This window comes from Nuphar pumila, chromosome 15, assembly GCF_984573655.1.
Source record: "Nuphar pumila chromosome 15, dmNupPumi1.hap1.1, whole genome shotgun sequence".
Taxonomy (NCBI): domain Eukaryota; kingdom Viridiplantae; phylum Streptophyta; class Magnoliopsida; order Nymphaeales; family Nymphaeaceae; genus Nuphar; species Nuphar pumila.
This window is the reverse complement of record NC_143263.1, coordinates 83,678,993-83,745,558: the sequence shown is the minus strand read 5'-3', so window position 1 is coordinate 83,745,558 and position 66,566 is coordinate 83,678,993. Positions and strand designations below refer to the sequence as shown.

At 37.8% G+C, this 66,566-nt stretch overlaps 1 protein-coding gene across 2 annotated transcripts; it reads right to left on the bottom strand.

Annotated features, from left to right (window-relative positions):
* Positions 1 to 8,260: 8,260 nt before the first annotated feature.
* On the bottom strand, positions 8,261 to 60,507 carry LOC149815815 (DEAD-box ATP-dependent RNA helicase 11-like). 2 transcript variants are annotated; one of them, XM_089989226.1, is made up of 7 exons: positions 60,308 to 60,507; positions 59,149 to 60,198; positions 58,955 to 59,038; positions 39,379 to 39,621; positions 39,001 to 39,168; positions 38,679 to 38,792; positions 8,261 to 9,168 (listed from the first exon to the last, which is right to left on the bottom strand). In XM_089989226.1, exons 2-7 carry the CDS (start codon positions 59,950 to 59,952, stop codon positions 8,653 to 8,655), a joined length of 1,929 nt encoding a protein of 642 aa, XP_089845352.1. In that variant the 5' UTR covers positions 59,953 to 60,198; positions 60,308 to 60,507; the 3' UTR covers positions 8,261 to 8,652. The 2 variants fall into 2 exon arrangements, with proteins under 2 accessions (XP_089845352.1, XP_089845351.1); XM_089989225.1 differs by having other exon boundaries at positions 60,321 to 60,506.
* Between the last annotated feature and the right edge of the window lie 6,059 nt (positions 60,508 to 66,566).

Sequence of the window (66,566 nt, the reverse complement as noted above, 5' to 3'; positions counted from 1 at the left end):
TGAGTGAGATTATCCAAACATAACTAATCGTACACGAGCACATGTGCAACAAGAATATATTTTTAACATAAAAAATTATGAGCATTTGGTATAGGGACATACCTTAAAATGCGTGTTGTACCTAGAGAGAAGCAAAAAATCCCCAAAATACTAAGGGAGAATTTTCCTTCAAAAATATGCGGAGTGAAGGTGATGACTCAAGCATGAGAAATTTATGTTCGATCCGGACTCGCACGAATCGGGTGACTAGTAGGAAACTAGGTAGTTAGGGAGAACCGGGTTAGGACAAGTGGGCTAGGGCAAAGTGAGTTTGACCAAGGGAACCGACTAGGACAAAGTGGGCTAGGGCCAAGTGGGTTAGGGCCGAGGGAAAGGTGGTAACCATAAAATGGGCAGTGCAAGGAGGGGGTGGCTAAGGGAGAGAGGAGATGAGCGAAGGAGAGGGTTGAAATGATATTAAGGGGGTGGAGAGGCCCTCTATTTATAACGGAAGAGAGGCCCAAGTGTTTGCTTGGGGCTTACACTTGGCAAGCCCCATGCAAACCATGGGCTGAAAAAGGAGGTGTCGTAGAGTAGGTTTAGGTTTTGGATCAAATCCAGATCCAGTCTAATTAATTCACATCAATCTAGTTTGGTTAGGTTTTGAGGCTAGTTTCACTAACTAGGTTTTTCTAAGTTTTTTTTATTTCAAAATAAGGTCTTTTAAAAAGGAAAATTATAAGATAGTTTATAAAATTTTAGAATTTACAAATACATGGTTGACTGGTGGTCAACTTGAGGCTTGAACGACTATGACACTCAGGTCATGAATATCCCTAAATCTATTTTAAAACTACCACTATGCCCCGAGACTTGCCAAGACGGCTCCAAACTCATTTTAACTCAGTTTTATTTGAGATCAAGTCAGTTCTTCTTGAAATTTTGATATAAATGCAACCACATGTTTAAAACTCATAAAATAGACCTTATAAATTATGATTTTGCCTTTGGTGTTGTCGGGCATGCTTTAAGCTTGCATAAACTCTGATTTTGACGAAATCGCTTTTGTTCTCTTCGATTTTTTGATGTGAACACCACCATACTCTCAAATAACATCAATTAGATCTTTAAAAATATAAATTATGGCTTGGTCATTACTTTAAATTGGGATCGATCCAAACTCAATTTAATGCTTTTAATTTAGATCTATCATTAAATGATAATTTAGTAGTTCCTTTAATTAAGCGGATTTCCATGAAATGTCTAAGATGTAATAAATATTATAAAGTATAATTGTTATATATATATATATATATATATATATATATATATATATATATATATATATATATGAGATCCAATACTTTAATAAATATCAGAATATTACTGATAAACAATTTGATAACAACTAGTGATAATTAATTTTATTAATTATGTCCAACAACTTATTTGAAATCTCAAAAAGTTTGTGGTTGTTACACTCAGTTGTCAAAAAGTTTGAGCCACTAGCTCACTTTGAGGTTATTGCTAACCTCAATTGTAAGAGCTCCAAAACTCACCCTAGATATCATGATTTTTTTAAAGTCTTTTACAACATTTAAAAGAAAATCTTTATATAAAAGCAAAAATACATCCCACGGATTTGGGGCACATCATAGATTCGAAACTCACTTTCTACCACCAAATCAACCATTCATGAAACAAAATAGTTTAAAGTAATAAATTTTTTTAATAAACTTCAACTTAAGTTTACAATTTCCATCCAACCCATCTTGTTTAGAAAAGGAACACCCAATAATCTATAGATCCATCCTCTACAACTCTAGTCTTGCCATCACGTTGATCAACTATGTCTCACTACTTGGGAATACGAAACAATGAGTGAAAACCATAATTCTCATACGAAACCTTACATAGCAAAATCTAACAAACATCAACCTTATAAAATGTTAAAATATGTGAAATGATTCAAATATGCTTGCAATCACAAGATACATAAACTAATGCATAATGCATAAGGTAACTTTTATCTTTCATATTGACACTTACTTTTGAATGCCTATGCATATTACTTGCAATCAATTTAAGTTTTCTCCTAACCCCACTATGGGTACTGTTCACAGGCAAAAATGAAAGTACAAGCAATTTTCAAGGGTATATTGTTTTTACACACACAATTATATTTTATTAAAATGGTATGCACCTATTCCTCAAGGCGACATCGAGATACAACATCTTAGGCAAACACTGCTTGGTATACCAATAATGCTTAACAACTGAAGCAAAAAACTATACTATTCTCGGGTCTCAATGGTGGTAAATGTTCTCTACTAATGTGGCTGAAGGCAATGAGCAACCTAATGTTGTAACGCCCCAAAATTTAACAAAAAATATAACATTTTTTTTCCAAAAATATAGTAGACATAATAATTTAAGTTACAGTTAGAATTCTGGGCAGGTTACAAGCGTTTAAATCAAACACTACCATTTCATCACTCAACTTCAATCAATCATTACATAAATTAATAAATAAACTGTTTACATTGAGCCTTAATAAAATTAAACAAATGCTCAAATGGTATCCTAGGAGCACACAAAATAGTGGATCATGGTGGTGTAAGTTTTTGAAATAGATTTTTAAAATAATATTTTCAATAAAAATAGTGTGAAAGTCAGACACCAAATACTAAAAACTGACTCGCGCGAGTGGTGCAGTCCGGGTCAATCTCAGGGAACGGGAGAAACACTTTGTATTTCATAGAAAATTAAGCTACTCTTTATTGCCTTGAAAATAAAAAATAATTAATTAAGTAAATGAGAGTGCGACCCTCTGCGGAGGGCTTAAACAAATAAAAATAATAATGAGTGACCTTATTACAAACCCAATTGAATTGAATCAAATAAAATAAAATCCTAAGCTAAAAATAAAAGAAAATGGTTTTCAGTGCTCGAGCTGCTCATCCCTTTTATTGTTGCTATAATCTTTCCTTTCTTTTGAGGGTTACTTGAAGGGCTTGAAAGGGATTTTGAGGGGACCTTTTGAAGACTTCAAATGGCTCTTTTATGGTACTTTTGAGGACTCACCGCACGATCAACCGCTTCTCTGCAAAACACAAACACAAAAAAAACAAAATAACTAAAAACTAGACAAAAATTAAATGTTAGTTTACTCAAAAATCACAAAAACAAGAATCTAACTAACCTATAACAAACTAACTAATCATGCAACTAATTTGAAACTAGCATGTAACCAACTAATTCACTAAAAGACAAAATATAACAAACTAACTAAGTAACAAGTATGAATCAATTTAACTAGATTGAAAACAAACTAAGCAACTACTTATTAAAAACAAGAAAATCATGGATTTAATTTAACTAAACTAACACTTAATGAAAATTAATTGAATATGAACTAAAACACTTTTTAATTCTAATTTAAGAACCCAAAAATCTAAACTAACTAATTGAATTGAACTAATAAGTTGCACTACTTTGACGTAAAGACAAAACATTAATTCTAGTAAATTACATAGAAACAAAGATTAACCTAATCTAAATAATTTAAGTATTAATTTGATAATGCTAATTACTAATGCTGAAATTATGAATATAACTAACTGGTAAAAAAAAAGTGATCTGCACAATGAATCATTTATAAAACTAAATATTCAAAACAATATAAAGAAACAAAGACATGGAATCAAATAAGTTAACTCAATAATACTAACTAACCAAAAGTTATTTGATGAATCATTATGCTAACTAATGAATGCAATACAAAACTAGAACATAAGGCAAACAAAACTATACTTCTAAAATGACCTACATGCAATACTAAACTACTTTACTCAAGCCCACCAACCAACTAGATTGACGCACGTTGTATCTCATGATTTACCCAATGACGTGATTGTGACTTGCGCACATTCACATGTTCAGTCCAACATATAAAGAAAAACGTTATTCCCAATACTAGTCAACCGAACTATATAGCACACATAATCCATGGATCACAAGGAAATTGTGTAGCACCCTCATATACCAAGGTTCGTGCACTATAATTTTTTTTATTTTTGCAGATTATAAAATCTTGATTCACGTCTAAAATCAAAACATCAAATCTTGAGCATGCCCATAAATGTGGATATCAGAATGCGTGGTCTAACAAGAGTATGTTGATCAACGTGATTTATAAAAATCATGTTGAACAACATAATCCTATGTTGACATGAATAGGATTCAGCCAACCGGTTAGACCCTAATCTAACGACCGACCAGACCTGCCTACATAGACATCTCATGGTCAGTTTCTCTTTTTTTTAGCAAGATCAAACAACGTGTGTTACACTAAAACTCATCTATTTGACGATGAAATAAATTTATCCTATTCTCGATGCAACGAAATAAAATCATAAAAGAAGAAAAATATGAATCTTAAACTATGGCAATAGAGAAGAACAAACAATCTAAGCTAGATGCCACTAATATGCAACTATCAAACTATGCTATATGCACGATGAAGCATTTTATCATAAAACTAATCTAAATACTATATTATAAAGAGACAGGGGGAGAAGAAACATACCTTCCTATCCGTTTCTGACGGAGATGTTGAGAAAAAGAAAGTGGTCTTACCTTCTGGGTTGCACGTACTTCCGATGATGGGGACAAGAAGAAGCCGCCGATAGCAAGGATTAGAAGCAAGACGAAAAAAGAGGAAAAGGAAGAACCGAGAGAGAAACCGACTAAGTGTGAAACGGGGGAAGAAGAGAAGAGGGGGACAAAGACAGAGGCCTGCGTTTTTCAAAAAGAAGACAACTTCGATGGCTGGAAAAATAGTATTTATATTGAAAATTTTGGTTACACGATTTTTCATAAGTGATCCGGTTAAGTTTTGAAAATTCTAAAAGAACACCTCTAAAAAAATGTGTTTTCAAATAGAGGACACTTCTAAACTAATTAAAATAATTATTTCAACTCCTAATCTAATTAAACTAAAAATTTAAAAGTCTTAAACTAATCTAAACACTGAAAAACATAGGAAAGAGCTTGAATATGGGATTTTCCCTTTATTTTCAATTTAAAGTAGTTTCTTAAGAATATTGACAAGAATGGGTTTTTAATGCAAATTTTCGATGAATCATGCATAAAAATGTATGAATAAAATGCAAAATATTATGCATGATCACATGGCACCACCCACAACATCCCACAATCACTCTAGCATTGTTCATTCTTGATATGTAGATTTATATTATACGTGGGTTGAACATAAATCTCGATAGAAAACATAATAGCATTGCATGTATTTACAGTACCAAGTATGCATATAAATTGCATCATTCATAACATATGTAATGCAATAATGAATACATTCAATCAGAGTATGTGTAATACAAATCCGAAGTCATATAAGAAAAAAATTCAGTGGACATATTTAATCATTGAAAACCAATCAACAATAATCCACAACACAACATTTAAGTGATCAAGACATAATTCAGTATCATTTTAACATAAAGTAAAACTACTCAAGTAAAGATTTTTGTTTCTTTTGCTTACCTCTTGTGGATACTTGTATTTTGCGTACATCAAATCAGATAAGACAACTTAGGGATTTATTATGCTATATATTTTTGAACCCCAAATGGCTAACTTAAACAAATTTCAAAAGGAGTGGCATGTATTCCAAATGAAACAAGATGCATTCGACTTCTGCAAAAGACAAATGACATACCACATAAGACAAATTGGTAGTCTAGTCCCCTAACTCCATGGAGGGAGACCATGTAATACCCTAAAATTTTTAAACTTAAACTATGTGAAATAGGAAATAGTTTTGGGGTTTGAAGTTGCTCAACCCTGGGCTAGTTACAAAATTAACAAGGTCTAGACTGAACTGGATTAAATTCTCATTTAGACTTGGATCTAAGTCCGCACATAGATTGATCCCAGCGGGAACACCGATTATGCAAGAATAAAATGAAAATCATATCCATTGATAACGGGATGAAATATCATCATCCACAACTAGCCACATGTTCACAAAATAAATTCAAAACATCTCAATCTAACTAAGATAAACAAAATCCTAGGATCAACAAAGAAGATAGAAACATAGTTCTCGGCCTCATTTCCATATTGCGCCATCGCACCACCATTCATTCATCACTTATACCCCATGAAATGAGATTATACTCTTACGAGCAGGTAAGATAAATCATAAATATAGAAATCGAACAATGCCAGAACATTTATTAGCTAACTTGAGTCTGTATAATAGACTCTGTTGTTTCAAGCAAATCCTTTAACATGTGGTTTTCAACTCTTAGTACATCCAACTCTGAATTCGCTCTACTTTCAGTTATTCTATGCCTTCATTGTTATAGAGACAATTCTACTAATTGCGCTAGTGTGACAGAGTGTTTGCTAAAAAATTTGAAATTGTCATACCACTCGAGTAGCCATTTGGCGCTCAACTTCATTCATGTTGTGCAATAAAATGTCTTTCCTCGATATGTCCTTTGCTTGCACAACCACATTTTGATTCTCTTCGTCATCCTCCGTATCTTCATAGGGGCACCACTTTACCTACAGAATAAAATTTTATTCATGGTTAGTTCTATATCTTATTATTTATCAAAACATAAAAAATTGTTTGAAGAATACTTACATGTACCCTCATCAACCTACACAATGCTGCAACGTAATAGACCCTTCCAATGTGAAGACCCAAATACGTAAAAATTTAGGAAGACAATCACGTCTCACGAGCCTTTCAATAGATATGTACTCTCATATCCAAATCAGCACGGATCAATAAAAAGATTACTACAAATTAACATATAGTATAATAAATTAACAATGTTAAATAACTCAAAAGTTTAGGTATATTGAAAGAATAAATACCTCCAATACAATCAACATGCCGAAAATGTTTTTTTCTTTCATGTCTTGCCACACTCAAATTTGCATATAAGTGTGCAAGTGAGGCTGCATAATGATATATTGTGCAAACTTTATGAGGTTTACTCGTACAAAGGGTAAAATGGCCTTAAAAAGTTAGGCATTTGCAAATTTGAACATAAGTCAAATTTCAAAAATTGTAAAACATTTTGAAAAAATGCCAGTTTTGTCGTCCAGTACAATTATTTTCCTATAATAATGTGTTATTAACTTTATGAGTTAGTGAGGGCAACACTACTTTCTTGACCGATTTAACAGGCTAGCTTGAAAAACCAACCTTGCTGAAGTGGAAAATGTTGTTACCAGAGACAGGAAGTGTTTATGAGTCAAACAAATGGCATCGATACTTCTTCTAATAAAGAAAATGAAGCCTTGTTGCCAGGAAAGAAGATAAATCAAATGAGTAGTGTTGGTGCACTAACGTGCATCATGGTAAAGAACATCCCCCTCAATGGATCCAACCTATATCTGTTTTAAAAATAATAGGTTTACTAGAAATAAAATCACACCTTGGATCATGCTATTTACATATAAAAATCATGTTTTTTTTCAAGTCATGAAGTGTTGGCATATTGTGTGGACCATAAATTATTAGCACCTTTAAAGATCCTTCTTATACATCATAATGATATAATCCAAATTTTGCTCTATTAAACAAACGTGCATCATATCCATAGATTTTTTTTCAAACATCCATCATTTCATCAGGCAGTTTAAGGTGGGAGGTGCACCTCTCTCTCTCTCTCTCTACGTGTGTGTGTGTCTGTGTTGCATGTTTTTAATTTACAGCTGACGCTGAATTCGGTTGTTGCATATGGCTAACACTTTCAAAGTTCAGTTACGGCTGCAGTTAAGTGTTTGGTAATCTTTAGTTTGAGGTTTCATAACATGACACCTTTTGTTTGGCTCAAATGCTGATCTAATACCAGAACTTGATGAGTTACTGCAAGGCACCGAACTCAAGCCTGACATGGACTTGAACATAGGATTAGATGAAGTACATCGAGTATAACCGTACAACGACCATATGTAGTCGGACTGGATAATGTATCTCACAACATGCAAAACCAACATTCCAAAACAAATAGCTTAAGCAACCGCCATTATTAACACGCAGATACAACAGATATTTCATGCATCACATATGTAAATGAAGACATCAATTTAACGTTTGTAGGCTTTCTGATTGAATATATCGTACTGCACGTGCATCCGTTAAAGAGATTAAAAGCAAACGCAAAAATAAAAGGAAAGATCTTTAAGGGTACTGGAGACTGGTTTATCTGAAGAAATCCAGTCACAACTAACCAAATTTACTGTAACACAGAATGGCCTCAATAATTACCTAAGATATAATATATACCCCACCATTCAGAGGTAGATGAGAACATGTTTGGGGTACCACCACCACCACCTCACCACATATTCTACATCTCACCGCAATCACCAAAATTACACAAACCAAAAAAAGGTAAAATTTTGTCAGTCCATCAGCTCCACCACTCTGATGCCATTGCGCCCCCCCAAGAATAACCAAAAAAATAAAATAAAAACAGGAGAAACGTTCATCCTAAGAAAAACAGTATCCCTATCAAAATTATAAATTAAGTGTTGGAGAGAGAGAGAGAGAGACTCCTTGAGGGGCATGTCAGTCCCACATGCAAAACAATGGCCGAAACCCATCCCCGCTCCGTGGCGAGCAGGTCAATCCCAAGCACTGGTAGCACCAGATCCATATCCACCAGCATAGGCATGGGAAGACCCATAAGCACCACCGCTATTGCCGCTGCCATAGTAATCAGCCGAACCCCCACCACCCCCACCACCACCACCACCTCTAGAAAAGGAGCCATCCCTACGGAAGTCACGGCCACCAAACCTACCTCCTGACCGGCGGTTCCTTCCACCACCACCATACGATGATCTAGCTGCATAACGTGAAAGCCAAGCAGGAACCTCCTGGTTTGATTCTTGCATCAGCTCAGCCAGGGACCTCGCCAATGATGAATTATTCTCATTGAAGAATGCAGTTGCCAAACCACTATTGCCCGCTCGGCCAGTTCGCCCAATGCGATGAACATAGTCATCAATATCATTAGGCAGATCAAAGTTAACTACATGGGCAACATGAGGTATGTCGAGCCCGCGTGCAGCAACATCTGTGGCAACCAAAATTGGAGTGACACCAGTCTTGAAGGATCTCAATGCATGTTCTCTTTCCTGCAGTATAAGCAACTACCATTCAGTGCTGAATGGTAAAATGGTAATATATATGATAATATGCTAACATACAACAGAATATGGTGATCAACTTGCCCACCCATTTACTCAGTTCTCCACAGGCATCACATTTTTGAGTAATAAAAACAAATAAATTTTCAAAAGAGTATGAAAATATGAGAATATAGGAAACGAGTGCAAAGAACAATACTATGTAAATAATTAACAGAAATCAATATAGAAAAGAAACAAATCAGGATTTAATGCCGATACTGGAAACACCGATCCATAAAAGGTCTATAAGTGGCCACTTAAAATTTAATGCAAGACCATAGTATTCTCTAATCTTCTTATGGAAAGCATGATAGAGAAGTATTTTTGAAAGTTCTCAAGTTCCATTCCAAGTTTACAACCAAACCCCCCACCTACAGTCCATTTTCTTTTTCCTGATAGGCAAGCTGAGGGATAACCTCTATGGGATTCAAACCCGAGATCACTCGGTTATGATAGTGCGACCAAACTATCCAGCTACCTTATTTAACGCCATCAAAGGTCCATTTGAGGCTACTTAAGTTTAACATAACACAATAGATATCCACTATTTTTTAGGAGAGCATGCTAGGGATGTACCTCTGAAAGTTCGTGTTCTATTCCCAATCAAACCTCCCACCAAACTACAAATAGCCATCACTAAATTATATATCAGTCATTCCCTTTACCTCTCATGTGAGAATCTAAAACCAAGTCTCTTGGCATATATTTTCCTGAGAAGGCATCAAAAAACACTCACCAAACTGACAGGAATATTTTTTGAAAGGATGGAGATTCCCAAGAAAGGTAAATGGCAATCAGGCAGTGCACATGGGTCATCTATTAGCCACAACAAAGATGATATTTCGATGAGGAGATTCATTTCAAGATGGAATGAAATCAAGGACATTAACCTATGTTCCCCAGAAAACAAGACCACTAGAAGGAAAGGTAGAAACTGCCATGTCTAGAAAGGCATTATGGGATGAGATCAATAACAGACAACAATCAAAACAATGCAGATAGCCCGTATGGTTCAAATCATTCCCAGGCATTGCATGAGTTTTCTATCTTGCATGTGATAACAAACTACCCATTTGTCATATACCAAACCATTGTCACCTTTGCGAAGGTGAAGAAGATCCAAGCCACCACCTTATAATAATATGTACAACAGCATCCAATGTTGGAAATAATAAATATCAAATTTAAAAAAGAACATGATCATAGACAGTGCCCATATGTGTGTGCTCAAATGATGGTTAAGCAACACACAACTACACATGGCTGAAGAAATGGTGGGAGTCGGTAACAAGATTGTCAAACTAGGAAGCGGAAGCGAGGCATTTTAAAATTTATAGGAAGAGAGAAGTGAAGTATCAATTTGAAAGCAAAATATGAATAAAAAATGAAGCAATATGGTAACTGAATAGGAATCAAACAAGAAACAAATAAAAACTAAATAAAATTTATCATTCTTATATTTCATGATTTCAGTAAGAGTTAAATTTTATTAAAATCTGTCATGATGGATACCAATTTACCGAAAGTACATGAGAAGTGAGTGGAAGCGTGAGAGAAAATACATGAAAACGAACATGAGAAAAGCATAGACCATGCGTGTGGAAAAAATAGAAGCGTGGGGAATCGAGATTCCCATGAAGTTTCGGAAACTAGGAGTATCGCGCTTCCAAAACAAGTTTCCGGGAAATGTGCTTCCCACCAACCTAAGAAGCTTCCAGTAACTCTGGTTAGGATATGGTTTATCCCATAGTGATTTGGAAGTTATTGACCTCTAGAAATAAGATATGATAATCTCTCCTGTAATATTAAGCACAATAGAAGAGAGGCGTGGGCCTCTTAAAAGGAAAACAGTTCAAAAAACTTGGACGAGGAAACAAGAAAATCGGTAACCTTCTACCTTGAAAGAGAAATCATCCTAAGAATGGATACCATTTGGTAAACTGATGCTAGATATTCAAATAGCTATGAGTGAGGGGGACCCAATAAAAGTAGATCATGCAGTTGAAGATGGGCCAGACAAAGACATAACAGCTGGAGTGTTGAAAACCTCAGAAGACCCGATTATGACTGAAATCCCCATTAGGAAGTCTTAATCACTCCGGAAGATCGAGGCAAACCACTCATATCTATGCTGACAATTCAGATGGTGTTCATGACTCAAGGATGTGCATAAAGAAACATATTGAAACATCTCGTGAAGTGGCATTCAGGCACTCCAGCCCCTTCTCTATGCTCAATGTATGATCCTATAGGTTCCTAAAGGCATAATATCTGTTAGAAAGAAAGACCCGGATTGGACTATACATCAAAAGAGTCCATCATGTGAAACCTACTCAATTCTTCAGTACAATGGACAGACTCAAGTTCCCAGCTTGATTATATAAAAGAAAAAGTAACAATAGACAAAATTTAGCATCACATTAATGAACTATATGCAAAAGAGAGCATAGCAGAGTAAATGCTATTCATAAAATGAGAAGAAATATTGTACTACAACTTAATTTTCCAAAGGGATAAATTAGGTTGATTAAAAACAAAGACATTTTCTTTTAGTTATTTATACTACAATCAAACTAAATAGGTTAATTATAGTTTCCTTATAAGAATCACTACTTACATTACCTGTACAATGTGTTGCCTTTTAACGGAAACAGTGTCAAAAATCAATGTCACTGAGAGCATCCTTCCCTTAAGATGGGGAGCAAGCTTTAAAACTGACTAGCTTCTACCTTCCGAAGTCGTATAGGGGCTTCTGATTAATGTGACATTAAACTTACAGTATCACGCAACAAAGGATCGAAAAGAGTTTTACAGAACTACATCAAAGTCAAGTTTCAATTGTTTCTGATGGATGGACAGAAATTCACAGGCATGCATTAACAAATTTCACCTATGAATTTTAAGGATATTGAGCATTTGAAAGGGTTCTTAATACATGTAAAAAAGTGGGTGATGACAAAATTGTTTAAAGCATTACTGGTAATGCTCCAATGGATAGACCAGAGTTACAGGAAGCACCTAGGTAAAAGGGGAAACGCGCTTCGGAAGCGCGAAACGTCGCGCTTCAGAAGCGTGAGGGGAAGTGTCCCCCTTTTATGGGAAGCGCACTTCCCCCACACTTCCCCCACGCTTCTCCATTTTTTTCGCTTCCCTTTCGCTTCCGAGACGGTTCGGAATTTTCTTCTAAGTGGTCCCACGCTTCCCCACTTCCTAAATTTTTGAAAGTGCCTCGCTTCCCGCTCCCGCTTCCTCGACTGGTAACTCTGGGATAGACTGGCAAGGATGAGTTTGAAAACTGAATACCCTCATGTATTTTGAACACCTTTTTGAATTTGGCACTCGAAAGCAAACAAATAAGCAATGAGCAATCAAATAAATTTCATGAATTGAAAATTAGAAAAGATAGTGAGCTCTGTTTATGGATTGAGAACGGTTCTGTGACAGTCGAAACATAAAAGTATACGTCTGCACCAAAACGTTCATAACTCCCTCATACAGATGAATTTTTATAAACGGTTTGTAGCATCAGAAAGTTGACAAAATTTTCTACAAACTATGAAAAATCATGTCTAATCGACGAATAAATTTTTTTTTGTAGCCCCTTGTAACAGTCATACAGAGTTCGGTTTTCACAAGTTTACTAGAAACACTATTATTAACCTTTGTTATCAAAGACACACCTAGTCAACTGCCTATGTGCCTAGTCGAGCTAGGCATATGCCTACTAGTTGATGCTTAGTCAGGTGATTGAGCTCAACTATTAAGAGGCTAGTCACAAATCTCATTATTGGGGTTTTCACAGCAAGGGAAAATCTCGAGATAAATTAGAAAAATTTTCTTGGGAAAATATTGCTATATATAAATTTTAAAAAAATATAAGCAAAACATCGAAAATATAAAATATATAAATATAAACATTCACATTAATAACGTGATAATATCACAATAAAATCCCCAATTTTCAAAATAGGTTCGTTTTTCTTGGGATTATATCATTTTTTGAAAACTTCACAAGAAAATCAACAGCTTCTAAAATGGTTGATATTTGCCACTATCATTTGGACTAGTTGAGCAACAAGTCATCACCAACTAGTTCACATGTCATCTCTTTACAACTAAAGAATGACAAAAAGGGGGAAGGTGGCACAAACCCTCTCTCACTGTTCAATACTTGGTTTGTATTTGTTGAATGGAAGCATGTTTGACTTTGATCTTTCTTTACTCAGTTTTTTATAAGGACATTCATATTTTTTATTTATAAAAAAAAATATTTTTTCATCCTCAGCCAATGCCTAGCCCTGCTATGTTCCTACTAGGAATTTTATCGGCCTAGCACCTAGTGTTTTGGCTATGTAGTTACCAACCACCATCATGTAGATTCAATTTATAATAGACATGCTGATGTTAAGTTGTTGAAGGCTGTCACGCTGATACTTCACTTAGCATGCACACCCCGTATCAATACATGACACCCAGACACTTTACGGACACAATAACACTTCATCGGCATAGTCAAACCAATTTCATGCACAATCAATATTGTCATTCACTTTATCTATTTTCTTTTATGATCTTATTTTATATTCACTCGAGTTATTTTTCTTTTAAAATGTGTCATCAATTACATTACATTTCAATTTCAACTTAGTTTCACTAATTGAAGTTCTTAAATGTAGTGATTCAAAATTGTTGTTTTACACACACACATCTATGTGTGTGTATGGTCATGGCCCCTTGTCCTATTTTTTGAAAATTATCGTATCATACTAAGCGTATCTGCATCATGTCCTGCTCTCACATCCGCATCCATGTGACATAGGTCGAAGGTTGATAGACTTGTATCTGTAAGAAATGGTATCCCACCTTCAACACAAGAGAAAGAGAAGCACAGAGGGAGAGAGATATCGATGGCTGCAGAAAACCCACTCAATTTGGGTTTGCTGTATTCTCTATTAGATATACACACATAGACTTTTATTAGGGTACAAAAACACCCTTTACACAAAGTATGGAATTTACAACATGTCATTAATGAGCATGTGTTTAAATACAACTAAAACAGACAATCATGATAATCTTTTCACCCTCCCTCAAGTTGTACATGGTTTTGAACCATGAACAACTTGCCTTTTAACATCCAAAATATGTCTTTGATAAGTCCTTTTGTAAACAAGTCAACAACTTGTTCAGCAGTCCGAACGTATTCTGGTTCAATTTCCTTCTCTTCGACCTTCTGTCTTACAAAATGCTGATCAATTTCAATGTGCTTGGCACGACTGTGGTAGATGGGATTGAATGACATGTTGATAGCACTTTAAATTGTCACACAAGAGAATGCTTTTAGAAATCGATTCTCCTACCTCTGCCAATAGTTGTCTGATCCATGTCACTTCGGCTGTAGCAGCTGCCATTGATCTGTATTCAGCTTCTGTGCTCGACCTGGCAATGGCCTTTTGTTTTCTACTGCTCCAGGAGACAAGATTTAGGCCAATGAAAACACAATATCCTGAGACTAATTTACGCTCATCTGGATCTCCTGCCCAATCTGCATCTGTGTAAGTAAGAAGTTCATGCATGTGATGGTCATGCATACTCTTACTGTACAGAAGACCATCGCCAATAGTTCCCTTCAAATATCGAATAATGCGTTTAACAACTTTCATATGTCCAATATGTGGTTCATGCATGAACTGAGATACCTGATTGACCGAATAGACAATGTCAGGTCGAGTGAAGGTAAGATACTGAAGCATTCCGACTACCCTACGATATCATGTAGGGTCCTCATACAAATCTCCATCTTGGGAACTTAGTTTCTGATGAAGTACACTGGGTGTGCTTAAAGGCTTGCAATCTGTCATATCTGCCTTGCTAAGAACATCAACAGTATACTTATGTTGAGTAAGTGTCATACCTTCAGGAGTCTTATCAACTTCTACTCCAAGAAAGTATCACAGTTTACCAAGATCTTTCATCTTAAATCTATGGTTCAAAAGTTCTTTGACCTGTATGTTCATTAGAGTTACCTGTAATGATAATGTCATCAACATATATCAATAACAGGGTAACTATATCTTTGCATTTGAATATGAAAAGGGAATGGTCAAGAAGAGACCGACTAAAACCATATTTTTCTGCTTCAAGAGAGAAACTATCAAACCAAGATCGAGATGCATGTTTTAGACCATATATAGCTCTCTTTAATTTGCACACGTATTCTTTGGAGTTCCCTTCAGCATACCCAGTGGGTTGCTCCATATATACTTCCTCCTTCAGAGTTCCATGGAGAAAAGCATTTTTTACATCCAGTTGACTAAGAGTCCATTGGTGCTCAATAGCCAATGACAATATAATGTGAATAGTACCCATTTTCATGACTGGACTGAAGGTCTCATCATAGTCTTGTCTTGGCTCCTGTGTGAACCCTTTGGCAACCAGTCGAGCCTTGTATCGCTCGATAGTACCATCCGGCTTATACTTTATCTTATACACCCACTTTGAACCAACCACATTTCGATTGTGTGGTCTGGAAACTATATCCCAAGTGCCACACTCATGAAGAGCCTTCATTTCTTCGTTCATAGCTTCAATCCATCTTTTAGAATTTACTGCTTGATAAAACGTGGTGGGTTGATCTTCTTTGCCCAAGGCGATTAAGAAAAGTTAAAAATCCATTGTGAAGTTCTCATAACTAACCCACCTATCAATAGGATGCCGAGTCCGGGTAGACCTTCTGTGTACAGGTGATTGAATGGAAGCAGAAGGAGAATTCAACTCCTGATTAGGGTTGGGGAAGATCTTCTCACGTCGAGAGTAAACAATGCCTTTATACCTTTCGGGAGCCAATGATGATTCAGAGATCACATTTTCCTGAGTTCTTTGCAAAGCAGTAGACACGTTTGCCTCATCTCTTTGATTAGAGGCTGTAGAGCAAACACCGTCAATACTAGAAAAGAGATCCGAGTTCAACCAAGGGTGGTAAGTTTCAATTTCAGGAGTGTCTACATTATGACCAAAATTGGATTCATCAAACACAACATTTCTGGATATCTTGATGTGTTTGCTCACGGGATCATAGCATCTATATCCTTTGTAATCATCAGCATATCCCACAAATTTGCACTGTAAGGCTTTATCCTGAAACTTGTGTTGCATTGAACTGTCAACATAAACATAACATACACACCCAAATACACACAAATCGTGATAATTTGGATGCACACCATGCAAAGAAAAATGAGGTGATTTGTTTTCCAAGATATTCATGGGCAATCGATTTATGACATAGACTGCTGCATGAAAGGCCTCTCTGCCCACAAGGTAACAGGAAGATTACTATCATGCATCATGCTCATTGCACTTTCAACAATATGCGATGCTTCCGTTCAGCAATCTCATTCTGTTGAGGTGTATGAGGGCAAGACACCTGCCTACTTATTCCATTTGTTTGGAGGAAATTAATAAAGTAATAAAGTCATTTGAAGAGAACTCACCCCCTATATCACATTGGAAACACGTAATATTCTCATAGAATTTATTTTGAACAAAGGTATGAAAATTCTAAAACAATTTGAAGGTTTCATATTTACTTTTCATGAAGAAGATCCATGTATATCGAGAATAACTATCAACGAAAATGAGATAATATATAGTGCCAGACATGGAAGGAACTGGAGCGGGACCCCAAACATCAGAACCTATAATTTCAAATGGTCTTGAAGCTCTTTTATTAATGGAATGAAAAGGAATAACATGACTCTTACACTGAAGACAACTAGAACATTTTTTATTATCGACACTTAAATTCAAACTTGACTTGGGAATAAGACTGCTTGAAACAAGCTTATCAATAAAACGACTACTACAATGACTCAGATGACCATGCCAAAGATTTGGCTCAATACATTCAGAAAGATTAAAAACACTCTCAGGAGAAGTTGAAGATGATAATGTGAGCTTCAAGATGAAATCAACAGGTTGAACACGAGAGGAAGGATTCTCTTGAAACACGTACATATTCCCTTGTCGTTTTCCTTCAACGAACGTTTCCCTCGTGTGAAGGTCCTTAACATGAACAGAAAAATGGGTAAACTCGACTGAAGCATTAATGTCATCGACAAGTTTAGAGATTGAAACAATATTTTTCTTGATATTAGGAGCATGAATGACATTTGAAAAAGCAAGAGAAGAGTTGGACATAGTAATTACAGAATTTCCAATGTGCGAAATATGGTGATGAGACCCATCTCCAGTGACAATACTATTTCTACCAACATAAAGAGCAAGATTTAGGAGCTTACCAGCATCACCAGTAACATGGGTGGCTGCACCAGAATCAACATACCAAGTACCGTGATCATTCTGTTTGATGTTCAATTCAGCCAAGGCAGATAACAACTCCTTGACTTCCCCAGTATTCTTCAATGTATTTGGTCCCTTTCTTGTCTCCAATTGTTTCCCTCAATTTTGCGGGTTATACCAGCAATTTGCTTTGATGTGCCCCTTAGGTAGGTATCCTTCTTTGCCTTTGCAGGTTAGGAGACATACCGGGAGTAGGTAAAATTCCACGAGCTCCTTGTCCATTCTTCTCTTGACCTCCCCTTTCCCGATATTCACACCCGCCACATCCTCGACCATAAGTAACACTTGTGGCAAGGACCTCATGTGCACCAATGGGATTGTGAATACCTTCGGAGAATCCCTTCAAGGTCATCTCATATTGTAAGAGCTTAGCACGAAGGTCTTCAAAAGTAAAGAAGTAACCATCATGTGATAATCGGGTCCCAGCCCGCTCAAAGTCTGTTGCACCATATCTTTGTCATTGACCACACAACCCACGATGGCCAACTGATCTGTGATAGTCTTCATTTTATTTAAGTACTCCATGACCGTCATGGAGTCCTTCCTCAACATTTGAAACTCTTTCTTTAAAAATAAAATTCTAGCATGAGAAACCTGAGAATATGTCTGAACCTGCATAGCTGAGCAGTCATCTGGGATTGCCACAAGCACCTCACGTGACAGAGTGGAAGTGATGTAGGCAACCAAAGCCTGATCCTGCTTCATCCAGGATACATACTCTGGATTTCTAACAAATGTAATTGAAGTTTCACCCTCTCCATTCTTGCCTTCTTGTGATAAGAACTCTAGAGGGACAGGAACAAAGTCATCCAGATGTCCAGAAAGATCCTGACTCCTTATGAATGAGATGATTTATCTCTTCCAGGTTAAAAAGTTGGAATTGTTCAGTTTCTCAGACACAAGCTGACTGAGAAGTTGGAAGATAGGCCAGAGTGAGAAGAAGAGAATGAGTCCATAGTCAATGGGTGAAAAACAAGAAGGATTAAGAGACCGGAAAGAGAAATCACTTTTAGAGCATACAAAGTAAACTCAGAACTCGATTGCTGTTTTTTTTACCTGCAGACCCAAGACAACAGAATATACAGTGAGAAAGAAAAGAAACTGCTTTAAAGGAAATATGGATCAATCAGTAAGAAGACACGTTAATATAAAAATAACGTGTTTTATCTAATCGTATTTTCTTTCTAAAAGGGAAAATTCCAAAGTTGAGAGGTAGACAGAATGATATTAATCAATCAAGGAAGTACAGCGAACGTACAGAAGTAGACAAGTCAGATTCAGTTCTGACGTTAATTATGAGGAAAGATAAGGGACGGGTTTGACGTGATTTCAAACTTTAAAATCACGCAAACATGAATTCAGATTTGTGGGGTTAGAAAAGAAAAGGCATATGTTGCTCTGATACCACGTTAGAAATGGTATCCCATCTTCAACACAAGAGAAAAAGAAGCACAGAGGGAGAGAGATATCGATGGCTGCAGAAAACCCATTCAATTTGAGTTTGATGTATTCTCTATTAGATATACACACGTACACTTTTATTAGGGTACAAAAACACCCTTTACACAAAGTATGGAATTTACAACATGCCATTAATGAGCATGTGTCTAAATACAACTAAAACAGATTGGGCAGATCCAGACCCAGTCGTGATAATCTTTTCAATATCCACTCTTGCGATGAAGAAGAGAATTAAATTAGTCAAGAATACAATGCTCCAAAATGTAGTAGATAACTATGTCACACGGAAATGCCATATGACCCAACATACCCATGTTGACATGTTCGGACACGGGTGCGAGTATCGGGTGTGACACAGGTACATTTTGGATCTGTTTTGATCGGGTCCATCTAGGACCCAAACCCAATACCAAGTTTTTTCTTTTTTCTTTTAATGAAGTTTGACACTCCCTAGGAAGCAAAAGGAAAGAGAAGAAGAGAAGAGGAAGAAGGAAAAGAAAAGAGGAATAAGAAGGAAGAAGGGGGGGAGGAGAAGAGTAAGAGGAAAAGAAGAAGAACGAAGAGAGAGAGATACCCACCTTTAGCTTCTTATTCTCTTAGTCGCAGGGGGGGGGGGGGTATACCAAGATATATACATATATATTCCTTTAAATTACATTTTAGCCCTTCTTATATTCAAATATTACATTCTTATTATAAATATCACATATCGTTGTACCCGCATTTTTTTAATTATCGTGTCGTACCCTCTGTACCCAGGGGTTAAGAAGGGGAAGAGAGAGAGAGAGGTGGTGGGGGGGTATACCAAGATATATATATTTTCTTCCCTTATATTCAAATCACATTCTTATTATGTATCGCAGTACCCACATTTTTTAAATTATCGTGACGTACCCTCCGTACCTGTACCCGCACCTGTACCCATGTGACATAGGTAGATAGTAATTGGAACTTCTATCCTCTTTTAGATGATGCAAAGGCCCTAGCAATCAAAAATGCAATGTTGATGATGGTGCTTATTTTTTAGAGTTTCAGAATCCAGCTGGAAATGATGGAAGTAGACAAGGATGAGCCTAAGCTTCAAAGGAGCTTATAAAATATGGGAGAACATGATTGAGAATATTCAAGCTGCAACATTTAGGCATGAATATAAAGATCCTATAGTTGATCAATTTAGCATGATGAGATAAAAGCACCACTTGGTTGCATTATATGGCATATTCTTTCATCATAAAATATCATCGAAAAATTAAGTGGAAAATGAATCTGGAAAGCTTTCCACAAAAAGTGATTGTTTACAAGCATTGATGGATAAAGACAATGAAGATCCAATTACATGGTGATTAACATATGCATTAAAGACACCTCTTCTTCAGTGTCTTTGAGGTTACTAGCTCAATCATTACATCATCATGTTGCAAAAAAAATTGAGCACATTAAAAAATTTATAACATTGAATAAACCGAATAGCGTGCAAGAATAAGATTTGGCATTTGTGCATTCTAATTTTCAACTATTTTCAAGAGGCAAATATGAGAACGTCTTATTTCTTATTTCAATGATTCAACTTATCACTAGGTAATGGCAGTCAAATAGCCCAGGCAACTATATGGTAAATACAAGTCCTCATTTAAATTTTGTGAAAAACCAAAAAAGGAATGATAGTTAAAAAAACAACTCCCTTTTTCCTATGTAAACCTGTGTTAATTACCTCTCTCTCTCTCTCTGTATATATATATATATATATATATATATATATATATATATATATATATATATATATATATATATATATCACAAAAACACACATTTTGTGTTGACAAAAAAATTTCTGTTTATGCAATTTTTCAACAAGGATGGCTGGATTGAGAGATCTCAAGAAATCAACACAAGCCTTCATTTGGTAGATGCCTCCATGGAAAGATGTGCTAAAGGGTCATGTTAATGGTGAGTCGTGACTGACACAAATTTCAAAACAAGTGTGCCATGAAGATAAATGGATATCTTTCATTCATTTGTCTACATTAATTGCTTTGTAAGTTAAGCTTGACACAAACTGCACTTGATTACCAGTTCAAAACTTCAAAGTAAACATGGTTGCAATCAACTGGATTGAACTTAGATCTGGCTATTACATGATAATAGATTGGAATCAGCCAGGGCAACTCAAATGACTTGACCATTTTCTTAAAATTAAAATAACCCTTCTAAAATCGATCAGATAAATGTTGAATTTTTATTGAATCTGCAAAGTCCCTAGTCAGGGATGACTTACTTGATTCAACTACTATTTGTTATTTATTAATTGTTAAAACTTACAACTTCAAAATTAAAAAGAGTTATTAAAGAGGGTTGATTCAAAACCCTACCCCTAGCCCCGTTGCCCGACTCTACACTCTTACCCATTGATCGCCACCACTTGTGAGTTTCTAGCAGTCGACAAAGTGTTGACGACAGCAAATGACGTAGCCCTCTCTCTTTCTCTGTGGCGGTGATTTCAGGCTATTGAGGGTTTTGGTGGGTCCAAAATCTCTCTCAAGTAGTCAAGGTAAGTTGTTGTAGCCAACTGAACACATTAAACTGTTAAAATGTAGTGTCTTTTATATATATATAGAAAGATACATATACACACACACACACACATATATATATATATATATATATATATCTCAAACCCAATAAGGGTATTTATGTAAATTCACATATTTTACGCATATTCTCATTTGAGAATATGTTGTATTTTGGTTTCTTATTTTTCTTTTTGTATTTCCTTTTTTTATTTTTTTGTCCTTTTCCTTTCATTTAATGATGATGTAACATGGGGTGGGGGGGGCAATACATAGGTTGGAGCACCCTCCAACGGTTACATTTCTAACCGTTGGAGGGGCTCCAACCTATGTATTGGAGCCCCCCCATGACTCCATGGTCTTATAAATAGGGGTGATCCCCTTTAGGTTGTGAATGCTTTTTGTAAAGCCCCATTTGGGATTTCATATATTAAAGTTTATATTTTTTCATGCCTTTGTGCATATGTATCCATGCCCTTTTGCACTTGTGAGTGTTCTCCTTTGTGCCTTTGTGCCTTTGTGCACTCTTTGTGTTTCTAGCATTGTGTTTATACACAGTCTCTTTTTATAGAGATTTTCACATGGTATCAAAGCAAGGTCGCTTGGAGAAAGAAATCGGTGTGGTTCTTCACAATATTGAGTGTCTCCAAAAGTGTGCCTTCAACATTTTGGTAATTGGCGTGAAGACTCCTCTTCATCCAATATTTATGTATTCTTGTATCTCATCTTATCTCTATAATGGGTGAAAAAAACTCATTTTTCTCTTGGTTTCAAGCTAAATGGCTCCAATTATCACGTGTGGGCCGAAAATATGGAAGCTCACATTAAAGAAAAAAGGCTTTGTTGTTACGTTCAAGGCTCGATTCCGAAACTGGAGCCAAAAATTACTTTGATTAAAGAAGGAGAAATCAAAATTCTTGAGGGAGATGAGAGTACTTTGAGAAGATGTACACTTCTAGGAACTTGTCCCATAAGTATTACCTCCAAAAGAGGGCGCTAACCCTTCTTCAAGGGAAGATGACCATAAGGGAGTACTTTGCTGAACTCTCCTCCATTTGGGATGAACTTGATATGCTCGAACCCAAGTGGAATGGTGAAGTCATAGAGCTTCGTCATAAACAATTAGAAGAAGATCGATTTTTTAACTTTTTGAATAGGATAAGGCCCAAGTTTGAACAAATAAGATCTTCTCTCATATCCTCCTTCACCTCTCCCTCTCTTAAAGATGTCATTAACAAATTAAGTGGAGAGGAAACTAGTATGAGCATTAACAAGCAAAATCCAAGTGTTCTTTCAATGCCCATAAATCAAGAAGAATGCAATGGAGCAAATGTCGTTTCTAGGCCCGATAACAACTTGAGGACATATAAACCTCCTCATTTTAAAAACCAAAATCAAGGATCCAATGGTGGTCAAGGCGGAAGAAGGGACAATAGTAAAATTGTGTGCCACTTTTGCAAGGAACCGGGTCATATCAAACCGGTTTGTCCCAAATAAAAGAAATTACTAGCAATGGCAACCACATCTCAACCACAAAAAGAGGAATATACAAGGGGAGCTCTCTCTCTAAATCAAATTATGGAAGCCCTTCAACCTCTTCTTAAGGGAGCTATTCCCGGTGCCACCGTATCCACTCCTTCCCCTCCAAGTAAAACTTCTTGGCTTTTAGATTTGGGTGCATCATTTCATGTCTCCAAACATTTTTTCTCTTTTCGTATATTCTAAATATTCGTCACCATCTTTTGTCTCAACCGCGGATGACACTTCTCTTGAAATTAAGAGAATTGAAAATTTTGAAACTCAAAACTTCTTTATTCTTAAAATTAGATTTATACCAAAATTGAATTTAAACTTACTTTTCGTCTCTCAACTCTCGGATCTTGGGTGTGACATTCAATTATCATCTAATAAATGTTTAATACAGGATCAACGATCCGGGAGGTTGATGGGGGAAGGCTCTAGGAAGGGAGACTTGTCCTATATGGACTCTCTTCAAATCCCTAAAACCACCTTTTGTAACGTGGCCCAACATAAAGACATAAATGTTTGGCACAAAAGACTTGGCCATCACAACATTACCAAGTTGTCCTATTTGCATTTTGTTAAAAATCTTTGTAAAAGTACTTTCTCTTATAAAGATTGCATTCTTGGAAAAATGAGAAGTATGCCTTTTGAACAAAGATCTATGTTTACCACTAAATTTACCACTACCTCGAGGCAAGGCACGCTTTTTGCGCCTTGAGGCACGTTTTTAACAACACTGTGGCTACCTATAAGGTGCTTCCCATGTTTTCTGTAGACACTCATTTTCATTTCCTAATGTTTCTCTTTATTACCCAAAGGTAATGGCTATCAGTAAGATGCCTCCCATGTTTCAAATTCATTTCCTTTTCTATTTAGTGACACCCAAGCAAAGTCGTCCCCCTATATATGGAAACCTCCACTCTTCATTACCTGAAGTTAATGGTTACCAGTATGGTGCTCTTCTATTTTAGTAATACCCAAGCAAAGTTCTCCTCTTAAATATGAAAACCTTTGGCCTACTTCAAATCGAGCACAAGCTATTATCTTTCTACCAAGACAATATTCCATCAACGGACCACTCTTGTTAATAGAACCTCTAATCAAAATCTTCTTTTCTCATTTGCTTTAAATTTCCCCTTGCTTTTCTTATGCTCTTAAAAGAATCTAATGGTAATTCCCCCTTTCTTTTCCTTCCCTTCTGCATCAATGCATGTGTCACACACACACACACTGTAACGCCCCAAATTTCAAACTTGCGAACCTTTTCAGAAAAACAGGCAAGAGACTAGAAATATCTCTTTCCTTCAGAGTTTGTTTATGAAATCAACGGAAGGCTATTCTTTTGTTAGATCATAAGGCAAGCTGACAACTTTGGGCACGTTAGTTAAAAGAACCAAAACTCACAAGATTCGGATATCCCAAGGAAAATTCGTTACAAACCCAAAACGTCCAAGACGCGAGCTAAGAGCAGGAAGAAGAAGTCTTGAAGTCATCTTGCAATCGCGTCATCGCCCGTAGTGTACCTAATCATCACCTGTAACCATAGAATGGGTTAGTTTCGCAAAAAACTAGTAGGTGCACAAGAGAGACTATAGAAAACTTAACTAAGTAAATTTAATTCAGTAGGTTACGCAGTTTAAAGCATATATGCAGTTAAACAGGTGAATAGTGCAAACACGTAAGTAGTACAAGCGAATAAGTAGTGCGAGCGAGTAAGTAGTGCAAGCGAGTCAGCAGTGCAAACGAGTAAGGCGTGCAAGCGAGTCAGCAGTGCAAGCGCGTAAGCAGTGCAAATGCGTAAGTAGTGCAAACAGTAAGCAGTTCAAAGCAAGTAAGCAGTGCAACTGACAAATGCAGCATACGATTCAATTGATCGTAGGCTGTGAACCACCATGCAACTAGCTTGTTCTCGTTCTCGTTCCTAGAACGAGGTCTCTCCATTGAATCAGTATCAGGACATCGTTTGTCGCTCACACGACTTCTAACAAACGCTTTGTCCTGAACAACCTTAATCTATTCTCATATCTCAAAGTCTTACGCGGCCAACAATCACTGATTATGACTCACTAAGGCGTCATACTTTCCCAGAAAAGTCCACCCTTCCGTAGAAGGTCCAAAACATGATCACTAACTCAAATTGCTAACGATCTGATTCTCACATCTGAGTCATGCATGTAATCATGCTAAAACAGAAAGCGGAAGCTATAAATTTATAACTGACTGTCTCAAACAATCTCAGAAGAGCATCACAACTCACCATAACTTTTTAAGGTAAGCAAAAACACAAGATCCACATCGGATCGCTCGGTCCGAAAAATATACGACCTAACAAAGAATTACCGCCCTAGAGGGTATACCTGGTCTTGGACCATATACTTCCTCACAGGAGTTCACCGTCTTTGCGGCTACCCGTTCGTGGACAGTGTACATCCTCACAGAGATTCTACCGCTCTAGCCGAATTACCCGATCTGGGAAATGTACAACCTCACAAGGAAATTACCGCCCTAAATGGTATACCTGGTCTTGATCATACATACCCTCATAACGAGACCTTTGGGAAATCGGTCTCCAACAAACGCCATATCCAATGAAAATCATTGGATACACGCATCAACACAAATGACCGCTCGCAGGGTCGATAGTCACTATTACAATCAACAAGATCTACGCCGGATCACCTGGTCTGGGAAATGTATAACCTCACAAGGAATTCTGCCATAGATGGTATACCTGGTCTTTGACCATACACTTCCTCACAGGAGTTCACCGTCTTTGCGGCTACCCGTTCGTGGACAGTGTACATCCTCACAGAGATTCTACCACTCTAGCCGGGTACCTGGTCTTGATCATACACGTCCTCGCAGATAATCCTTTGGAGATCAGGTTCTCGACAGACACCTCACTAGGTGATACATGCATAAATAATCGATTGCTCCGAACCATTGACCGCCTTGAGGTCAGTAGCCACAATATGGGCACAAGCATGTATATCAGCAATATGCATTGTATCACTCCACACAGAAGCATATAATCCTACATATCGTATTATTGCCACAAGGAATATTGCAATCCTCAAATAGGACCTCAAAGCATGCGTAAACGACACATGAGAACACGCAGATATGGCAATCCAGTCGATTCTATAGGCGAAGAGTAACTAACTCTATCTAACAACCAAACAAAACAACTGAATAAGACAAGCACTCGTAACAATGTTCGTAAAACATACAATTACCATAATATGGCTCAGTCCATCAACAAGTAATTAAATTAATCGTAAGGCATAAACCATTGCATTGCAAGTCATTCATAAGCTATACACGATAAGCAATCATACGGCAGCAGTTATATCACAATATGTAAGCAGCTTATAAGACAAGCGGCCACATCAATCCTAGTTGCCACCAGTTCGTAGATTACGAGCTGTATACAATCACATCAATCATAAGAGATGCAAGCCAACAAGTGCTACGCCACAATAAGCACCAAACAGTTCGACCAAGGGATAAAGCAAGTCACATGCTAATATGTAGCAACTGGCATAATGCTATTATTATAAGCATTTAACTAGTATGAGAAGCTCCTTATTACTCCGCAAAAAACTGCGTAAGCAGTTTAACCAACTAGAGTAATGCCTTGACAAGCGTGCACAGCTCAACGAGTAGCATAGTGAACTACCGAGCAAGCAAGCGATCGACTAGTGTGAACACACTTTATGTTTCGATATTACTGGCCCGCGGGTACGCGCAGGCAAAACGTAGAAACAACTGAGACTAGTTCGAGCGTTTGTTATTCTATGTATTTTCAATAACCCGAATAGCTAGTTGAGTCCACTCCTAAAGGGTCGGCTTTAGCCGAGAGAGGATTCCCCAAAGGAGGTTGTGCCACGGATGCATCCAACTTCTGCAGAAGTGTTGAGCTAACTAATGTAGCCCCTTTCCACTTAACTCCAATGACTGGGGAGGCCGGATCATTGCCCGTGGGGTGGTTGTTTACAACCTGTCCATTGTAGTTTTGTACCGCTTTGTCCTCTCCCTTGACAGAACAACCAGAAGAGAATGGGTGCGTTAGGGGTTGCTTAACTAACGACCCATCCTATGTTGGGGTCATTAAACCACTCGAGCATCTTGCCTGTGAAGGCGAATGTGAGGTCATTTATGTGATTACAGCATTGTGCATTTAGCACTATCCAAGGTCGCACGACCGTCTCATCCGATCATCGCAGTACTAGACGTGTCGTGCACGACTACAAGTACTCTAGGATGAAGGGGGTATAGCTCCTCAATAGAAGCCTCAACAGGAGTGTTTCACAAAGATGTAAAGTTTATCAACTTTACTTTATCTTTTGAAACAACAGTACCTTGTGCCAACATTATGCATGTGATTATCTCGAATCACATCCGCTATCGGGGTATCTACATGTCTCGCATGACTCGATACTGGCCTCGATAGATGGGATACGGGTTTCTCAACAGAACACCCGCTAAGAAGTTCGCTCGAACCCCCAATTCGGGATCACCCGAGATATGTCAAAAAGGCGAGCAGAACCAGCCAGTCACATCCTTCCAAATGCTACGATTTGGAGCAGTCTTTGATGATTTTGCGCAGCTCCCTAAAATCTCAAGTCGACTCTGCAGGACTGCGCACACGAAGAGCCAGGATCCTTGCGAGGTATCCCTCTCCTTAGACGAAGGTGTATCGCCAGCTCCCGATTGAACTCTTGTCGCAAGAGGGAGAGTGGTAAATGCCCCTTGCATCCTCCACGAGGATGCCTGTAAGGCATAAGCAAAGAGCAAGAACCTTCCTGTCCTCTGCAATAGCAAGGCAGAAACAACACATGCAAAAGCAAGAGTCTGGCGCAAAGCGCGACGACAAAGTAAAGACTGTAAGCAGGAGTGCAACGCAAAACCTTTGGCGATGCGCGACGGCAAAGTAAAGGACAAGGATCGCGAAACCGCATCCTTGAGTTAAATGCGTACTCGTATAAATATATATATTTCTATATATATATTTATTTAATGGTCCCTTTTTAGTTAATTGAACTTAATTCAATTGTCTTCCGTGCAACATTCCCCAACCTTTGAGAGTTGCAAGCTTGTTTGCGTCTGTGAGTGTAAGCGGTGGACGGCTGGGGTCGCAGAGCGCGAGCAAAGTCCATCGCACGAGCTGCAAAAGTAACAATCTTAGCAAGCTAATACCAAAATAGAAGGTCAGGGGCACTGTCGTCATCCTGACGTAAGGGAAGCAGAGGTAGGGGCATCGTGCCCCTGCGCACCTGCTATAAGCACAAGAAGCAGGGGCAGGGGCAGGGGCAGGGGCTGCGAGCCCCTGCTGACCTGCTGTCAGGGGACTCCGAGGAGGCAGGGGGTTGTACCCCTGCCCTCATAAAGCGAGGGCAGGCAAGGTTGCACCCCTGCCTGACAAAGTAGAAGAGAGGCAGGGTCAAAGCCCCGCCTGTCAACAACGAACAGAGGCAGGGGGCTTCGCCCCTGCCTAACAAACATACTAAGAGGGAGGCAAGGGGCCTTTCCCCTGCCTGTCGAAATACAAATAGGCAGGGGGCGAAGCCCCCGCCTGATGCCAGGGAAAAGCGAGGCGAGGGAGCTCGCCCCCGCCTGCCGAAAAACAGCGAAGGCAGAGGATCTCCCCTGCCTAATGAGAGAAGAGGCACAGGGAGGGCTCGGCCCCCTCCCCTGCCGTAACAGGGAGTAGGGAGGGGGCTCGGCCCCTCCCTTGTTGTAACAACGAGCTGGGAGGGGGCTCAACCCCCTCCCCTGTCAAAACAAAGAGCATGGAGGGGGCTCAACCCCTCCCCTACCGTAACACAAAGCAGAGAGGGGGCTCAGCCCCTCCCCTGCCGAACAAAAGGAACAGAGAGGAAGGGGGCGAGCCCCTCCTCTGCCGTAACAAGAATCAGGGAGGGGCTCGACCCCCCCTCCCCTGTCAACACCAAGAGCAGAGAGGGGGCTCAGCCCCTCCCCTGTCATAACACGAAGCAAGGAGGCGGCTCAGCCCCTCCCCTGCCATGATAGGGAGCAAGGAGGGGCTCAACCCCTCCCCTGCCATAAGGGGATGCAGGGAGCAGGGAGGAGGGGCTCGACCCCTCCCCTCCCAAAAGTGGCACAGGGAGGGGGACTCGGCCCCTCCCTTACAAAACAAGTCGCTGGGAGGGGCTCGGCCCCTCCCTCGCTGAAAAGAGTCGCAGGGAGGGGGCTTTGCCCCTCCCTGGTGATTTAGGGCAGCAGGGAGGCGGCTCAACCGCCTCCCTGCGCAACGGAAAGTTGAGGGAGAAAGAGAGGGGATCGAGAGAGACGACAAAGCAAAGAGAGAGAGAGAGACGAAAAGAGGAGAAGAAGAAGAACGTACCTGGGGAGGCTGCCGGAGAGAAGCCCTCCGGAGTACGCGTGTCGCCGATGGCCGCGGGTCGGCGACAGTGGACGAGCGAGAGAGAGAGTCGGGAAGAGACGAGAGGGCGAGAGGCGGTGGTCCGGGTCAGGTCCGGATCCGACCCGAATCAAAACAATTTGTTTAACACACGCACACACGCGCAACGGGCGCAGCGCGCGCACGCCCGCACACACACCCCCGCGCGCGCGCACACACACACACACACACAAAGAAAGGATATCTTCCTCATAACCTATGTATGATGCATCGGGGTTGGAATCCAAGTAGGTTCAGGTCTAACCTAACTCATACCCGACAATACCAAAAACATTTTTTTAAAAGGTCAAAAATCATCCAAGTCAATGACCTCCTACCCTTTCTTCCCAACTAGGGGTGCACGCAAACCGGGTTCAATTCAAGCTTGAGCTACATGAGCTCGACTTGGCCCAACTACTAGGTGCTTAAGTAAGGTTCGAGCTTGATGAGCCCCTACTCTAATCCACCTCGTGTATGCTATTGAGCTTGGCTCTCGTGCACATCTCAAACCCTAGTCGAGCAGAGACAAGGTTGCAATCTGCAGCATGGGAGACAGGGCAGGTGTAAAACACCCACAGAGCTTTATTCTTCTTCCGATCAAGTGAGTACAGGGAACATAGGAGTAGAAGGGGGCTGAAATCACCATCTTCCATTGATGGGCTGCTAAGATGCTTGCCACCAACATGTTGTTGTTGCCTACATAGAGCCCAAGAGAGAGGGAAGGGGGAGAGCTCGAGAGGGCACGTAAGGGAGAGAGTCAAAGAAGTGATGGTGTTGTGTAGGGAGCCAGAAAGAGGAATGAGATGATTCAAAGTTTCAAACTTTAATCCCTTACATTTTTCTTTATATATTTGTTTATATAAAAGAGATACAAACCATCGAATTGATTTAAGATCAATGGTTTAGCTTTAATAAACATCATACACTATAGTATATATTTATTAATAAACGGAGCTTCATTGAGCCTAAACCAGCTTAACAAGCTCTTCAGACTGATCAAGCTCCGCTCAAGCCTTAAGCTAGGCTCATTTAAGTTTACAAATGAGCCGAGCTAGCTCGGTCTATTGTGCTGGCCTACTCTAAGACCCCCTCTTCCTCTAGGTAGAGAGAGAGAGAGAGCAGGTCAGGGTGGGAAGGTACTACATCATCTTAAAACTTTTTCTTTATTGTTCTTCTTCTTCCACCTGTTTCACCATTTTCCATCCCTCCCTCTCTTTTCTTTCTCGAAATATCAACCCGCCCCTTATTTTTACCCAAATATCCTGCCTCACATTTTTTTCCAAATATCACTTTATTCATAATTCAAGCTTGATCCAAACCCACAAACTAGTCACCATATATATATATATATATATATATATATATATATATATATATATATATATATATATACACACACACACACACCAATACATGTATATGTATATGCATATGTATGTATGTATAGTCATACCCTTTTTAAAGATCCCAGTGTTGTACTTGTACCTAGGGATGCACAACAAACCAAGCTGGCTCGGGCTTGTCCGTGTTGTAAATGACCTGAGCTTGAACCTTCGTCTGAAGCTTTAACGAGCTAATGAGCCGAGCTTGAACGACCTGTTGAGCTCGATAAGGCTCGACTCGTTTGGTAGAGGGTATTTTGGACCCGACCCGACCCACCCCGTCCCTTTACTTCATCTCGAGAATTCTCGAGAGTCGAGCATGTCCCTTTACCTCTTCTCGAGGATTCTTGAGAGTCTAGCCTAACCCTTTACCTCTTCATGAGGATTCTTGAGAGTCAAGCCTCGTCCCGCTCTGGCGTTCCCATCCCCATTCCTCTCTCTCTTCTCTCGCTCCCATCCCTCTTCCTCTCTCTTTCTCTTCTCTCACGGAGATTGTTCAAGGGATGGGTAACTTGACCAAACTGAAAAATCTTGTGATATTTATGGTCAGAAGGGAACATGGGAGTCACCTTTGCGCCTCCATTGCAAATATGAAGGACCGGATTACACTTCGTGTAGGTGGTGTTGGTGAGGAAGAGCAGAGCGTCTCCAACTGGAATATCTGTTGCAGCCACCAAGACGTCTTGGAGATATCCAAATATTTGCATGTATGAATGAGTGGTCACGTTGGATCAGCTCCCTCAGCAACCTCGCTAGGTTGGAACTGACCTTTTCCAGATTAAGCCAAGATCCAATTTCTTCCCTCCAATTGCTGCCAAATTTGGCAAAACTTAACCTCTATGAGGCTTACGTTGGGAAAGAATTACGGTGGGCCAGAAGGGGGTTTTCCCAAGCTAAGAGGGCTCTTTCCTCTAAGACTTGAAAGATTAGAAAGTGTGTGGGTGGAGGAGACTGCGATGCCCAACCTTCAAAAGCTATACATCGAAGAGTGCAAGGAGATGAAGAGGGTGCCTCGTGGGATTCAACACATCAGCACCATCGAAAAGCTTCCCCCACGACGCCTCCTTCCTCCGTGCCAGAGACGGGCTCTTCCTACCAGAAAATTCCTCCCTCTTGCCGAAGAATGGCCTGCTCTGACTCAGCTGCAACACTTTTGGCCAGCTCGATCCGTTGTGTTCAGAATTGTGAAACACTGAGTGACCCGCGCTTGGCTTGGGCTCGGCCCAGTTAAGGCTCGGCTCGGTCCATTGCACTCAGGACAAGCTTAACGAACTGAGCCGAGCCTGAACACCAGCAGTTCAGGCTTGGGCCGAGCATGTACACCAATTTACCTCGGCAAGCCGAGCTTGAACATACCGATCAGCTCGTGTGCATCCCTACTTGTACCTATGTGACAGCTCAAAACCCACATACATGATGTTGCATATAATATTTCATTTAAGATATAAAAGGCATTGCATTTTGTGACTGAAGCCTTTAGGAGAGAGAATGTTCTTGATTTTTTGTTTAAAACATCATCGTACTCTTTGAAATTAGAGATGGTAAATTTGCATGAGTCTGGAATAAATTGATTGTTGCTTAAAAAAATTAAGTACAAACCTCGGAAGATGAGATACACAAGTACTCCATATCATGAAATGATAAAACTATGCAAAACTAAAATTTGGTTGGTCTAGAGTAAATCATGGAAAACAAATGGCAATCCAATGAACCCCAAAACAAAAATGAAGGATCAAGAATGAAAACAAAATTAAATAGAACGAAAAGAAAACACAAGAAATCAACCAGAAGCATCATCCAATGCAAGTGACACCTGCACATATGAAGATCTCTCTGGAAAATTAAGTTTTATAAGTTTACAAAGGAGAAATTCGAAAAGAGATTTTTTAAGAGTATAGGCAAGAACATCTGAAAATCACAACTTTATCAACCCTACCCACACAAGCATCGAGAGCTCTAGAACTTTTTACATCTAGCACTCTACTCTCCAAGACATTGTTATACCACACTATTGAAGAAACTTCGACAATGGGATAGAAGCAAGAATTCGGTTTAATATTTTCTATTTGTTCTAGCTTTTTGTGTTTCAAAGAAATGTAGTATTTTCCACTTTAAACCTAATAGTTCATTAAAAATACTTTCCAGAAAACAAGAGAATGGTTCGATTTTCAACCACATAATGGCCCTCTTATTCAGATATGCATGATAAGGATTTTATATCGTTTGAGAACAACATAGCACATGGGGATAAAAAAAATAACTCTTCGCTTTAAGGACCTAGAGGAACAGATACTAGATGGAAGAGTGTCCGTCATACAAACAATCCAGCAAAATGCATTCCCTTCATTTAACTATCTTCTGAAGCCAAACCACCCAATGTCTAACCAACAAGGTTTATGAACATAATTACATATTGATCACTTCCTAAATGAAGAAAATAGACATTGCATGGCAAAATTGAATGCAATATGACCATCCTAAAGTAATGAATTTGGACCAAAAGCAAGCACCACATCCTACCATTTGTATCTTGAAATATTGACCAAAATTGTGTTTCCCCCATGGTCACAAATCTCGTTGAGATTTTGAAATTCTCGCAAAAAAAAGCAAAAAAAAAACAGAATTTAGTGTTTTAAACACTACTTTTAAAAATTCACCTATAATGAAAATCTCATGTTTTTCATGAGTTTTTCAATATAACACGAATTAAACGGCTGAACTAAAGTTTGTTTTTGTAAAGGCCCAAAATATTCATCTCAAGGGCCTTAAAGCATTGAGCCTATTCACGGATGTAAAAGAGGCACAAAGGACACTTTTTATAGGTGGATAGAGGAACACCTTCGATATGGGTTTATTTCACACAATCCATTTTTCACAATTTCACATTCCAATATCTAAAATCCAAATCCTTCATTATCTTTATTCTAAACTGAAAATAAAAACCTTAAAAGGGAGCTTACCTAACTCCTTACTAATGAGCCCTCTTGTGCAACTCGTGAAGGGTTTGCATAGTCATCCCTCTCAAGGATGTAAGTAGTGTATTGTTACCCGTATCGGTCGAGCCAATAGTAACACCATATCGTATCATAAATTTTTAATAAAAAAATCAAAAATCCAAAAAAAAACAAGAAAAATCAAGAAAAAACTAGTAAAAATTCTAAAAAAAATCATATCACATCAAACAATGATGATTTGCACAAAATAAAACCATAAAATCACATATGAAGCATTTATGTCTCTATGAGCTGCATAAGACATCATCATGCATCAACTATCGCACAAGAACAATACAAAATATTAAATATCTTGCAATTAAGAACATGCCACAAGGCTTATACTTTCATACTACATAAACAAAAATATTATGACAATATTTGCACTCGATTTTCAATCGGTTTTCACTCATTACTTGAGTGCTCCATTGCTATGTCGGATCATCAGATGTCATCTTTATTGGAGGAGTGTCGAGCCTGATTTCTACCTTTATATAAATCTTTAATTGTCGCGGATTGGCAAAAAAATTTTAGAGTGGCTTTGTAATTTTATTCATAATAAAGATTACTTTACCTTAACCCATTTTCTTGAGTAAAAAAATGGTGGAAATGCATTTTTTTAATCTTAACCCACTTCTTTGGGTGAAAAAAACAGAGAAAATGTGCTTCTAACAGCCTCTAGAAAAATGAAAAAGTTGGCCCTCAAAAGGTTAAAAAAACCTAAAATGAAAAAAAAAATTAGCCTTTTTAAAGTGCGTTGAAGGTGTATCGTACGATACGCCCTGTATCGTATGATACAACACGATACAGGGGTGTATCTTATGATACACCCGATACGGGTATGATACACACTCGTATCGCGATATGAGTGTATATCGTATCATAAACCCGTAAACCCCAAACGTAACAATACGTATCATACTGCATCGTACAATACGGCACGATACAGACAACCTTGGGAAGGAGTAGGGAAAAGTGCAGTTTAGTTGTCAAAAGTGTGGCCTAGGTGGGCTAAGAGCAAGGCCATCGTCTAGGCTTATGGGTCTAGGAGGTAGGATTTTTTTTCATCTAGGCAATGTAGGCAGTGCCTATGTTTCCCTGCCTAGACCGCAAGGACATGGTTGTCATTTTTTTACTTTTTTGTCTCCTTCCTTCATTTCTTCTTTTTCTTTTTTCTTTTTTCTTTTTTCTTCCGCTCCAAAAGCCTTCTTTTTTGTTCTCCCATTTTCTTCTTCTTTACCTTCTTATTTTTTTTCTTTTTTTCTTCTTCTTCCTCCTTTCACCCCTCCGCCTTCTCTTTTTCTTTCATTTTCCCTTTTCTTTTTCCCTCATTTTTTTCTTTTTTCTTCTTCTTCCTCCTCTCGCTCCTCCACTCTGATTTTTTTCTTCTTTTTTATTTTTGTTGCTTACACACATAGATAAAATCTATTTTTTCAATTATATATAAATATGAGAACATGGCTCATCTTGTCCCATTTTTTTACGTCACTATTAAGTAAGACCCTCCAAAAATCAATTTTTTAGGTGTTTTATGCTCAATTTCAACAATTAGATGTGTTTATCAATACTTATTTATTGAGAAACAAACTTTGTTTTAAATTGATTTGATGTAAAAATGTGAACATTTTATCACAAAATTTTAGTACGATATCAACCGATGATTTTTTTACGTTTTTAAAATACACATTTAAGCATAAAGATGTTTAATCAATTACATGTTCTATATTCAACAACAATCATAAACACATCTAATGATTCAGATTGAGTATAAAACATCTAAAAACTATGATTTTTGGAGAGTCCTAACAGTGACCTAGCGAAAAAGGGGCGGGATAATTTGATATATATATATATATAGATAGATAGATAGAGAGAGAGAGAGAGAGAGTAATTCGATGGTGTGCCCTAAGTTTTGGTGTATGTTCAATATTATGCAATTTCATGAATTGTGACATGTTACACTAAATTACACACTTCATCCATAGTTACAATCATATGTTTGTTACTAAATTTAACTATTTATTGTAATATTTTTCTTTTCCCTGATGTTTTATTTTTTTGGTCCCGCCTACTCCATTGAGGAGTCTTCTGCCTAGGCACCGCTTTTGACAACTAAGAGGTGCAGAGTGCAGAACCCTCACTATTCACGCCAGGCAAGTCTCTCTCTCTCTATCTCTCTCTATGTGTGTGTGTATTGATTTGGGATGTGGGTGTTGGGAGGAGCCACGGCTCCTCCTGTTTCTCAAAGAGTAGAGCTAATGGATTGGGTTTCTTCCGGCTCCCCTAGCTCTCAAAATTAAGAGGGGAAGGGTCACCGTCTCGTGAATAACCCCTCATCCTTGTTCAAAAAAAAGGAGAAAGAGATGGGTTGTGCCCATGAGGACCGGCTCACCACTGATGAACCTTCCCTTTTTTATCCAAATGAAAGGGGATGGTGAGTCAGTGATCCCTTTCATTTGTCCTGTATCTGGAAAAAAACAGGAGAAAGAGAATTGAGATGGGGTGCATCAGGAATTACTGTTCAGCTGTATATTGTGTAAGAACTTTTGTGCCATCCTTATTGATCTTAGTCTAAGCATTTGTATTTAAATCATCATTGCCAACTATGTTATGATTTATTGCTAATGAGTCTTAATTAAGAATAAGAAAATAGACTCCAAAATTTCTTTTACAGTTAATATTTTCAGTTTATAGAAGGGAAGATTACAGGAAGTTGCCGCGTGAGAAATACCCTTTGTGGAAGTTTGCATCTGAAATTGAAGAGAAAAATACAAATTCGGATGAAATGAATACAGAAAAAGATGTTAAAGAGCAATGTAATTTTTGTGGTGACCAATTTTCAGGAAAAATCACTCGCATCAAGTATCACTCGTCTGGAATTACAAAAAAAGATGTTCATCCATGATCTAAAGTTGAACCATATGAAAGGGAAATGGCAAACACAACAAAATTATGTCTTTTATGGGATCCTCAAGTGGATGTGGAAGTGCATCAACTTTTGTAGGCACTTGAATCATGCTTCATTGTCGGGTTTGGGGTGCATAGTACAACAAACTGTGACTGCCATGTTGAAGAAACAAGAGAAAGAGTCTTGATTTCATGCTTTTTGATGAACTAGTTATGAATAATTTGCCAATTAATATTATGAGATCCAAAGAATTCTGTGATCTTGTAGCCATATCTAATAGTGGCCCTGGATATATTCCTCCAAGCAGTGAGACTGAGAACAAAATTGCTAGAAACAGTGAAAAAGAAAGTAAATAAATATATTTTAGATGTCGAATCATCATGGTCTATGACAGGTTGCACACTTATGTCTGATATATGGACAGATACTAAGAAAAGGTCATATATAAATGTCTTAGCAAGTTCAGTTAAGGGGCACTATATTTTTTAAAGCAGTGTGTTTCTGGTATTCCAGGAGTTGAAAAAACTGGAGAATTCATTGCTAATTTCTTATCTTCTGTTATTGATGAAATTGGACCTGAAAATGCCGATCAACTCATAACTGACAATGGGTCCAATAATGTATTAGCAGGGGCAATAGTTGAACTTAGATACCCTGGTTTGTTTAAAACTGCATGTGCTGCTAATTGCAATGATCTTATCTTAGAAGATATTGATAAATTGAGTCGTGTTGCATTGGTAATGAATACTGCAAGAGTACAAAATTTGTGTACACAAAGCAAGCAGCTTTGCAAGTAATGAGAGCTCACACAAAAGGGAAGGAATTCTCAAGACCAGGGGGCACTAGGTTTGCATCTCATTTGATTTGCCTACATTCTGTATTGAGACTTGAAAAAGAGTTGAGGTACATGGTTGCATCGCCTGAGCAGAGAAATTTGGAAGTTGTAAATAAAGAGAATGGAAAAGAAGTAACTTGACTAATCCAATATGATGAGTTTTAGAAAAATGGAAATGAGGTTATGCCTTCCATAGAGCCATTAGTGAAGATTCTGAAATTGGTAGATGGAGAAGGCACAACAACAGGCTATTTCTGTGATGCCATAAATCAAGCAAAAGAAACAATTAGATCTTTTCGGCAAAGGCATGGGGAAAAGTATATACCATATTGGAAAATCATTGATAATAGATGGGCAAAAAATCTCCGTAGCCCTCTATATGTGGTGGCATCATACTTGAATACTCTACTCTTTTATGATAAAATGGTGGCGTTAGATAGAGATGTTGTCTCGTCTTGATTCTGTGGTGAAAAAGTTGATTCCGGGTAAAGATGAGGCTAAGCAATTAGCATCAGAGTTAATGAAGTATCATTCAACTATTCAAGGGATCCAGAGTTGCTTGAACCAGATGGGCTGAGCATGAATCTTCATCAAGAAGCACATTAAAACTTATATTATAACATAATATTTGTTCACCATAATTGATTTTAGCTGACATAAACCAGAATAAAAAAAGTGAATACTCTATCTCTTTAAGCAAAGGGTATTTTTTTAATTAATTCAGTTATAATATAGGAAAATCGTCCAAAAGACTGACCATCATTTATAGATCTGTCTCAGAAACTTCATTTTCTTGGTATGATCTGCTAATTTTCAACCAACAAAAAACAGAAATGGCTGCAAGTAGCATAAGATAATTGGATTGCTAATCACATATTTCATACTACCCACATAAATGAGTTAGGAAAAAGTTCATGCACACAAAGAACAATGGTTCTCAAAATGGATTATAACTGGAAAATGCATTTTTCTTTGAATATTGATATGCCATTAGAACTTACCTGCTGTGTCCTATCGCCATGAATTGTTGTTGCTGGAAATCCATTCATGCACAGCCAGTGTTCCAATGAATCAGCCCCCTTTTTCGTCTCCACAAAAACTAAAGTGAGCGCTTGCTGCAGTTTGCATAGAAAAAGCTAGAATTAGTAACTACACTGGCTTCTGATACTGCTTCAGAAATAGGATTTCAATTACATGACCAGAGTGGCAGCAACATAAAATGTCATAACATACAGAAAAAATTGTGTAGGTTATTACTCTTGCCATATTACAAACAAACTGGACATGACTCATGAGTCCGGGATATGAGAAACCCGTCCATACCTTGCCATGGGTTCCATTTGCTCTTTGGGCATGAAGGAGGTCCATTAGGTGGCTCCTTTTGTCAGACTCGTGAACAAATTCCACTCTTTGAACAATCAAATCAGTGCTTGAACCAACCCTTCCCACAGCTAGGAATATGTAGCTTGAAAGGAAATCAGAAGCCAATCTCTGAATGCACAACCACATAGAGAAGCCTGTAAGAGCTTCTAACTCAAGGAAACACACGAGACGGGAAATAATAAATGTCGAGGAAACGCACATCAAATATAATATATTTAGTAAACCTTTGGACAAAATAAAATGCAGAACAACAATAAATGAGAAGATGATATAGTTGCAAAAAATAGGGGGCGGGATTGGGGATAAACATAATAGTACCTGTATCTCCTTAGGAAATGTGGCACTGAATAGCATTGTTTGTCTGATACCACGTTGTGGCATATCCATTTGCTCAACTATTTTCCTAATTTGAGGCTCGAAGCCCATATCCAGCATCCGGTCGGCCTCATCAAGAGCTAAGTACCTCACCATTTGTAAGGAGACTCTTGCCCTCTCCAGCAAATCTACCAAACGGCCTGGGGTTGCAACAAGAATATCGACACCCTTCTCCAGATCCCTTAGCTGAAAAGAGAGGACATCATGATAAGATAAGTATGAAATCTTACTATGAGTTTTCAAAGTGAGCAAGCTAAAATCCAGAAGCTAAACAGGAACATTACTTGCACAGGATCAGGAGATAAGAAACTACATAACAAAAATAAATTGTGTTCATGTATAATAAAAATATCAACATGTGATAACTAACAGACACGACTAGCCACAAAAAAAATTTCATCCTAAGGATTGCCATCTAAAGAAATGTTTCAGAAAAAGTCCAGTTAAAATATGATTTCCGTGCAGACAAATGAAGAGTACACTTCTTGGTAGATGTATGTGTGGAAAGACTCTGTCCTTTTCTGTTTGCTAGGGAGCCGTGGCCAGGGGATGACCTAAGCAGTTAAGCTGGCTTGGATGTAATTTGCTAATGCTTTTATGCCCTTATCTTTAAAGTCCTTATATGTAGCCCATAACTGATTTTCACTGCAGTTCTTACCTTTCTCTTTTGGCTTTTTTTTCTTTTTCTCATGTCATGCGCTCCTACATTTCAGGTAACCTCAGGCACCCTTCTTTACGTAAGCATCCAAACTTTTATTCAAATTTAAGTAGAACATTTCTCAATTTGGAAATGCATGCTATTCAGCTTATTATTATACAACATAATTGTGAGCAAACTATAAAAAGACCTAATAGAACTAAGCATTTTATGTATTTGAATTTAAGGTTTTTACATATCCATCCCTAACATATGATTAATTGACAAATGCATCCCTACCTTATGGTCAATACCTATCATCCCTGCCTTTTGGCACGTTAGGACATGTTTGTTGTTCTGTTAACTGAGAGTTAAGTTAACCATGAGCAATGAGTGACCATGGTTAAATGGCTGTGAAAAGTTCAAAATGTCCTTGTGTCTTAAGTTGACCCTGCTCACCCTTTATGAATTCCCCTTCTTCATGCAGCAAAGTCCGGCAAGCTCATCCTCTTCTCTGACACACCTTCCAACGAGCGCCTCCTCTCTGAGGGATCTGTCAGCTGCTCCTCTCTGGTGGTAATTTTTTATGGCAGTTCTCTCTCTCTCTCTCTCTCTCTCTCTCTCTCTCTCTCTCTCTCTCTCTCTCTCTCTCTCTCTCTCTCTCTCTCTCTCTCTCTCTCTCTCTCTCTTGGTTGTGCATTTGGTAATTAGATCTGTCATACCAAGAGTCAATAGGTGGGAGGAGAGATAAAACGCTGCCCTTAAATAGTTGCCAACAAAACTCAGAAGAAGAGGAAGAGGCGAATCATTGATAGAGGGATCCATCTATTGAAGGCGAGGGTCACAACCACAAGCCATTAAGAAGATGGTAAGGACAATTAGTATCTTAATGGCATTCATATCCTAACCTTGTCAAGTAAGAAACCTTGCAGTTTCTAAATTTGTTAGAATTAGAATGGAGTATGGGCATGGACTCGATTCAATCAACCTTTAAATGTTGTTCCTCTAGCTACTCTTGTCAAGAAGAAAATAATCCGTATGAGTGGAGGTGTAATAACATATTCGTTAGTAGATGTTTTGGGGCCTGGGATCCATATTTTGGATCCAAGACCCCGAAAGCATCATTAAGAATAGGGGCATTATGACCCTTATACAAGAGTTTTTGGGGATCCACGATTGGATCCCTGCGGATCCAATCCGAGAACCCATACTGAGTGGGAGGTGCGGGTCCAAAACCGCGACCGGGTTTGGATCCCGAGTCGCCGACCCAGACCCGACCCGCTTGTTAAATCAATAAAGGAGAATTTTTATTAAGGCAACCCAATAAGGGTTGCTCAATTTTTTTTAGCATGTGTTAGGGTTCAGAGAGAACCCTAACCATGATCGCAAGGAAGAGAGAGGGGGGGCAGCCGCCGACGAAAGGGTAACGGCCTCCGCTATTTTCGAAAGGCACCCTCCTTCTTCATGAAAAGGCCGGTAACTTCTCCCCCATCTCATTCGCCTCTTTTCCCCCTTTTTCCTCGTTGTTTTCCCAAATTTTCCTCTTGTCTCTCATCTCTTTCGCCCCCTCTCGATTGGTGTCACGGCAGTGGAAGCCATAGGGTAGACCGATCCTCGCCTCTCATTCGTAACCTCCCGATCGTGCCTTCACGACGGTAGGAGCAGCTAGAGCAAACAGACCGCCTTCTCACGGTAGCAGCCCCGAATGTCGAAAGAGGTACGATGCTTCTCTTGAAACTGTGTGAGGAATCAAATATGGATTCGATTCCGTATATTGATTTGCAATGGGAATCTATGGCACACCCTTAGAGGGATGTTTCCCTTCAAGAACCTTGGGGGAAGGGCGGACCGTGGATGGTTCCCCATGGCCCGATTTACTTCCCTTCTTGCTCGCTTATTTTCCTTTCATTTGGTTGAAAAGGGAATTACTGTGTATGTAAATGAATTTACAAAAAGGAAAACTGACTGTCTTTCTTGTTGAAATCATGGTTGCTATTTAAATTAAATTTCGTTTTGGGGTATCGTATTCTTGGAATTGTATTCTTGACTTGGAATCGTGTTTCTGGATTTGATTCACGTCAAAGACGTCAATCTGTAGTGGTTTTCTTTGTTGAAGGGGGGGTTCACATTGATTCTGGTTTCATCGAATGGGGGGTGTGAACGTGTACCTAAGTTGGACTATTATGACTCAGTCCAAACTGATTTCTGTTTAGGATTTAAGCTGGGACTCCCTGTCAGGTGGGGCTGCATGTTTCTTTTTGTTCTTGGGCTGAGATCACGTTGGGTTGATACATGATAATCTGTGTCTCTCCTGAGTGAAGCTTGATTCGGGTGGATCGGCAATTCTGGTCATAAGCAAGATTGTTTTTACGCATCCAGAAGGATCACCATGATTGTGATTAGACTTGTGAAAGCGCTGTCAGACTCAACCGACATGGATCGGCTGGGTATGGAGTGGGGTGGAGTAAGAATATATATATATATATATATATATATATATATATATATATATATATGTATATTTCTTTCCACTTGTACAAGGTATATATGCTGATTCAAAATTTTGTCACAGGTTCTCTTAACTTATATATATGTAACATTTTCTTCTGTGTAGGCATGTAATTATGTTCATAATGGTTGATCCTTTGTTAATCATGTTCATCATGATAGGTTGATAGTGAGGTTCATGCATGAAAGTTATCAGTATTACATACATAATGGGGTTTGATAGACAGATTTATCATGCGCTTTGTGTATAAGCACCATGTAAATGTTTCTTGAAACCCTGAGCTTTGGATAATGATCTGATCATGTTAATTGATCCTTGTGTGCATTAAGATAATTGTGCAAACAAATTTTTTATGAAAAATCATGCGGTTTCAGCATAGTTGGTTGATCTGTTGGAGGGTCAAATCCAGCTGACCCAGTCGGCTGGACTGGTTGACAGGCTCAGTCGGCTGGATTGAATTGACTAGTTAGTTTGTAGGTTGTTGGGTCCGGGATTGATAAGCCCGACCCACTTCCCTGGGAAATGCAGAAACTTACACTTTTGACAGGTGGAGATGCAAAATGTTATCTTGGTATTGCATCGTCCTGATTATGTAATCATTAATGTGATCAGGGATCGATTATTGATATTTTTGTGAGCATGTATGCTTGATGAGAATGCATAATGTATGTGCACACTCACACACTCAAAAGAGGTATGCATTGGTGAATGCACGTATGTGATGTAGGTAACTACATCACTTAAACCACACAAGTTAGTATGGCACACTACTACACTGTTCTAGTTGTCCTAACGGGCTGGAGTTCCGTAAGGGTTCCCGCAAGGGAGGATGCGGGTTTTCACTTTACTTTTGCATATAGTGTTGCAAAATTAAAGAATTAAGGTAAATTAAAAACATAATAAAGAACAGTGTAATATATGTTCTGGGATCATCCATCTGGAGAATGGAGATCGTAGAGAACTGGTCTTGGAGAGACTGTGCGAATACAAAAACTCTGTGTGCTGCAAATTTGTCCCCTGAACCCGATATTGAGGTTCCTTCTCCTGACCACGGTTTTAGGGAGAATCCGTAACTTTACCTGGGGGTGGTGTGTATGACACAACTGTTGTTTTTTGTACCAAGAAAATGGCACATGTGGGCGTAGGGTGTCTCTTGTGGCCCCGACATTAGATGTGGAGGTCTAATGTTCCGAAGGTGATTTAGTCGAGGGCTAAGTAAGGAACATAGTAACAAAATACAAATTGTGTGCTAAGCTACCCTGAAAACCTAAATTAACCTCGGAGCTTGTATCAGTTTGCTTTATTCGCGGGCAATGGTAATTAAAAAGAGGAACATAAAGTTGTATGCATTTAAAAAGGCATGCATATGGAAAGAAAAAAGAGAACTTAAAGGTAAGATAATAAAAGAATTCATGCATTTTCTTGTTATGCACTAGATCATGTATATTTGAATTGCTCTCTAAATCATGATATGATGATGGGTGTATGTAATTTACTTTCTAAAAGCATGCTGAAAGATTTGGTTACTTAATGTTTGCTATATGCTACTGCTTTATTGTTCCCTATATGAAACTCGTCGTATGTATGATTTCTTAGATACCGCAAATTGTTATATCTGCACTCACTCAAATTATTATATGGGATTTTATCCATGTTCTTTGTCTCACCTGGTTTCTTTAAAAATAGTTATGCTCAGAATTTTGGTTGACACCCTACTTTGTTGGTCTTGGAGAGACTGTGAGGATACAAAAACTCCGTGTGCTGCAAATTTGGCCCCTGAAACCGATATTGAGGTTCAATCTCCTGACCACGGTTTTAGGGAGAATCCGTCACTTTACCTGGGGGTGGTGTGTATGACACAACTGTTGTTTTTGGTACCAAGAAAGTGGCACATGTGGGCGTAGGGTGTCTCTTGTGGCCCCGGCATTAGATGTAGAGGTCTAATGTTCCGAAGGTGATTTAGTCGAGAGCTAAGTAAGAAACATAGTAACAAAATACAAATTGTGTGCTAAGCTACCCGATGAACCTAACTTAACCTCGGAGCTTGTATCCGTTTGGTTTATCCGCGGGCAATGGTAATTAAAAAGAAAAACCTAAAGTTGTATGCATTTAATAAGGCATTAAAAGAGAACTTAAAGATAAGATAATAAAAGAATTCATGCATCGAAAAGAAATCATGCATTTTCCTGTTACGCACTAGATCATGTATATTTGAATTGCTCTCTAAATCATGATATGATTTGGTTACTTAATGCTTGCTATATGATACTGCTTTACTGTTCCCTACTGGTGAGTATATGAAACCCGTCGTATGTATAATTTCTTAGATACCGCAAACTGTTATATCTGCACTCACTCGAATTATTATACGAGATTTTATCCATGTTTTTTGTCTCACCTGGTTTCTTTAAAAGTAGTTGTGCTCAGAATTTCGGTTCTGACACCCTACTTTGTTGGTTTTTCAAAGGAAATGGTGAGAAGTGAGGTTGGACTGGCTACTGGGAATGGATAAGAGTCACACTTGGGTCTTTGACAGTTTCACGAATGGACAGAGTGGCTCTTTCGTTTTGTCTTTCAGTTCTATTTTTGCTTTTCATGCCCTTTTTGTTTTAGTCAGTCTTTGGCTACTTCCTATTGAATACACATTGTCGCTGAAGTTGATTCTTAATTCTTATATAAAGAATTTGATTTGGTTCTTATGGATGATGATTGTAAGTTCGTTTGTGGTGTTTGGGCTATCCAGTTGGAATTGAAACTGTGAGGACCCCGGGTCTCTGGGAAGCTTTCTGTACTGTTTAAAAAAAATCCGCAATTTCAAAGGGTATGAGTTGGGATCGTTACAGGAGGCATTAAGAGCATAGTCACAGGTATCGCCAATATTTATTAATGCGGTACAATGGCAAAATGATATTAAAGGTAAAATATCATGATATTTTCAAAATATTGGGAATTTATATATATCGCAATATTATCGTGATAGCAGCACGTCAATGGCGTTTTTTAAAAACACTTGGTGTAAGGGTATTTTAGGATTTTTTTAAAAAGGGGATGTGTATGTCTTTCCTAAGTTTCCTAATAGACTAGTTTGGGTATAAAGTTTATACCTTTTTTTACTTTTGTGAGGGTTACGTACCTGTCACCTTTTAAAAAAAAGAGAGAAAGAAATAAAGAGAAGCTGCTTCGTCTCCTTGAGTTCCAGCCTGCTTCGTCTCCTCGAGTTCCAGCCTCCTCAAGTTCTAGTCAACCTGAACAGGTTAAGAAAGAAAGAAAGAAGAGAAAGAGGCTCTAGATAAGAGTTTCCCTACTGGTCTTCCTATTCTTAGAGTTGATCCTCTGAACATCATCCAATACACAGACAATATTCTGATACTGGAATCACTGTCTGTGGCTCAAAGCATTTGGTTAATCTTAATGGTTTTGCAGCCTTAAAGATCAACAAAGAGAAGTGCAGCCTCCTTTTATTTAAGGTACTCTGGAATTCATCAGTTGGCTGAGCAGCAGCTTGTTTTCGGTTGCAAGCAGGTATCAACTCCCAATTACTTAACATTGGAATGCACCTAGCTAAAGCGAGAGAAAAGGAAATCATATGGAAGAATGTAAAGGGATAGAAAGGTACGAAAACTTCAAGCTTGGACAACAAGGTTCCTTTCCTTAGCCGGCAGACTTCCTTTGGCCAAGTATGTACTGGCCAGTATCCCAGCATACCTTATGAGTATATATATGAAGATTCCCAGGCAACCCGAGGAAAAAACTTAGAAAATTATTTGTGCTTTTATATGGAAGGGATCTAATGGTGGCAGAGGCGGGACCCTGTCGGCTGGGATCAGGTAACACTACCAACTAATTCTGGAGGTACAGGTATCAAGAAGATGAGGATATTGAACAAAGCCTTAATTGTCAAATGGTGCGGGGCTTAATCTTGAAGGACAAGACTTGGACTAGTCTGCTTAAAGCAAAGTATAGACTAGATGGAGGGACTGTATTTCAGTTTTCAAGGAAATTTGCATCCTGTTGGATGTAAAATTAGGGAATGGCATGATTGCTGCCAGCAAAAGTCAGGATGGAACATTTAGTTCAGAAGGTATTTAAAGGAACACGAGCGTGATGAATGGTTAAAAGTACTTATGGAATGTTAAGATGTATATATATATATATATATATATATATATTTGTGTATGTAACCTGAAATACCCATCAGGGGTATTTCAGTCATTTTCCATGGTTGTAGGGTCGACCCACTAGGGGCTGACTTTATCCTTTTTTGTTTTCTTTATTTTTGTTTTTTTCTTTTTTATTGGCCTTGTACTATATGACTGTTGGGACAGCCCTAACTAGTCATTGGGCTAGTCCCAACGGTCATTTATTATGACCATTGGGGGGCTAGCCCAACCACTAGTTGGGCTCCCCCCCTTTGCTCTTTCTTTGCTTATAAATAGGGTTCTTCCCTACCTTGTATCTCAATGCTTTCTTAATCATTTTATAATCAAAAGTTATATTTTTTATCTTTTGTCTTGGCCCTTTGTGGCTATTTTGTGCTATCGTGTGCATGTGTTGTGCTATCGAGTTCATTCTCATTTTGTGATTGTATTATCCCTTGTGCACTTCTTTGTATTCTTGTTGAACCTTATTGGGTGTTGCATTTCCGCTTGTTGAATTACATGGTATTAGAGCCAACGGCTCTTGGGATTGTGTAAGGCTTCTCCAAACATAGTGATTGCCATTGCTTCTCTCTATCAAGAGGGGCAAAAAAGAATTCATGACAGTGGCTGCATTCAAGCTAAACAACTCCAACTATTTGATGCGGGCTGCTGATATAGAGCATCATATCAAAGGAAAGAAGTTATGGGGACAGGTGAGTGGTACTGCATGTGAACCACAACTCACTCTCACCAAAATAAATGATGACGAAAAAAGAGAGAAAGAACTCAAAGACCATCTCATCGCGGTAGAGAATTGGGAAGTCGAAAATGCCTAAATCCTCTTTTGGTTCTTTAATAGCATGGAACTCAAAATTGTAGAAAGTATAGTTAAATTCAAAAAAGCATGTGAGGCTTAGAGTTTTCTCAAGAAAACGTTTGTACAAAGAGATTTGACACGAAAATATTTTCTTCAAGAGAAAATTTGTACGATTAAACAAAGCGATAAGAGTGTGAAAGAATACTATGGTACCCTCTCACCTCTTTGGGATGAATTAGCATTACTTGAGCCTAAGTGGGATGGTCCCGCTATTGAAATGATGGAAAAGCAACTTGACGAGGAACACCTATTTACTTTCTTATTCGGGTTAAGACCCGAATTTGAGCAAGTTAGGTCCAATACCTTGCATAGGACCACTACCACCTTTCTTGATGATGCTCTTGGAGAAGTGTACCAAGCCGAAACCCGACTTGGCATGACCAAGGGAAGTGGTGAGGTTCTCATTGTGTCAAGACTCCTCAAAAATGTTAAAGCGTACAAACCTCCTCAATTTTAGAAAACTAACAATAAAGGAGGTAACTACTATAACAAAGGAGGAGAGAGGAGAATTATTTGTCACTTTTGCCAAGAGTCAGAAGACATCAAACCGGAGTGTCCCAAGCTCAATAAAAAGGTAGCAACCATTGAAGAAACACCACCCAAAAGGAGTGATGAAGCTATTGTGAAAGGAGCTGATCTTAAGGATTTTATTCACCAGCTAACGGAAGTATTACATCTATTCCAAAAGACTTCCTCTACGTCTACTTCTGGTACTACCATATCGACTTCCTCTCCTCCAAGTATACTTTCTTGGATTCTTAACTTTGGTGTTTCCTTTCACACGACTCCTTTAGAATCCCTCTTATCTGAATGCACAAAATCCTTTTATAATTCTTGTGTTTCTACGACCGATAGAACTAATTTAGAAATTAAAAGTATTGAAACATTTTCAAACATTTCAAAAAAAAATCAAATTCCTAAAGTTAGAGTTGTACCAAAACTCAATTTAAATTTATTATCCGTTTCCCAAATTTTGGATTATAAGTATGAGGTCTCCTTATCATAAAAAAATGTTGGATGCAAGATCGCCAGTCAGGGAAGCTAAACTGATTGGAGAAGGACATAGGAGGGAAAATCTCTACTACATGGATTTTCTTCATCTTCCTAAAGAATCTTTTCATAATTTTGTTAAGGAAAAAGATATTTTTATGTAACATCAAAGATTAGGTCATCTTAATGTATCTAAGTTAGCACTTTTTCTGTTTTTGAAAAACTCTTGTTCTAAAGAGTTCAAATGTAATGAATGTATTCTCGAAAAAAAAATCCTTTTGGCTCAAATGTAATGAATGTATGTATTCTCGAAAAAATAAAGAAAATTCCTTTTGGCTATAGAACTTTTATCTCCACCAAACCTTTTGAACTTGTGCATTAAGATGTATGGTGACGGACTTCGATCATGCCAAAAGGAGGGCTCTCCTACTATGTTATATTCATTGATGATTATACTAGGTATACTTGGATCTATTTCTTTAAGCAAAAATCCGATGTATTCTCATGTTTCACAAGAACTTCACATTATTATCATTTTTCGATCGGACTCAGTGGGAGAATATTTGTCTAATGATTTTAAAAAGTATTTGAAAGAAAGTGGGATTTCACATCAAAAATATTGTCCAAATACCCTTCAGCAAAATGGCTTAGCTGAGAGAAAGCATCGTTATATATTGAAACTACGAGAACTTTGCTTATCTTAAAAAATGTTTCAAAAAAATTTTGGGCTGAAGGTGCCTTAACTGTGGTATATCTTATCAATTGAATGCCTTCATCTTCTTTACAAAACATATCCCTAATTGAAAAACTTTATCAAACTTCAGATTTAAGATTTTTAAGAATATTTGGATGTAAATGTTTCGTACTTATTGAAAAAATAGACAAATTATCCCCCAAATCCATTGGATGTGTGTTTCTTGGTTATGCCAATAAGCAAAAAGGGTATAGATGCTATGATAAGAAAAATGACAAATTATAATGTTTAACTTTCTCAAAAATAAAAATGGTTTTGATTTTGATAAGCCTAAGGATGATCTCGAGTATTCTTTTTTATTTGATCTATTGCCAAATGCCAAAGAAGGCTTCCGATGAATTTATACATGTTGATAATAATTTTGATGATGTGCATATTGATGATTCTAGGGTTTCCATGGAGGATAACCAGAATTATGATACTCAAAATTATTCTAGAAGAACTGTTGAACACCCTCTATGTGCACTTGATAGGTATTCTCAAAACCAAAATTTAGGAGAAACTAGTGTTAGAAAATCTATTAACCCCTCTAAACATCCTAAAATATTTGTGTCATGAAAATTTTTCACCTAAATATCGAGTTTGTCTTATAACTATCTACTCCTTTTATGAACCCTCAACCTACAAGGAGGCTAAATAAATTCTTGAATAGATTGATACCATGAACCTAGAATTAGGAGCCCTTAAGAAAGACAAGACCTGAGAAATCCAACTATAACCTATAGGAAAAAAGACTAATAGGATGTATGTGGGTATATAAAGTCAAAACCAAAGGGGATGGATCATTAGAAAAATATATGGCTAGGTTAGTGGCCAAAGGTTATTCTCAATAATATGAGATAAACTATCAAGAGACTTTTGCTCTCGTAGCATGTATGACTAGTGTTAGAACACTTGTTGCCTTAGCATCTATTTGAAAGTGACTTATTTACCAACTTGATGTTAGGAATGCCTTTTTGAATGGTGACTTAAATGAAGTAATGTATATGGATCCTGAGAAAAAGTTTTTTGATTAACCAAAGGGCTATTTCTATCTTCTTTAGATTTAAATGTTTTTACTTACGAAGATTGGAGAGGTAATCCTAATGGTAGAGTCTTAATTATTGGTTTGTGTGTGTTTTTAGGAGACTCTTATATCTTAGAGGTGTAAGAAGCAACAAAAGATGCTCATGTCATTCACCGAAGTTGAATATCGAGTCATGGCAATAACTATAGAGATTATTTGGTTATGAAGCTATGTAACATAGGTGCGAATGCGGCACTTTAAAAAAACTTAGGTGCGAGGAGGGTATATATATAATTTTTAACAGTTTTAAGTTAACATTACATGTACATGTACATGTGTGTATTTATGTATTTATTTATTTATATATATATATAATATAGATAAGAATGGAATTGATTAGGGTTAACTGAATCTACTTTTGGATAGAAATGGACCTCAGTGTGGTTGACTTCACCTAACACAAAGGAAGTTGTGTCCGCCGCACCCGCCCGGGTGCGGGTGCGACGTGGGTGCAGTGCCCTGTTAGAAGAGTATGTGGTACATAGTTATGAAGTCTTCTCAAAGATATGGGCTTAATCATCTCTAGTCCTTCGAAGATGCGCTGCGACGATAAGAGTGTTATCAACATTGCAAGCAATCACACCTTTCATGAATGAACCAAGCATATAGAGATGGACTACCACTATGTCCGAGAGGAATACTTGAGAGAAATTATTGAGTTGCCCTATGTGACTTCAGAATGTCAAGTGACGGATTTTTTCACTAAGGCATTGTCTTCACCTCATTTTCTATCTCTTCTTGGCAAACTTTCGGTGATCACAGTGTAAGTTTGAGGAGTGTTAAGATGTACATATATTTCTATATATATACATAGAAATATATATATAAAATATATATATATTTGTTTTTGTGTATGTAAATTGTATTTCAGTCATTTCCCATGGTTGTAGGGTTGACCCACTAGAGGCTGACTTTATCCTTTTTTGTTTTCTTTATTTTTCTTTTTTATTAGCCTTGTACTATATGACTGTTGACACAGCCCAAACTAGTCATTGGGCTAGTCCCAACAGTCATATTTATGACAGTTGGGGGCTAAACCAACCACTAGTTGGGTTGCCCTCCTTTGCTCTTTCTTGGCTAATAAATAGAGTTCTTCCCTACCTTGTATCTCAATGCTTTCTTAAGCATTTTATAATCAAAGTTATATTTTATATCTTTTGTGTTGGCCCTTTATGGCTATTTTGTGTGTTGTGCTATTGACCTCATTCTCATTTTGTAATTGTATTATCCCTTGGTGGATTAGTGCTTGTGCAATTCTTTGTATTCTTGTTGAACCTTATTGGGTTCTTTGATGCATTTCCGCTTGTTTCAATTTAGTTAGGAACATAGAAAGCCAGCGAGATTAGTGGTCATGTCACTTGGAGGTATGAGCACTTGGGGTCCTTTTCAATTGCATCCTGCTATTGTGTACATGCACAGCCAGGTGTGGACCCTTTTTCCCAAGGATATGATATGGGTACATTTTCTCTTGGATGGAAATTCTCGATAAAATCAATACACAAAACAAGTTGAGCAAGAAAGGATTTCTTCCAAGGTTTTTGTTGTCTATGACAGGAGAATGGGGAATCTACTATGCATCAAGTCTAGAAATACCCTTTTTCAATGATATATCCTCCTTATGTAACGCCTTCAAGATCCCGAACTTGTGACTTTTTATAAAAAGTTTGAAAGCTTTGTAATCGATCATTTTTCATAGTTTAAAATAGTAGTTCAACGAAAAATGGCGTTTGAAATAGCAAGTCAACGGACATTGGGCACACTACAATGTGAACTTTCCTTACACAACTGATTTGTACCATTGTACAATCATTGAAACCATATAGATTCAAAAATGTTGCTTTAATAATTTAGAGTTTATACAAAAGAGAAATTCTCAAGAAAACCCTTATACAAAATTATAAAAATGTCCATAAAAGCGAAACGTCATGAAAGAGTCTCATTTTGATTTCATCACGTCATTGTGCCATCGCTTAATGTACTGACATAATCATCACCTGTACCTATAATATGGGTCAGTTTCATGAAAAACTATTAGGTGTACAAGTATAACAATTTAGAACAAAACAAATACATGCTTTAATTCATACATGATATGCAATTCAACATAAGTAAAGTGAACAAGATAACTTTGTTGCGATATTAGTTGTCCTAAAGGTACGCATAGGAAAGAACGTAAAAACAACTAAGACTGCCCAGGAGTTTGTTATGCTATGAACGGCCAGTGACCGAGAGAGAATTTCTCAGAGGCATTCGTGGCAAGGGATGCATTCAACTTCTATAGAAGTCCATGAGATCTACCACGTAGGATAATTTTTTATAGTCCCATCCCCTAACTCCGATGATTGGGAACACCGAGTCATTTGCCCGAGGGGTGGTTGTTAACAACCTGTCCATCGGAGTTTTTGTATCATCTCATCCTCTCCCTTGACGAAGACAAATAGGTATGTCAGGTTCTATTTTAACTGACAACTCATTCTATATGCTCTGATCTTTCAAACCAAATCGAACATCTTATCTGTGAAGGTGATGATCATCATTTATGTTATTTCAACAATGTGCATTTTGCACGCTTCGAGGTTACCATAAACCTTTCATCCAATCATCGTAGTACTAACATGCGTGCATGTCTGATAGTACCACTATGATGAGAGAGGTATAGGTTTCTCAAAAAAAAACTTCAACTTTAATGTGTTGTCAAAGAAATGGTATAATCATTTTAGTTTAATTAAACATGCTCTGGTCTTTCAAACCAACTCGAGCATCTAGGCAATGAAAGTGAATCATCACTATGTAAGTGATCTACAACAATGTGCATTTGCACGTTCCAAGGTTACAGTAACCTCTCATCCAATCATCGTAGTACTAACATGTCGTGCATGTCCGATAATACCGTTAAGATGAAAGGGGTATTGGTTTCTCAAAAAGAAACCCCAACTCATGTTGGTTTCTCAGAAAGAAACCCCAACTCTATTTAGAAAATCTCAATGCCATGTGCTCTTGGCTGGAGATATCCGAGTCATTTTAGGATATCATGACAAAAGATCGTGCGTACCTCTTAGGGCTACGCAGGGTTGAGGAAAAACCTTATTGCGAATAGGCAACTGTCAGTTATCCGTTTTTGCCATCCGAAACAATGAATATTTCAAACATTTAAATCTTGCATGAAATTCCTTTTTAAAAGACTAGGCGAGCATGCGCAATTTTGTGTTTTTAAAAGTAAGCATGGTACAGGATAGAGAAGACTATGCAATTGAATACCTTACAAGGTTGTATATATGTACATATATTACATAACGCAGGCATGTGCACATTGCAGCACGACGACAATGTATAAAGCAAGACTCGACGTGTGAAACCGCACATCAAGCTAAAAAAATGCGTAAGCAATGCACGAGGTACAAAACTGTACCTCGACTAAATAAATGTGTAAGCAAATGCACAAGGTACGAAACCGTAACTCAGCTAAATAAATGTGTAAGCAATGCACGAGGTATGAAACCGTACTTCGACTAAATAAATGTGTAAGCAATGCAGGAGGTACGAAATTGTATCTCGACTAAATAAATGTGTAAGCAATGCACGAGGTATGAAACCGTACCTCAGCTAAATAAATGCATAAGCAGTAGCCTGTTCGCATGATAGCACGACGGCAAAGTAAACGACATAAAGCAGTACTTGATGTGCGAAACCACAAATCAAGTTAAATAAATTATGTAACCAGTGCACGTGATAGCGTGGCGGCAAAGTAAATAACATAAAAGAAAAGGACAAGGATCGCAAAACAACGTCCTTGAGTTAAAAGCGTGTGTGTGTATATATATATATATATTTATTTATTTATTTATTTATTTTTATTTAAATTATATACTTATTCACAGGTTTCAGGATTGTCCTTCCATTGTCCTTTGTGCAACTTTCCCCTACCTCGGATATTGTCGTATTCGCTGACGATTCTGAGCATAGGTTATCAAGGGTTTGTACTTCAATGCACATGTCGGGTCTATTGCGTCAATAGGGTGCGCTAAAAGTAGTTGTCGTACTGCGAAAATAAGAACGAGGGAATTCTTTTTAAAGCAATACGTTTATGCCAGGTTTGTAAGGCAGGGGTTGAACCCGACCCTGATTCGAGTCAACCAGCTGAGCCAAATCCAGAATCGAGATGAGCCTAGCTGGGACACGGTGTTAGCCGGGCTAGGCTCGGTTGAGTCTGATTGGCCATAGACGGGGACCGAGTTGGGTTTGGTAAAGACCGAGCTCAACCCGATCGAGTCTGCCCAGCATGGTTGGGTAGGCCACGGCCGAACCAGATTTGGTTGGACCCCCAACTGAGTCGGGCTCGGTTCTGATTGCCTAAGGCAGGACCAAAACAGAAAAAGGGGAAGGGGGTGGGCTCAACTGCTAGGCCGAGCCTAGCCCCATCCCTGGACGGGACCGAGCTTAGGCTCGATCCTCTAGAGTCCGCGGACCGGGCTCGGCTTGGTTTGGCTGACAAGCCCAGCCTTGCCATAGAACGGGACCGAGCTTATCCTTGGTCCTGTTGGAGTACAGAACGGGCTGGAGGAGGCAGGGGGCATCACCCCTACTTGCCGGCCGAAAAAGAAGGGAAGGCAGGGGGCAGCACTGTTGCCTTCTAGCCAAAAAAGGAAGAGGCAGGGTCCCCTCCCTACAGACCGAAAAAGAAGGAAAGGCAGGGGGCGATGCCCCTGCCTTCTGGCCGAAAAAGAAGAGACAGGGGTGTTGCCCCTGTCTACTGGCCAGAAAAGAAAGGAAGGCAGGGGGCGGCACCCCTGCCTTCCGACCGAAAAAGAAGAGACAGGGGTGTTGCCCCTGTCTGCTGGCCAAAAAAGAAAGGAAGGCAGGGGGCGATGACCTTGCCTTATGGGCGAAAAAGAAGAGGTGACGACCGGAGGGGAAGCACCCTCCTGCCAACTAAACCAGATAGAGGGGAAAAAACAAGGAGAGGGAGGGTGCATACCTGCGAAAGGCAGCGCCTCCGGTGAGTCGAGGACAACTGCAACAGTGGTTTTAGCAGAGTGAGAGGCTTAGGCGAGGGTGTCTGTCGAGAGGAGTCGGGCGAGGGGGGATCTGCACAGGGGAGAGAGACGGGAGGTCGCAGGGAGGGAGTGCAGGAAGGCGGGAAGAGCGCAGGGGCAGAGCGAGGTTGCAGAGGGAGAAAGAGAGAGAGAATGGTCGACGAGGGTGCTCGGCCAGCTTTCCAATTCAAAAAGATGTCCATTCTAGCGCTACAGGATTTGTCATGGGTTGAGATGCTAGAATCGAATCCTTGAGGTTGCTTTCACTAAATAGGCTGCAATTTCTGGTGATGTCAGAGTCATCTTACTTTCTTTCTTAAAAAAAATTACTTTGTTCAAGAAAAAAAATCATGCATGAGTATTAAACTTGATGAAATTATTTACAAATGGCATAGGATTAGGTGGTATGTCTTTTGCTAGAAATATTTTAAACTGCAAAGACTTGTTTTACATTAAAATCTCCTGAAAACAGAAGCCTGCAGAGGAATGGCATGGTTATTCTTATGTAAGGAGACTAAGAGAAGACAATAGCAGTTACTATTGTCTTTCAATTTTTGCCAAAAGAATGGCGTATTTTGAAAAAGACAATGTCACTTGCAAGAATTTTAAGAAAAGGAAACAATGATAAGAAGCTATTGATGCCCTATTTATATGATTACATAGATAAAGGCAAAACAACAAATAAAGGATAATTTTAGGGACAAGAAGCTCTATTATGTATGGGAGTTAATTGACAAGAGATGGACTGACCAACTTTATTGACATATTCATGCTGCAACTTGTTATTTCAACCACACCATTAGAGTTATTCACATAGAGTTGGATCCGTATAGTGAAAGGCAAGGACAAATTAGAAGAAAAATGCAATCAAATTGCATGAACCGATGCTACTAGATATTCTTTTTTTTATCCTTTGCATTTAAATTATGTTTTTTATGTGAAATAGAAAATAAATACATTTAGTTATTTAAAATTTTGTCTTATAATCTAGTCATGGTAGTGTAGGTTTGGTGGGGATGTTCTCCTCATATCAGCTTCATTTTGCTTGATATATTTTAAGCCAAACCTGTAGTATAAGTGAGCGTGAAAGAAACTGGAGCTTCAAAGGCATTCCCGTTAAGAGAGAGAGAGAGAGAGGAATCAAGTGAAGCACTCATGTTTCAATGACTATTTATCCCATATATCAGACTCAAGCAAAAGTCAAATCTAATAATCATAAACTCCTGACTTTTGAAACATATATTTTAAATGCACAATTTTAAAAGTTCAGAAATACCATATATTATCAATATTTGAATATATTATCTCAAACAAATTCAGAAAGAATCAAAGAGATGCCAAATGAGTTGAATGACCCCATTAGCTTAGATAATGTGGAAATATTAGATGAAAGGCTGCAACAAGACTCTAGCGTGATAAATTATACAATCAACTAGCACAATTATAAGTTCAAATGGAAGTACAAGTTGATGAAAAAGGCAATAACAAGAAAGACTTGACCTAGAGGACAATGAAGGAAGAGGAAGTAAATCAAAAGAAAACCCATCATCACAATATTGTTTTAGCCATGATAAGTAAAAGGCTGAAAATTGAAACAGAGATTAGAGAGTTAGAGACAAACACTATAGGATTTTTTTCTTTTGTTTTATTATTTGATGGGTTGTGTACTATAACTGTAGTTCAATACTGAATGTAGCACTTGATGTGGTATTCCATTTATAATTAGCATGGTTTAACAGTTTTTTGAGGAAAAGAAAGATTTTATTGAAATAGTGAAGAGAGTATGAGTGACGAGATGTCACAGATACCCACAATAAGACAGTGATAACCCTAAGTAGACAGATAACATAAATTGTACGGCAGTAGATCAATCAATATGATTCCGCACAATCCAGTTTATCCTATCCGATGCCCATTTTTTCCCTAGCTAGCATCCTCAAGGACTGTAAGTGTGCAGTTCTTCAGGTAGGCAGGATGTCCCTTGGAAGATCCTGGCATTCCCCTCTTTCCATATAAGACACCAATGTTGGAAAAGCCAGCCTTCCAATACAAAGTACCACTTTCCACCCTTTTGTCTTGCCCATGGGCATAAGAGAAGATTTCTGGTGGATAAAGTCATTTTTACAAAGGCTTCCAATCTGACCAAGCAAAGAGTATCAGTGTTACAAAAAAGGGCATGTACCAAAAAGGTGTTCACAGTGATATTATGCAGTAACAGAGACTGAAACAACTTGCAATTTGAAAGACTCTAAGTTGCAGATTACATTGTGTTAGGACTCCACTTTGAGAGATCAACCACATGCAAAGGTCCGTGCCCAAGGGTTAACAAACAAAGTCCATCCCAGATGGGAACTCAGAATTCCCCGCAGCTAAGAGGGAAAAATAGCAAGTTGCCGCCAAGAAAATACCAATGCATGAGCACTTCAATCTCATGCTTGTCAGGATCATCTCCCAGTTGTAAGCTTTGCAACCAACCCATCAAAGCTGTCCATTCCCTGAGTTTCTGATCACTGGGTTGTCTTCTCAAAACAGTCTCCCAGACCCTAATGATAGACCAGCAGTCTGAAACTATTCGGTCTTTATATCTGACAATATTGTATAGTAGAGGGAATTATTTGCACAAAGATGATTTGTGAAGCCATCGGTCTTTCCAAAAAGATACAGCTTTACCACCACCTATCAACACAAGAACTTTGTCAACGAAGTGATTAAGATACTTCGCTCAACGTCTCCAAATCTCCCTCCAATGCCATGGACAGCCCTCGATACCATAGTTTTCTTTTAGCAGCTTAGCCTTGCAGCATATTTGCTAATTATAGCTGTTTGTTTATTTTTAATGTCATGAATTATTTGTTGATTGTTACATATGATTGCCATATCATTGAATGGTTCATGTTTCATCGATTCCATATTCAGGCATCCAGTGTTGTTTGAATATATAGCTAGATGAAATTCTTTGAACAAAAAAATTTCATATGATTCTTTTTTTTCTAATTTTTCTTCATTTCTGTAATCTTATTTGATATTCTTTCTTTGTGTATCTTACTATTCATTATGCCATGGAATGATAATTTGTATGTCAGACACCCTCCAGCACACCTTGTTTCTTGTCTATAGGCAAGCTGGAGGATAAACCCCTTTCTATTTTACAACATTGCTATCACGCCTTTACATGCAATAGGATATTGCATCTGATTTCACAAAAGAAAAAAAAATCAGGTAACAAATGCATTCAAGCAAAAGCATCCATGCAATAGAAAATCCATGTTTGCAACATCAGCTAGCGAGAAAACATTCAGTACAGTCATGTTGATTGGAACATGCGACTTCATGTTGAGCTAGCACAAAGAACACCACAGCATCACCAGCCAGTGTACATTATCAAATTTTTGCTATTGGACTGCCAAAATACCAATAATAAACACTCCATCATGTAAGACAGCCAACGTCATGATTATTCAGAAACAAACAAAGTTGTTCAAACATAGAGAGAGAGAGAGAGGGTCATGGAAACCTGTTGATTTATTGGAGCTCCTCCATATGCCACAACAACTCTGACACCCGTTTGATACGAGAACTTTTTTGCCTCCTCATGTATCTACGTTGCATGATCAATGACCAATAATCTCTCAGGCACAAGATAGGAAATGCATCGATGTAGAAAGTAAAAGCTATAAAGAGATAGAACCATGAGAGAGAGAGAGAGACCTGACAGGAGAGCTCCCTCGTAGGAGAAAGGATGAGGGCGAGGGGATAGACAGTCCTTGCACCTCGTGGTGGTCTTTGAGGGGGGTGGCCCTTCATAATCCCACTGATGATAGGGAAACAGAAAGCAGCCGTCTTCCCCGATCCCGTCTGCGCACACGCCATAAGGTCCCGGCCTGGGAGCAGGATTGGGATGGCATGTCGCTGCACGGGCGTCGGCTTCACATACTTGCACCTCCGAATGTTCTCGTTGAGGGCATCACCGAGGTCAATCTCCGCAAAAGTATTCACGGGAGGAGGGACATTCTCGCCGCTGGTCTCGACCGGTATGTCCTCGTATGCATCAAAGTTAATCCCAGTATTCTCCTGTTCACCGAACGCAAGCTCGGCCACTTCATCGTTCTCGAACGGATTCACCTCTCGCTCCCTCCCCCTGTCCCATCCACCACCACCACCTCTGTTCCATCCGCCTCCACCACGGCCGCCGCCGCCACCGCTGCTGCTGCCACCGCCATATCCCGACCTCCCCAAATCCCGGCCACCCCAACGGCTGCCAGAGGGACCACCAAAACCGCCGCCGCCACCACCACCACCACCACCAACCCCACCACCAGATCTAAACCCAGAAGAGGCATCAACCGACGCCGCCGGAACAGGATCAGCAGCCGTCGGCTGGTTACGCAGATGTGGAGGGACGTACGACGAGCGCGGAGCGGCGCGAGAAGCACCGGCGGCAGCGGCAGGAGGCGCAGCGACTACATTTTCAGCAGCCGAATTCGTCACAGAATCCGCCCAGGATGTTCGCATAATTGAAAACACCGACACGCTTCTCTCGTTTTCCCTTCTCTTCTCCTTTCTTCTTATATCACTCAAAAAAAAGACCTATAACCTAAAATCCAACCGTGCAAACAGCAAACACTTGTGCGGAAAAGTACAAAAAACGAATTTAAGTTCCCAAAAGAAAAAAACCCTAACTTTGCTAGAACAAGAATTCCCACAAACAGCGTAGATCACAATGCAACCTTCAATCGCTTCTCCGACACTTCAGAATCCCTAACACATCAAAAAGGAACAAACAAAACAAAACGCGTATGAAAAACCCTAATCCAAACATGGGGCAAGAGAAAGAGGGGAAGCAACGAAGAAAGTGAAGAGAAAAGACCATTCGTGGCTACCAAACAGAAGAATCAACAAGTCCTCGGTAGTTCAACTCGGCCGACCGACATATTAAGAGAAACACAGAGAGAGAGAACCCTAGAAGGAACCCCAAAACTTGTTCTTTTCTTTTTCTTTTTCTTTTTTCCTGAGAAATTGCAGCTACGTTTCGCGAAAGCGTGTTCTCGTAAAACTCACACACCAACAAAACCTATTCCTCCTTCAATTAGATTTTTCTTTTTACATAAGATTCTGAAAGTACCTAAAAAAAAAGTGAGAAATCTCTTTTTGATTTTTTCATACACACCCTTGTCTCTGTAGGTGACTTTAGAAAACCCCTTGTATAACTTTGTTTGTTTAAAGTTGAAAACTTGCAGACGAAGAAAGAAGGTCTCACTCTCACTTACCAACATACTACGGTTTGGGTTGGAATTGGCTTCTCGCTTAGAGATGTAAAAGAGAACAGAACCTTCGGATTTGGGTTGAACTCGAACAAGAGATAAGGTCAGTGAGGTCCTGTGTCAAGCTGAAGGCCCAGGATCCAATCCCACTAGATGGAAAATGGCTAGACATTTTTATTTTTTTATTTTTTTATATTTTGATCTTCAGCCATTTATCAGTTGAAATTTGGTGACACTAGCATCGGGGGACATTGCGCATGTCGGCTGGTACCAGTAGGCCATTTTTCAGTTGATATGTGGCCGGAAAATGGTTGGCTTCTGTTTTTCTGGTTTGTTTTTATTTTTTAAGTTTTTTATTAAAAAAACTTGGAAAACCAAGTTTTGCTCAGCCAAATAACCAAAAGTTTTTATTTTTGGTAAACTAAGTTTGCCAAAAAATATTTTTTTTTTTAAATTTATATGACCGTGCATAACTTTTTGATGAAATCCATGAATATTCAAATATTATTGTGATTATGTTCATGAATTGTTGTTCTACTATTGCATGCAACTATGAGTTATGCAAGATTTTATCATAGTTTTACTACTAGTTTTGGTTGCACGATGAGTTCACTTTATACTTTTATAAGTAGTATCAATTTGGACAGGAAAAAAAACCCCGGCTATAAGTCTGAGTGAGTTGAGGTGATGCAGTCTATCTTATTCTTTTTTTTTTTAGCATGGTCTTTTGAAGATGAGGCTTTCAAGAGATAGACCCACTCACGGTGTTAGTATGAGAAAATCACCTAAAAATCTGACAAAGATCGTAGAGTATGCAACACACATGCTTGCAATATACTTTACATTGTCTCTCTACCAGTTAGGCAATTTGATATGTGCGGGGGCAAGCAACCCTATTGAGAGATAATAGTCAATATTCACACTCGTTAGTAGCCTTCGAGATAGGATTGGTTATATGGACTTCGGTCTTAGACAATCAACACGCCCTATATTGGTATCGTATATCTATGTACTGGGTGAACAAAGTTTTTTTTATGCAGTGTGAGCATATTATATTAAGGTCAAACCTCTAATATGTCTTTCAATATGGTCTCATATAGTATATTAGTAAATATAAATATATTGCATAAAAGTTATGATTTGCCAAACAAGTTTTTTATAAATCTTGTTTTTAGGATTGTTTATAATTATTATATTTATCATTTTTTTTATCTCTAAAATCTCTACTTTAGAGCTACACTTTAATTAAAATTATTATCTAATGAGAGACGGACATGCCAATTAGGAAAGTATAGTTGAAGGTTGTCATCAATTGAGATTTTTTTTCTTAATAGGAGACTTAAGTCCCCATACTCTATAAATATAAGGTCTCACCCTATGGAGGAACAATGGAAAAATCTGTCTTGGTAGCCTTGCACCATGTAGCCAAGAGGTAATCCCTGGTATGCCCCATTTGGTGTACTATTAAGCCTAGGGTAGACACAAAACTTGAGCATGATTATATTTTAATGGTGGTTCAAGTTAAAATAATTTGATCTAGCTTTGTGCCTTGTTTTTTCTTTCTTTTCAATTAACATGGATTTGAAAGTTTTGGCTGGTGAAATGTACCATTTTCTTTCTCTATTTATTAAATGTCATTATTGATTTATATATATTATTTATTCAAATTCATGTTTGGATCCAATACATAAAATTTGGTCAGATCATGACCCAAAATCGAATACCACTCGACATAGTCAGCTTGTGAAAGTTATAACTTTGCAACCGTATATCATATCATACTTAAATTCGGGTCTGGTTCGTGTAGTTCTTAGTGGGTCCAGGTATGGTTTCTCTTATGGTGGGTCCAATTAGACCTAGGTTCGGACCTGATACCACACCTGAAAATCTGGGTAAGGTATGGTTTCACTTGGGTCGAAACCAAACCTCACCCGTTGACACCCCTAGTCATAAGAATCATGTATAAAAGTGAATAGCTAATTTTATTACTATGATTATTTTGAATATAAAAAAAAAAGATGTGATTGTTTCTCATAAAACAAAGTACTGAGATTTGATACTTAATTGTAATCATATATGGATATGTCATACTCGATTGATAATATTTTTTGTAGTATTTGAATTTTATTAAATTTTACAAGTTATTTCTTAGATTTTTTCCTACCATATTTTCTAACATTGGTATCAAAGTTTGATTTTATAACCTATAAAAAACTTTAATGATTTTCAAAGTGGTTAAAATTACCCTATGTTATTTATCGAGAAGGCAAATTATAAGAGGTAATTTTTAGTGTAACTTACTCAACCATGTTATGTAATTCATATTGGATGACATGATATCCCTATCTTTTATCTTTTATGGTTAATAGATTTTTTTCTCGTTATTAAAAGCTAACTTGGCTATTAAAACTTCATTATCATTATAAAAAAAATGTGAGTCGGCCTAATGTTTAAAGTATGTGCTCTATAGCATATGATATGTTGTTGGTTACTATAACATTTATTGAATTATGAATATAAAAGTAAAAAATAAGCTATGAATTTGTGTTATCCTATTTCTATGGTACTATTGTATGCATGTATTTAAGTTTTTTTTTTACTTTCATAAGTTATTTAAATCATCTTGAAGTTATTAGAATTTATTTGAACAACCTATCATAGTGGTTGTTTAACTACAATAATGTGATTATTGATGTTTTCACTTTATCATTAGTGTCAATAATAAATATCAGATTAAATTTGGTTATATATGGGTTGCATATGCATGGTTGTTTATCTTTCAAACATGTCTTTGAGAAAAAGATATTTTATTTTTATCTTTATTATGTTATATTAAATGATTTATTTATTTCTTTATCTCATTAAATTATAGAGCATGATATATGTGTGTTATTTTACTCAATTTTGTTAAATAAAGCAATTATGTAGACTTTTGCATCAATGAAAGTAATCTAATAATAAAAATATTGATTATTAAATTTATGTTATATGTTCTCGCATATTATATGAATGAGTGATATGGCACGATCAAGTTTATGACTTGATGATCTATTAACGAAATAAAATATTTATCAATTGATTTAATTGTTGATGTAAATTATTTTGATTTTATATTGTGCACAAGTAAGATATTTTGAGATGGCCCATTTGGTTGCAACTTCAGTTAGATTTGCAGCAATACAAAAATTATGAAAAGTAAATTGGATAATTATCCAAGTGAATTTTGTATTCCTCAATTATGCTTTATATGTTATAATCTTTTATACATATACAAATTGATCATGTATTTAGATCCAACATAATAATTGTTTCTTTGCTCTTACTTGATTTCATTTCTCTTTTTTATTTTGTTAGAGTTTTTTTTATTCAAAACCCTATATATCATTAAAAGTAACATTTTTTTGTTATAACACTAGCAATATAAACAAGATAGAGTCTTGGATGACATATCATTTTTCTTATACATTATGATAATAAGTAATGAATTATTTGCAATATTATTACAAATGATCTATACATGAAATTATTTTCTCACTGTCATTGATCTTATATATGCATAATAAGATAAAAATATATATTATCTTGAGTAACAAATATCTGATGATGTTTTTTTCTGAGAAATAAATAACACATATATCAAATATATAGCATATTTACAACTTTAAAATCCTTGCATCACTAAGAATCGTGTTTATTAGTTGTAAATCATCGAAGGATTATGTTATATGGAAGTTTGTTAGTGCAATTTTTATTTTTTGCGAGGATATAATAATATAAGAAATCAAATTGTGTTGTTAGGAACAAGATCCTTAATTAGTTATATTTTTATCATGTTTCAATGCATCTCCTTATCAAGATGATGAGAGAATTTGGATAATGTCATTTATCTCAAATTTTAGAATAATCCTTTATATATATAATTATAGATTAGTATTTTCTCTTAAATTACAAAAAGCACCATGTTAAGAATTTGAGGGTTTATAGATGTTATAATTATATTTGATTTAATCTCATTAAAAGAAAATGAGAGATTTATAAATTCTATAAGTTTATTATGTAAAATATCATGAATTCTTTAAATTTAAAGTAATTTTTTTTTCAAAATGATATTTTGATTTTAAGAGGCAAAATGTGTAGTTGATTGTGTAAGAATCTAACAAGGGTTTGTGAGAGTTTGTACTGATCTATAAGTTATTTTATGTCCACTCGTAAATTTAAATACATGTCGGTTATACATGACAAGTTTATGAATTTATAACTTAATGCAAAAATTTGTTGGATGCAATTATTTGATGACAAAAAACATAGCAATGTGTGATTATTTGATGTATTAGAAAGATGTATTTTAACTTCCATATATTGAAAAGTAAAGTTAATCATTTCTTTTATATTTACCTAAAGAAATCACCCTCAGAGTCAAAGACCTAGTGCACTGGCGCTACCTGCCATAATTATGGCCACTATTCTAGCAACGTAAAACTTCGTGGGCTTACCTCTTGCCCCCAGGGAGTCACCACACAACATAAAGATAATTATTATATTAAGAAATATAAAAACAATGTTAAGTAAGCAAATGATTATGAAGTGATATCATTTTGGATGCAAAGTTTTTTTTTGCTTCAAATTTTATGTCTTATGGTCTTGAGTAGCATACAATGCATGTTGAAATAATTTTTCTACAGGAAGAAGAGTTTGGTGTTTCTTTGTGTTAAAATTATTGACTTTTTTTGAAAATCTCATAATATAATAACAATAAAAGTCTTAATTCTAGTGATGAGATAAAATTGAAAATCAAGATGAACGATAACTATGAACATAAGTTTCATATGTCAATGTTGTATGTTAACTTATGTATGCCATTTTTTTTAATGAAACTGAGTGTTGTTAGCCAATATTCTCCCTTGTAATCGACATGACATTTGTAACGAGTCTCGGCCCACTCTACCCAAGTATCACGGCTAAGATGATAGCTCGATGTAACACAATGAGACCCTGGTGCGACATGCTAGGTGCAGACAATGAGACGTGATTGTGACACATCCATGGTAGGCGACCATGACAAGTGCGACACACCTAAAAGGGTGTCATTTCCACCTAGAAGGAAAAAAATGTCAATGGACTAAGTCAGTTGGTTTTGTACACATGTGTCACATGTGAAAAAATTTCTATGAAAATGGAGTATGTAAACCAATCATCAATCAATATTCAAATGTCATAAAACAACATTTGACTGCAACCAAGTAGCAATACATTAAAGATATCATATTACAATTTTTTTGTAAATAAGACCTAAAATCTTTTCTTGCATGATTATATAAATGGAAGTGGTAAAGTTATTGAGATAAATCATTTACCATTTTGTTCATTATGTATATTTTTGTGATGGAGGTACATGTTCTCGCAATATAATGCTATTTTATCCCCCATAAAAGCAAAAAATCCTGTATTTTTGAAATTATAAAGGCATCTGATTACATAAAATGAAAACCATATGATTGACATGAATATCTATGAGATGTATTTATGTGCATCATCATTTTGTGATGATTCATGTGGGATTTACTCTCGACAATGAAATATGTGAACATTATCCAGTTTAAGGATGTTACATGTTTGAAACTCACAAGTGAATGTTTTTTGTTATGACACTAAAGTTGGGCATACTTCTTGATGGATAACAATGACTTGTAATTTTTTCATGATAAGCTCATGAATGAGCAAAGTGATATTTATGAAAATTTACGATTGCATGTCAAAACATATGATAAATTGCTATTTGTTAATTAGATTTATGAGGGATAAGTTGCCCTACTTTATTTGGGTACAAAAGCAATGCCTATAGTTTTGTTAACAATAGCAATTGAT

Excerpts from the sequence above, each read along its gene's own strand:
- LOC149815815 (XM_089989226.1), bottom strand. The coding sequence starts at position 59,952 with ATGCGAACATCCTGGGCGGATTCTGTGACGAATTCGGCTGCTGAAAAT. Across the intron at positions 39,622-58,954 it reads GAGCTCCAATAAATCAACAG|CTAAGGGATCTGGAGAAGGG; the intron begins GTTTCCATGACC and ends CTCTCTTTTCAG. Across the intron at positions 39,169-39,378 it reads CATTTCCTAAGGAGATACAG|AGATTGGCTTCTGATTTCCT; the intron begins GTACTATTATGT and ends TTGTGCATTCAG.